This window comes from Dendrobates tinctorius, unplaced genomic scaffold, assembly GCF_039654945.1.
Source record: "Dendrobates tinctorius isolate UK_male_01 unplaced genomic scaffold, ASM3965494v1 ptg000084l, whole genome shotgun sequence".
NCBI lineage: Eukaryota > Metazoa > Chordata > Amphibia > Anura > Dendrobatidae > Dendrobates > Dendrobates tinctorius.
In genome coordinates, this window is record NW_027361752.1 from 36,458,203 (window position 1) to 36,530,291 (window position 72,089).

Below are 72,089 nucleotides of genomic sequence, written 5' to 3' on the forward strand. Positions count from 1 at the left end.
TAAGAACATTACCTGATTATTTGTGACATTTTAGAAATTCTATCATCTATGAATAAAACTGGAACACAGAGAAACACAATTCAACAAACGTGAAAAAATACTCTGTTGTAAAAGAGTTTTCAACAATAAACAGCAAGTTCTAGTAAAGAGATGATAGCAAAACAGGGTATTTAGTTGATACGTTTTTTGCAAAAAATGTATGCCAAGCTGCTTTACCAAAACCAAGGTATACCCATCAGAGCAGTCCAATCCAATGTATTTAAAACCTGACCATGTGAACAGTACCTATATGAGCAGGGTTCAGAGAGGTAATGTCTGATGTGGGCATGCTGTGTGAGACGGCTTTATATGTGCATGGCCCACATGAGAGGGGTGGAGGTCTCCCAAAAACTTGCAGAAGCAAGAAACCAATAGAATACAAACGCATGGGTCATGCACATACATTTTTTGCAAAAACCGTATCAACTAAATACCCTATTTTGCTATCATCTCTTTACTAGCACTTGCTGCTTATTGTTGAAATTTTTTTTATAGCAGAGTATTTTTTCACGTTTCTTGTATTGTGTTTCTCTGTGTTCCAGTCTCTTGGTGATGTGAACACTGTCTTACTGACTTGTTCACTATATGTGCATGGCCCATGCATTTGTCATCTATGAATAAAAGCCTACATTGTCGAGCTCATCTTGTTTCACCAAACCCAGTAGACCCTATGTCCCCTTCTTGGAATCCCCCAATTAATGTTTGAGTACAGAGAGCAGATAAAGAGTTACCCACAACATTGAAAGCTTAAACTATCACTAGAGTTGAGCAAAAAGATTTGTACGACGATGGTCCATGGGACACTTTGGTAGTCTGTGGCTGCCAGACCAAAATCCTGTGAACTTTCACCTATGTGCCAGCATTGCTGTCACTTTTGATTCGAAGACTCGTTACCACTTCAGGCTGCAATGATGACATTGAGTCAAGTCTACTAATCAGAAGAGGCACTGGGTTTGCTGGCAGGTAGAAGGAGGACTGCAGGACTCTGGTCTGGCAGCCAGCGATTAATGACATGGCTAGACCAGGGTCCTTCAAATCTTTTTACTCAAATGTGGATATGTAATAATAACTTGATGAATCCAAAGAATGGGCCTCTGAAATTCCCAGTTGGAATGGATGTCTATGTCTTTGGGACAGCCAGAGATAGGCAAATTCACAGCACATAGCTTGACTTTTTCCAGCAGTCCCATAAACAATGAATGGAATGGTGGCTCTCCGTTCCAATGGGACATTTCAGAGACCCACTCTCAAGATCTAACCTCTGGAACCTCCACTAATCTGCAAGTTATCACCAACCCAGTTGTCATCTATCAAATGTTCTTGTTGACTGATCATTCCATGTATTACACATCCATGTATTATATATAATTTTGTCTCATCACATTCATTTAATTGGCTCTTTGTACGTCTATTGGAAATACCTATTAATGAGTAAAAGCAAAAGTGGTTAATGGTTTATTCCAATGATTGAAGTTATCACTTTTCTACTAGTGTCCAATCGCTTGAGCCTCACCAATCCCAAGAATGGGATTCAAGAATGGACATAATCATCTGGGGGACTACAGGAGGTAGCCAGCTATCGAGCTTGGCTTTCCTAGGAAGTATACAATGAATGTTGTGGTTAAGTTCCATTCCAATGCTTTTCAGAGTTTCATTCTTGGGATCTACGCTCTGTGGTAGACCACAACCTCTATAATATGAGGCAGCACCTTCAAAATGTACCCTTGAACTTAGATGACTATGTGTTTCTATGGTGAACTAAGTTAGTTTAGTAGTTTAGTAGGTCATTTTGATGATCCAGCCATAATATAGACCATAAAATTCAGTGATTGCTTTGTATACATACATTTTTAGGTCAATGTGGAACAAAGTAATATGAAGATAATTTACAATCGCTATAGCTGCCATTTTTGTTCTTGCTTGTCATCTGCAGGAGTGCACCACTTCTCGGTGTCCAGGCTTCCTGTATGCCGATGGCAGTGTAGTCCTAAAGATTGACTGATCAGACCAGAATATGGTTGGGCAGAACTGTGCATGCTCCGATGCTGCAGAGGACACTATGGATCATAGGCTCCAGCGATCCAATAAGTTTAGGCCAAAGATTACAGTGCTCCATTGAAAAGAGCCAGTAATCATTGCACATGCTCAGCCATGTTTCTAGATTGTAGTGATGGACGGTAACCTAGACAAGGAGCATTAAGCAATAAAATGAAAAATGCCTCTATTCTGGAGAACAGAGAGAAATTTTAATAAGATTAAGATTGCGAAGTTGCTTGTTTTTACAGGCATTTTGCAATTTCAACTATTGTTGATGATGAGATTACCTTTTTAATTACCTTTATAAAGAAATGGTGCTCACTGAACACAATTCTCAAGCATGGTGGTAGGTGGTGCTCTTTCTTCACTCTAAAGACCTAGGAATAGTAAAACATACCAAGAAAACATGATAATGTGAACATCTGGCAAACAGACAAAAAGAAGAGCAGCAGATTTGTGCACTTTAGTGTCATGAATGACCCTGATAAAGACAGAAAGAAAGAAAGGAACAACTGTGTTACATGTTCATACATAATGGTAGCATACAGTGTCACCATGGAAGAGAAGGGGCTTCCTATCATTGGGGTGGATTTTGATTACAGCACAGGAACTTATTAGCCAGTAGCAAAGTGGATGATGCTGGGGCCTCACACGATCTGTCTCTATAATATGTACTTTAAGAAGCAGAAACCATCTTTATTTTACTAAGATATAATTAATAACCACCTGGCTAGAGTTGGTGGTAACCAATTTGCAGGACCAATCCACTCTCCAGGTTAGTAATCTATGGCCACTGGATGGAAGCCAAGCCTCTGTTGATTACCTGGCTTGGCGTGATGTCATCATTGCTCCATAATGCACATGTGATGTTTCACAAGGCCAGCTACTCAAAAGAGGTAGGAGACTGATATCAAGGCTCCTGTCCAGCAGCCATATATTACCAACCTGGCAACTGGACAGGGTCCTGCAAATCTATTTACCCTAACTCTATTAACCCCATATAAACACGATGCATGTCAAGTCCAGCTGTGTACATGCTTATCAACATTAGTGTTGAAGCTCTGCCCCCAACCTCACCCAGTAATAACCCTTACTCAGGAACATGCATGTTTTAGTGGAGGTTATGTAAACCCCTGCTTTTCTTCTAGAATGGCATGGCTTGATACATGGCAAGTGGCAGCTGTGTTCCCTTGATTGGAGCTATCTTAGACCCCTTATGTCAGGATTCAAACCCAGCAACTCCTGTGCACCAGATAGCAGCTCTACCCTCTGAGCTATTCATCTCACTGGACAGTTCCATGCTAACCCAAATACTTGTATCTATGTTGTTGCTGATGTCTCCACCCTGAGTTTCTTGTTGGTTACCACCCTGAGTTCCTGATTGGCTCATCCTGATTTCACACCCTATTTAAATCTGGCCTTGCTCTCCTTTCCTTGTGTGACTATTGAACTACCAGCCTCTAGTCAAGCTTCCTTCCATCTGCTGCTTACTCCTTCAAACGACACTGCTGTTCCTGATATCTACCTCTGCTTTCCTGACTACGAGTACTGGTTATTCCTTCAAACAACACTGCTGCTCCTGGTAACGATCTCTGTCTTTCCTGACTATGAGTGCTTCTTCCTTCAAACTTCATTGGTGATCCTGTGTATCGACTCCTTTGCTATCCCTGACTATGCTACTTGCCAGTTCTGCCCCTAGTGGTTGCAATATCACTAGTCCAAACCAGGTCAGTCCATAACTCCTTACGTGTTGCGGTCAATAACAACAGCAGAATTTGTCAGTCATGTCTCTAATACGATCTTCACTCCGGTGCGATTACAGAGTGATGTTGGGTTGCATTGGCAGCCATTGAGTTTGCAAAGAGCATTATACATTGCAAGACAGAATGTTCAAGATATGCACAATTATCAGATGCAAAGAATTCTATGGCACTCACTACAGTAGTTGTCAGTAGATTCTTCTTTGCTGATTGACCACCGGATCTCCGCTGCCAAGGAAGAGCTGCTTTGTTGACGTGGAGCAGCTGAGTCGCTGGCAGGTGCGGTCAATGACTGTTCTGTGCCATCGCCCAGTAGAATAGGCAAGTAGCTAGCAAGTATGTGCCAACCAGTTTTTAGGCCCATAGTTTAAAAAATAAGTCCCGAATAACCCCTTTAACTGTTTGGTGCAGAACTGGGAAACAGCACATCAACGTGACAACCTGGAGACATAATATATTACAGATTGCCATTGCTAATTTATCATGCTCAAATTGCAGAATTTTACAATAGTAATATCTATTCTTTTTCCAACACAACGCGGCTCTATGGATCAAGATGTTCCTATCCATATTTCCTGTTCTGAGCGTTCTTAACTGTGGAAAAACGTGACACGGGATTGATAAGAATTTAGTGGAAAGTGTAAGGTGCCAAAGAAAAATCACATTGTCTAATGGAGAAGTAAAATGTGATCAGATGTTCCCTTATCCTTCAGTTCCTCGTATAAAGCAAGACAAAGGGAGTGAAAAAATCTAACAGAGGTATATCCATTCTTCCATCATAATTGACCAAGCATGACAAAAAAGGGAAATTCCTGTTTTAGCAAGTAAAATTAATATCTTTATACAAAAAAATTATACATTTTTGCCAATATACTGTACTTTCTGCATCATTTACCATCGTCAAGATCCCTGATTGCTATCATTCAATAACTTTTTCTTTATTTATTATTTTTTATTTTATTCTTCAGTCTCCTTAGGGCACTTGGACCTGAGATAGTTTGCTCTCTATAATGCATTACTACTGTAATTGTAATTTAATTAATTGTAGTATACAGTGAGTGCGGAAAGTATTCAGACCCCTTTAAGTTTTCCACTCTTTGTTTCATTGCAGCCATTTTGTAAATTAAAAAAAAAATCTTTTTTTTTTTTCTCATTAATGTACACTTTGCACCCCATCTTGGCTGAAAAAAAACAGAAATGTAGAAATTTTTGCAAATTTATTAAAAAAGAAAAACTGAAATAACACATGGTCATAAGTATTCAGACCCTTTGCTCAGACACTCATATTTAAGTCACATGCTGTCCGATTCCTTGCGTTCCTCCTTGAGATGGTTCTACTCCTTCATTGGAGTTCAGCTGTGTTTAAACTGATAGGACTTGATTTGTAAAGACACACACCTGTCTATATAAGTCCTCACAGCTCACAGTGCATGTCACACCAAATGAGAATCATGAGGTCAAAGGAACTGGCCAAGGCACTCAGAGACAGAATTGTGGCAAGGCACAGATCTGGCCAACATTACAAAAGAATTTCTGTTGTACGCAAGGCTCCTAAGAGCACAGTGGCCTCCTTAATCCTTAACTGGAAGCAGTTTGGGACCACCAGAAGTCTTCCTCTACCTGGCCATCCAGCCAAACTGATCAATTGTGGGAAACGAGCCTTGGTGAGAAAGGTAAAGAAAAACCCCAAGATCACCACCAGTGATGCCTTTATGGCAAAGTGGTCTGATAGAAGCCTCTCCTCAGTGCCAGACATATGACAGCTCGCAAAGAGTTTGCTAAAAAAAAACGTGAAGGAATCCCAGACTATGAGAAATAAGATTCTCTGGTCTGATGAGATGAAGATAGAACTTTTTGGAGATAATTCTAAGAGGTATGTGTGGAGAAAACCAGACAGTGCTCCACACCTGCCCAATACAATCCCAACAGTGAAACATGGTGATAGCAGCATCATGCTATGGGGGTGTTTTTCAGCTGCAGTGACAGGATGACTGGTTGCAATTGAAGGAAACATGAATGTGGCCAAGTACAGTGATATCCTGGATGAGAACCTCTTTCAGAGTGCTCTGGACCTCAGACTTGGCCAAAGGTTCACCTTCTAACAAGACAATGACCATAAATACACAGCTAAAATAACAAAGGACTGGCTTCAGAACAACTCTGTGACCATTCTTGACTGGCCCAGCCAGAGCCCTGACCTAAACCCAATTGAGCATCTCTGGAGACCTGCAAATGGCTGTCCACCAACGTTCACCATCCAATCTGACAGAACTGGAGAGGATCTGCAAGGAAGAATGGCAGAGGATCCTCAAATCCTGGGGTGAAAAATTTAATGCATCATTCCCAAGAAGACTCATGGCTGTGCTAGCTCAAAAGGTGCTTCTACTCAACACTGAGCAAAGGGTCTGAATACTTATGACCATGTGATATTTCAGCTTTTCTTTTTTAACAAATTTTCAAAAATTTCTACATTTCTGTTTTTTTTTTCAGTCAAGATGGGGTGCAGAGTGTACATTAATGAGAAAAAAATGAACTTTTTTGAATTTACCAAATGGATGCAATGATACAAAGAGTGAAAAATTTAAATGGGTCTGAATACTTTCCATACCCACTGTATAATTAAATTAACCTTTGCCTATGAAGCAATGCCATAGTCTGAGTATAAAAGGAAGGCTAACATGGCAGCCTTTATCAGACCTCATCGGTTCCATGCGATCACTGGTAGGTGGTGATCATGCCTTTCAAATGCCGCTATCAGTGATTGGAAGTGGCATTTAAATTGAAAAATAGCAGAAATCAGAGCTTGACATCTGCCTGGAGGAGGGGGCCATATCTCAGGAACATAGAGGAGCAGGAAAGAAAAAAAAAAGCATTGCCAGGCTCAGGAGAAAAATGGCATTTACAATATGTAAAAAAAACTGCATATTTTTGACAAGTGAGAGGTCCTCTTTAAGTAGTGGTCATCTCTCCTGACATGCCTGATATAGTCATTGCTGATATTCTCCATTAAAAAAAAATTCTGGATCATCATTTTTAGAACTTTGCTTTGTGCCATTCTTGTGTTATTTCTCCTGAAAATATATTAATTAGTGATAAGTAGTGTTGAGCATTCCGATACCGCAAGTATCGGGTATCGGCCGATACTTGCTGTATCGGAATTCCGATACCGACTTCCGATATTTTTTCAATATCGGAATTCGGCATCGGAATCGGAAGTTCAGTTGATTGACGGCCTGACGTCATCATGATGCGCGGTGTGTGCGCATCATGATGCGCCGTCATTTCGGGCCTTCCGGGGGTCTCTGCCGGCCTGCCGGGGGGCTGTGCCGGCCTGCCGGGGGGCTGTGTGGACTGCCCGGGGTCTGTACCGGCCTGCCGGGGGGCTGTGCCGGCCTGCCGGTGGTCTGTGCACCCTGTGGGGGTCTGTACCGGCCTGCCGGGGGGCTGTGCCGGCCTGCCGGGGGGCTGTGCTGATGTCCGGGGGTCTGTGCAAGCATCGTCCGATGGGACTACAAGTCCCATCGGGCGATGCCTGCTACCATGACAGTGATTGACACATTAGCCAATGATGGGACAGTAGTAGTCCCATCATCCGGCTAATGTGTTAAATGTTAAAAAAAAAAAAAAAAAAAAAAAAAATACTACATGCATGCTACATACATACTACATGCTACATACATACTACATACTACATACATACTACATATATACTACATGCATGCTACATACATACTACATACCACATACATACCACATACATACTACATACATACTACATACATACTACATGCTACATACATACTACATGCTACATACATACTACATATATACTACATGCATGCTACATACATACTACATATATACTACATGCATGCTACATACATACTACATGCTACATGCATGCTACATACATACTACATACATACTACATGCTACATACATACCACATATATACTACATACATACAATACATTCATACAATACATACATAGACATACAGTACATATAACATAGAGTAACATACTTACCAATACTTGTCACATTGTTCCCCGAAGCCATTGTCGTCTACGGAATAAATATTAACATAACAAACCACAAAAATACTCACCCACGATCCGAAGCAGTCCACGAGTGTGTCCCACGACGATCTTGGGTAGAGAACGGCAGCATCAGATGATGCTGCCGTTCTCTACGGGCTGCAGGAATCCAATGACGGAAGGTAGGTATCCTTCCGCACTGTATTCCTCCGCCACTTAAAAAAAAAAAAGTCCCTAGTCTCACTTTATGCCATTGCTGCGTGGGAAATTCCCACACAGCAATGGCATAAAGTGAGACTAGGGACTTTTTTTTTTTAAGTGGCGGAGGAATACAGTGCGGAAGGATACCTACCTTCCGTCATTAGATTCCTGCAGCCCGTAGAGAACGGCAGCATCATCTGATGCTGCAGTTCTCTACCCAAGATCGTCGTGGGACACACTCGTGGACTGCTTCGGATCGTGGGTGAGTATTTTTGTGGTTTGTTATGTTAATATTTATTCCGTAGACGACAATGGCTTCGGGGAACAATGTGACAAGTATTGGTAAGTATGTTACTCTATGTTATATGTACTGTATGTCTATGTATGTATTGTATGAATGTATTGTATGTATGTAGTATATATGTGGTATGTATGTAGCATGTAGTATGTATGTAGTATGTATGTAGCATGCATGTAGCATGTAGTATGTATGTAGCATGCATGTAGTATATATGTAGTATGTATGTAGCATGCATGTAGTATATATGTAGTATGTATGTAGCATGTAGTATGTATGTAGCATGTAGTATGTATGTAGTATGTATGTAGTATGTATGTGGTATGTATGTGGTATGTAGTATGTATGTAGCATGCATGTAGTATATATGTAGTATGTATGTAGCATGTAGTATGTATGTAGCATGTAGTATGTATGTAGTATGTATGTGGTATGTATGTGGTATGTAGTATGTATGTAGCATGCATGTAGTATATATGTAGTATGTATGTAGCATGCAGTATATATGTAGTATGTATGTAGTATATATGTGGTATGTATGTAGCATGTAGTATGTATGTAGCATGCATGTAGTATATATGTAGTATGTATGTGGTATGTATGTAGCATGTAGTATGTATGTAGCATGCATGTAGTATATATGTAGTATGTATGTAGCATGTAGTATGTATGTAGCATGCAGTATATATGTAGTATGTATGTAGTATATATGTGGTATGTATGTAGCATGTAGTATGTATGTAGCATGCATGTAGTATATATGTAGTATGTATGTGGTATGTATGTAGTATGTAGTATGAATGTAGCATGTATGTAGTATGCATGTTGTATGTATGTAGCATGTAATTTTTTTTTTTTTTTTTTTTTTTTTACATTTAACACATTAGCCGGATGATGGGACTACTACTGTCCCATCATTGGCTAATGTGTCAATCACTGTCATGGTAGCAGGCATCGCCCGATGGGACTTGTAGTCCCATCGGACGATGCCTGCACAGACCCCCGGAGCCTGCACAGCCCCCCGGCAGGCCGGCACAGCCCCCCGGCAGGCCGGCACAGCCCCCCGGCAGGCCGGCACAGCCCCCCGGAGCCTGCACAGACCACCGGCAGGCCGGCACAGCCCCCCGGCAGGCCGGCACAGCCCCCCGGAGCCTGCACAGACCACCGGCAGGCCGGCACAGACCACCGGAGCCTGCACAGACCACCGGCAGGCCGGCACAGCCCCCCGGCAGGCCGGCACAGACCACCGGAGCCTGCACAGACCCCCTGGCAGGCCGGCACAGCCCCCCGAAAGGCCCGTACAGACCCCAGAGAGGCTGTACAAGGGCAGGAAAGGGTTTTTCTTATTCCGATACCGGAAGTCCCATAGACTTGAATGGGACTTCCGGTATCGGAATCGGTGATACCGATACTTTTTTTAAAGATCGGCCGATACCATCCGATACGATACTTTGAAGTATCGGACGGTATCGCTCAACTCTAGTGATAAGTGAATCTGCCATAATTCCAATCTGGAGGTCTGCTTGAGTTTAGCTAGGAAATTCTATTTGTATTGACATTATCATGGCATCTTTGCTTGGTGGGTGGGTCGGCGATACAGGTGAGTAGCGATGGGTTTTTTTTTTTCACTTCTTTTTATGGCCCTCTACATATCAGCAAAATTGCATCCTACTGATTTGTTTTTCTCTAATATTAATAATCTACAATGGGGTCATGGAGCATTACCGTTCTCATTCTTAATAGAATGAAGACAGTCATATACTGTCAGAAGGTAAATAGTAATTCTCCATTGTCAATTTATGCAAGCATTTCCCGGGGGAGTAACAGAGGTATGACACAGTGCAAAAGTCTAAGAAAGGATGCTCCAGAATTGTTATTTTGTAAGGATTTCCCATGAGAATATAAACAAGACGATAGAAAACTTTGCTTGGAGCACATCCTGAATCAAATGCAGACTGTTATCACGAACATGTTTATCTACCTTGGAAGGACTTTTAGCACCTTAGGACTTGAGCAGGATCCAGAAATCTGTTGTGGTGTATAATTAGTTACATTGTGCAATGGATGAGTCAATAGCAGATTTATATAAAATTCACATACAGCAGTGAGTTCCTTCACAAAAGACCCCTGCGTCCTCCTGAAATCAACCATTGCATGACCAGTACAATGAGAAGACTGGATATCAGGGTTTCCCAATCTCACTTCAGTTTAATTCTTTAGGTTTTTCATGCAAAGCATTGTGCAAAAATTTTTAGCAGCTGTGGATAAAATGCTGCAAAGTTAGAAACAGAACTTAAAAAACTGGGCTAGAAACAGCCAGCCTGTCAGGACGCAAACCCAGCAGCTCTTGTGCACCAGGCAGCAGCTCTTTCCTCTGAGCTATTCAGCTCGCGGTCAGTTCTTTGCTAACCCAGATACTAGTACCTGTGTAGTTTCCACCCTGAGTTCCTGATTGGCTCCACCCTGATTGAACACCCTACTTAAACCTGGTATTGACCTTCCTTCCTTCCTTGTGAGATTATTGAGCTCCCAGCCTTTAGTCTAGGTTCCTTTCACCTGTTCATTCATTCCAAGATTATACTACTGCTTGCTTGTACTGACCCCTTGCTATTCCTGACTATGCTAACTGCTGATTATTATACTACCTACTGGTCCTTTAACTACATTGCTTCTTCTGGTGACTGACCCCTGGCTATTTGTGACTATGTACCTGCTGGTGCTTCCCCTAGTGGTTGCAATACTACTACTCTAACCTAGGTCAGCCCGTAACACAACCTCTGCTACAAAATGAGGTTATTGAAGACAGTTTCATGTTACAAGTCATGCACCATAGCAAAACTGAGCACAACAACAAGGCACAAGGTAGTTGAACTGCATTAGCAAGGTCTCTCCCAGGCAAATATTTCAAAGCAAGTTTCAAGTTATGCTGCTCAAGCTCTTTTGAAGAAGCACCATAAAATTGCCAATATTGAGGATGGGCAATATAGTGGTTGGCTAAGGAAACACAGTGCAGCAGATAAAAGACAGATCATGCTTCCTTCGCTACAAAATTAGAAGATTTCTAGCAATGCCATCAGCTTAGAAATGTCAGTAACCAATTTGACCCATCTACACACATCTACTGTTGGGAGAATTTTGGCCAGCAGTGGCTTTCTTGGAAATATTGTGGCCAAAAATCCATACCACCAGCATGGAAATAAGGCCAAGTGACTTAACTATTTATGAAATCAAAGAAACTGGGGTGTAGAAAAATGACAGCAGGTGCCCTGGGCCGATGAGACAGAATGTGAAATATTTTCACATTTCATCATCTCCTTGTATGGCTATGTTCACACATTGCTTTTTTACAGCTTTTTTCTGCACTCAAAACCTAATCTCATGGCAGTTAAAAAACTACAGACAAAATCCAGGTTTTGATAGCTTTTTTGCAGCTTTTCTTGCTGCGTTTTTCAGAATACCAAAGTTTAGCTTTGCTTCACACATACATGCATGAACAATGCAAGGTGTTAGGGCACCAATGCATATGTGAAACCATAAAACATTTTTGGAAAAAAGTGCAAATTGATCTAATTATTTAGTGGAAAAGTTATTTAATACCTTCCATTATCAAAGTCCTCCTGATTAGTACGTCTAGAAATAAAATACAAAGCAAATACATTTGAATGGAATTGAATTCTACTCACATTTTACAAAAATCCGCATTGTTCACCTCCCCGGCCCCTCTACTACTCACCGCCACCCATCTAGTCCAAGCCGCACCTTCTGATCCACCTCTGCTCATGCTTAGTTATGCACATGCCTCATTTGCCACATTTTTCTTTTTTTAAACAAACGTATTAGAGATAAGCCGATCGAACCGCGGAGGATCGAGTTTGAGTTGAATTTCCTGAAATTCGCAGTTCCATGCAAATTCAAACACTTTGCAGTTACATTTGCAATGTGAAAAAATTGATAAAAGAAAAAAGAAAATTAATATCTTACTGTTCACCTCTCCGGCTGGCCTGCCAAGCCCTCAAAGCGTAATAAGAAAGATTAAATTCAACGCAATAAATTTGTCGTAAATCAAATTCATGCGGAAAATTCAGTAAAGACGGCAAATTTGAAACTTAAATGATCCGATAATCACTATAATTTATCCCATCTAGTCTCCTGTACTCCACTGCAGGAAAACGCTGTCCGTGATGTTTTTTTTCCGTATGGCTTCTGTAGTCTAAACACTTGCACACAGTGAGTGGTACTTTTTTCCTTTGACATTTTCATTGCTATATATGTTTATATCTATATATTTTGTATGGTGCCTTTAACAATTATTCATACCCCTTGTGGTCTGTTACCTTAATTAATATCCTGAGTGACCAATCGCCTTCAGAAGTAACATAATTAATGAGTCCACCTGTGTGTAATGTATTCCCAGTATAACTACAGCTGTTTTGTGAAGGCCTCAGAGGTTTGTTTGAGAGCTAGGTTATGAAAAAAGAGACCAAGCTCCGACCAGCTCATGAAGCATTATTCAGTCCATCAAATAGCTGAAACATAATGTGGCGCAGTGTGGAAAGAAGAATGGGCAGAAATGTCAGCCTCTAGATGTACAAAGCTGGTAGAGACAAACCTCAAAAGGCCTGCAGCTGTAATTGCCGTGAAAATTGGTCCTAGAAAGTATTGACTCGGGGAGCTGAATACAAATTCATGTCACAATTTTCAGATGTATATTCTTAAAATATTTAGAAGGTGAGAGTCCCTCATTTTATCCATTATTTCTAGGCTACTCACTTACTCAAAATCCCAGCATAGACATCTAAACATGCTTACACAGAATGGATAGAAAATGAAAAAGTTTGGCTTGCCCCAGGCCAACTTAATTCTCTGATATGGAATGGATTTTACAATCCTTCTTCAAATGAGCTCCTGGGTCCAATGAATCTCACCAGAAACATCTGGAGGACCTGCTCCAAAAATTCAAGCTATTATCCATAAACTCACTCCTTACTTTCTTCCTATTCCACCAAATTTTCCTGAAAGCTTTATTCCCTCAATAACGGGGACATGGGCTCACGCTGGCTTGTTAAATTTTGCAGACCTAACCAATTATAGAACAAGGACATTTTGCTCTTTCATGATGAGGTGAAATCTACATTAGCAGTTCCTATGCTCCCATTATTCCAATACATTAAGGTCAGGCATTTTGCATCATCCCTATTTCGCAGTTTACAATTTTCAATCCCAACATCCTTTGAAAGACTTTGTAGAAATGGTCACTCAACAAAAGGATCACTGATGTCTATAACATTATTCAAAACCCTGATAGAAACTTCTTTACTAGGCATCCATATATGGTTGAATGGGAAAGTTATTTGGGAAAGCAATGTTGATTGGAGATTTGTGTGGTCTAGAGTAGCCATTTCGGCATCTTATGTCACTTATAAAGAGGGCCAATACAAGAGCCTTAATTTTTTGTACCATACTCCTGAGCTGGTACATAAATTATATCCATCTATCTCCCCCTTGTATTGGAGATGTGCCTCGTTGACTGGATCTACTGCATATATCTTATATTCTGTAACTGCTCCCTGATAAGTCCATTTGGTACAAATGTGCAAACTTTGATCAAACAGGTCTTTGATCTAGACCAGGAGTGGGGAATCTGTTTTCTTCCAAGGGCCATGTGGATATTTATTCCATCCTTCGGGGGCCGTACAAACTCCGCCCACAAAGTACATCCTGACTCTGGCACTGGTGCCAGGACGTAATCTTTCATTGCATGCGCTTCAGTGTTCAGTAGTGAACACTGCATGTGAGTGCTAATAGAGCAAGAAGAAATTAATGAGTTGGTGTCAATCAAAATACAACTCCCTGCCCAAGCACTGCGGTCCCTTAGAATCTGCCCGGGGGCCTGATAAACGGTCATCAAGGGCCGTAAATGGCTCGGGGGCCTAGGTTCCCCACCCCTGATCTAGACCTATCATTAGATCCTCAACACTTTATATTTGATATTTTCCTGCAAAATATATCTAAAAGAACTGTTAAACTTCTGCTACACATATTGACGGCCACAAGATTTTTGATAGCTTTGCACTGGAAACAAACCTCCTCCCTGTCTATATATGGCTTATACACAAGGGTCACAGATATCAGAAAGGTTCAACCTCATTTGGTCCCCATGGGACACCTTCTGTGTACTTTTGAATAGAGTTGAGCGAAACGGGTCGAACAATTTCAAAAGTCGCCGACTTTTGGCAAAGTCGGGTTTCATGAAACGAAACCCGACCCTAGGATGAGGTCGGCCACGAGGTCGGCGACTTACGCGCCAAAGTCGCGTTTCAAAAGTTTGTTTAGCGCTCTTTTTCAGCCAATCAGGATCCACGGACACTGTGGGCAACGTGATGACATAGGCAGGGGTCACCACCATCTTTCAGAAGGGCATGCAAGTGATTGGCTTGCTTTGGTGGGTGTCACAGGGGTTATAAAAGGGCGTGCACGCCGACCGCCATCTTACTTCTGCCGATCTTAGCAAAGGGAGAGGTTGCTGATTCTGTAGGGAGAGCGTTAGGCAGGGAAAAAGACAAAAAACTGCTTCTGCTGCTAGCGATTTTGCCTGTACAACACACCAGTCACTGTGTGTGCAGTGCAAGGGGAGGCTATATTGTGGTGGATCAGCGGTGTTGGTTGTTAGGCTGCCTTCTAAGGCTTCCTGACAGCTGCATTGCTGTTTCCCCACTGCTCTGCAAACTGCTTTTTTAAAAGCAATCCCAATTTTTTTTTTGTCCTGCTAAGGTACTGAGCGTGCATTTATTCACACCATACAGCGGTGTACGCTCCACACAGAGTACGGTGTAACGGCTGTTATCACAGCCACAGTGAAGCTATCTGTGTGTCACTGTGGAAGGATAAGTGGAGGACTTGTTCCGTTCTTACAGACCTACACTCTAGGGAGATTCCTATTCTGCCCAATTCTACAATTCACTTTTTTCACACCTGTGCCATCGAGCCTGTGACATAGCGCTGTGATATTCAGTGGGCCTCACACAATCCAAAAGTGTCCAGTGTCCACAAGTGTCTGCAGAAATTCAAAATCTCCCTTATCCTGTAGTCACTTTTTTCACACCTGTGCCATCTAGCCTGTGACATAGCGCTGTGATATTCAGTGGGCCTCACACAATCCAAGTGTCCAGTGTCCACAAGTGTCTGCAGAAATTCAAAATCTCCCTTATCCTGTAGTCACTTTTTTCACACCTGTGCCATCGAGCCTGTGACATAGCGCTGTGATATTCAGTGGGCCTCACACAATCCAAGTGTCCAGTGTCCACAAGTGTCTGCAGAAATTCAAAATCTCCCTTATCCTGTAGTCACTTTTTTCACACCTGTGCCATCGAGCCTGTGACATAGCGCTGTGATATTCAGTGGGCCTCACACAATCCAAAAGTGTCCAGTGTCCACAAGTGTCTGCAGAAATTCAAAATCTCCCTTATCGTGTAGTCACTTTTTTCACACCTGTGCCATCGAGCCTGTGACATAGCGCTGTGATATTCAGTGGGCCTCACACAATCCAAAAGTGTCCAGTGTCCACAAGTGTCTGCAGAAATTCAAAATCTCCCTTATCCTGTAGTCACTTTTTTCATACCTGTGCCATCGAGCCTGTGACATAGCGCTGTGATATTCAGTGGGCCTCACACAATCCAAAAGTGTCCAGTGTCCACAAGTGTCTGCAGAAATTCAAAATCTCCCTTATCCTGTAGTCACTTTTTTCACACCTGTGCCATCGAGCCTGTGACATAGCGCTGTGATATTCAGTGGCCCTCACACAATCCAAGTGTCCAGTGTCCACAAGTGTCTGCAGAAATTCAAAATCTCCCTTTTCCTGTAGTCACTTTTTTCACACCTGTGCCATCGAGCCTGTGACATAGCGCTGTGATATTCAGTGGGCCTCACACAATCCAAAAGTGTCCAGTGTCCACAAGTGTCTGCAGAAATTCAAAATCTCCCTTATCCTGTAGTAACTTTTTTCACACCTGTGCCATCAAGCCTGTGACATAGCGCTGTGATATTCAGTGGGCCTCACACAATCCAAAAGTGTCCAGTGTCCACAAGTGTCTGCAGAAATTCAAAATCTCCCTTATCCTGTAGTAACTTTTTTCATACCTGTGCCATCGAGCCTGTGACATAGCGCTGTGATATTCAGTGGGCCTCACACAATCCAAAAGTGTCCAGTGTCCACAAGTGTCTGCAGAAATTCAAAATCTCCCTTATCCTGTAGTCACTTTTTTCACACCTGTGCCATCGAGCCTGTGACATAGCGCTGTGATATTCAGTGGGCCTCACACAATCCAAAAGTGTCCAGTGTCCACAAGTGTCTGCAGAAATTCAAAATCTCCCTTTTCCTGTAGTCACTTTTTTCACACCTGTGCCATCGAGCCTGTGACATAGCGCTGTGATATTCAGTGGGCCTCACACAATCCAAAAGTGTCCAGTGTCCACAAGTGTCTGCAGAAATTCAAAATCTCCCTTATCCTGTAGTCACTTTTTTCACACCTGTGCCATCGAGCCTGTGACATAGCGCTCTGATATTCAGTGGGCCTCACACAATCCAAAAGTGTCCAGTGTCCACAAGTGTCTGCAGAAATTCAAAATCTCCCTTATCCTGTAGTCACTTTTTTCACACCTGTGCCATCGAGCCTGTGACATAGCACTGTGATGTTCAGTGGGCCTCACACAATCCAAGTGTCCAGTGTCCACAAGTGTCTGCAGAAATTCAAAATCTCCTTATCCTGTAGTCACTTTTTTCACACCTGTGCCATCGAGCCTGTGACATAGCGCTCTGATATTCAGTGGGCCTCACACAATCCAAAAGTGTCCAGTGTCCACAAGTGTCTGCAGAAATTCAAAATCTCCCTTATCCTGTACTCACTTTTTTCACACCTGTGCCATGGAGCCTGTGACATAGCGCTGTGATATTCAGTGGGCCTCACACAATCCAAGTGTCCAGTGTCCACAAGTGTCTGCAGAAATTCAAAATCTCCCTTATCCTGTAGTCACTTTTTTCACACCTGTGCCATCGAGCCTGTGACATAGCGCTGTGATATTCAGTGGGCCTCACACAATCCAAAAGTGTCCAGTGTCCACAAGTGTCTGCAGGAATTCAAAATCTCCCTTATCCTGTAGTCACTTTTTTCACACCTGTGCCATCGAGCCTGTGACATAGCGCTGTGATATTCAGTGGGCCTCACACAATCCAAGTGTCCAGTGTCCACAAGTGTCTGCAGAAATTCAAAATCTCCCTTATCCTGTTGTCACTTTTTTCACACCTGTGCCATCGAGCCTGTGACATAGCGCTGTGATATTCAGTGGGCCTCACACAATCCAAAAGTGTCCAGTGTCCACAAGTGTCTGCAGAAATTCAAAATCTCCCTTATCCTGTAGTCACTTTTTTCACACCTGTGCCATCGAGCCTGTGACATAGCGCTGTGATATTCAGTGGGCCTCACACAATCCAAAAGTGTCCAGTGTCCACAAGTGTCTGCAGAAATACAAAATCTCCCTTATCCTGTAGTCACTTTTTTCACACCTGTGCCATCGAGCCTGTGACATAGCGCTGTGATATTCAGTGGGCCTCACACAATCCAAGTGTCCAGTGTCCACAAGTGTCTGCAGAAATTCAAAATCTCCCTTTTCCTGTAGTCACTTTATTCACACCTGTGCCATCGAGCCTGTGACATAGCGCTCTGATATTCAGTGGGCCTCACACAATCCAAGTGTCCAGTGTCCACAAGTGTATGCAGAAATTCAAAATCTCCCTTATCCTGTAGTCACTTTTTTCACACCTGTGCCATCGAGCCTGTGACATAGCGCTGTGATATTCAGTGGGCCTCACACAATCCAAAAGTGTCCAGTGTCCACAAGTGTCTGCAGAAATTCAAAATCTCCCTTATCCTGTAGTCACTTTTTTCACACCTGTGCCATCGAGCCTGTGACATAGCGCTGTGATATTCAGTGGGCCTCACACAATCCAAAAGTGTCCAGTGTCCACAAGTGTCTGCAGAAATTCAAAATCTCCCTTATCCTGTAGTCACTTTTTTCACACCTGTGCCATCGAGCCTGTGACATAGCGCTGTGATATTCAGTGGGCCTCACACAATCCAAAAGTGTCCAGTGTCCACAAGTGTCTGCAGAAATTCAAAATCTCCCTTATCGTGTAGTCACTTTTTTCACACCTGTGCCATCGAGCCTGTGACATAGCGCTGTGATATTCAGTGGGCCTCACACAATCCAAAAGTGTCCAGTGTCCACAAGTGTCTGCAGAAATTCAAAATCTCCCTTATCCTGTAGTCACTTTTTTCATACCTGTGCCATCGAGCCTGTGACATAGCGCTTTGATATTCAGTGGGCCTCACACAATCCAAAAGTGTCCAGTGTCCACAAGTGTCTGCAGAAATTCAAAATCTCCCTTATCCTGTAGTCACTTTTTTCACACCTGTGCCATCGAGCCTGTGACATAGCGCTGTGATATTCAGTGGGCCTCACACAATCCAAGTGTCCAGTGTCCACAAGTGTCTGCAGAAATTCAAAATCTCCCTTTTCCTGTAGTCACTTTTTTCACACCTGTGCCATCGAGCCTGTGACATAGCGCTGTGATATTCAGTGGGCCTCACACAATCCAAAAGTGTCCAGTGTCCACAAGTGTCTGCAGAAATTCAAAATCTCCCTTATCCTGTAGTCACTTTTTTCACACCTGTGCCATCAAGCCTGTGACATAGCGCTGTGATATTCAGTGGGCCTCACACAATCCAAAAGTGTCCAGTGTCCACAAGTGTCTGCAGAAATTCAAAATCTCCCTTATCCTGTAGTCACTTTTTTCATACCTGTGCCATCGAGCCTGTGACATAGCGCTGTGATATTCAGTGGGCCTCACACAATCCAAAAGTGTCCAGTGTCCACAATCTGTCTGCAGAAATTCAAAATCTCCCTTATCCTGTAGTCACTTTTTTCACACCTGTGCCATCGAGCCTGTGACATAGCGCTGTGATATTCAGTGGGCCTCACACAATCCAAAAGTGTCCAGTGTCCACAAGTGTCTGCAGAAATTCAAAATCTCCCTTTTCCTATAGTCACTTTTTTCACACCTGTGCCATCGAGCCTGTGACATAGCGCTGTGATATTCAGTGGGCCTCACACAATCCAAAAGTGTCCAGTGTCCACAAGTGTCTGCAGAAATTCAAAATCTCCCTTATCCTGTAGTCACTTTTTTCACACCTGTGCCATCGAGCCTGTTACATAGCGCTGTGATATTCAGTGGGCCTCACACAATCCAAAAGTGTCCAGTGTCCACAAGTGTCTGCAGAAATTCAAAATCTCCCTTATCCTGTAGTCACTTTTTTCACACCTGTGCCATTGAGCCTGTGACATAGCGCTCTGATATTCAGTGGGCCTCACACAATCCAAAAGTGTCCAGTGTCCACAAGTGTCTGCAGAAATTCAAAATCTCCCTTATCCTGTAGTCACTTTTTTCACACCTGTGCCATCGAGCCTGTGACATAGCACTGTGATATTCAGTGGGCCTCACACAATCCAAGTGTCCAGTGTCCACAAGTGTCTGCAGAAATTCAAAATCTCCTTATCCTGTAGTCACTTTTTTCACACCTGTGCCATCGAGCCTGTGACATAGCGCTCTGATATTCAGTGGGCCTCACACAATCCAAAAGTGTCCAGTGTCCACAAGTGTCTGCAGAAATTAAAAATCTCCCTTATCCTGTAGTCACTTTTTTCACACCTGTGCCATGGAGCCTGTGACATAGCGCTGTGATATTCAGTGGGCCTCACACAATCCAAGTGTCCAGTGTCCACAAGTGTCTGCAGAAATTCAAAATCTCCCTTATCCTGTAGTCACTTTTTTCACACCTGTGCCATCGAGCCTGTGACATAGCGCTGTGATATTCAGTGGGCCTCACACAATCCAAAAGTGTCCAGTGTCAACAAGTGTCTGCAGGAATTCAAAATCTCCCTTATCCTGTAGTCACTTTTTTCACACCTGTGCCATCGAGCCTGTGACATAGCGCTGTGATATTCAGTGGGCCTCACACAATCCAAGTGTCCAGTGTCCACAAGTGTCTGCAGAAATTCAAAATCTCCCTTATCCTGTAGTCACTTTTTTCACACCTGTGCCATCGAGCCTGTGACATAGCGCTGTGATATTCAGTGGGCCTCACACAATCCAAAAGTGTCCAGTGTCCACAATCTGTCTGCAGAAATTCAAAATCTCCCTTATCCTGTAGTCACTTTTTTCACACCTGTGCCATCGAGCCTGTGACATAGCGCTGTGATATTCAGTGGGCCTCACACAATCCAAAAGTGTCCAGTGTCCACAAGTGTCTGCAGAAATTCAAAATCTCCCTTTTCCTGTAGTCACTTTTTTCACACCTGTGCCATCGAGCCTGTGACATAGCGCTGTGATATTCAGTGGGCCTCACACAATCCAAAAGTGTCCAGTGTCCACAAGTGTCTGCAGAAATTCAAAATCTCCCTTATCCTGTAGTCACTTTTTTCACACCTGTGCCATCGAGCCTGTTACATAGCGCTGTGATATTCAGTGGGCCTCACACAATCCAAAAGTGTCCAGTGTCCACAAGTGTCTGCAGAAATTCAAAATCTCCCTTATCCTGTAGTCACTTTTTTCACACCTGTGCCATTGAGCCTGTGACATAGCGCTGTGATATTCAGTGGGCCTCACACAATCCAAAAGTGTCCAGTGTCCACAAGTGTCTGCAGAAATTCAAAATCTCCCTTATCCTGTAGTCACTTTTTTCACACCTGTGCCATCGAGCCTGTGACATAGCACTGTGATATTCAGTGGGCCTCACACAATCCAAGTGTCCAGTGTCCACAAGTGTCTGCAGAAATTCAAAATCTCCTTATCCTGTAGTCACTTTTTTCACACCTGTGCCATCGAGCCTGTGACATAGCGCTCTGATATTCAGTGGGCCTCACACAATCCAAAAGTGTCCAGTGTCCACAAGTGTCTGCAGAAATTAAAAATCTCCCTTATCCTGTAGTCACTTTTTTCACACCTGTGCCATGGAGCCTGTGACATAGCGCTGTGATATTCAGTGGGCCTCACACAATCCAAGTGTCCAGTGTCCACAAGTGTCTGCAGAAATTCAAAATCTCCCTTATCCTGTAGTCACTTTTTTCACACCTGTGCCATCGAGCCTGTGACATAGCGCTGTGATATTCAGTGGGCCTCACACAATCCAAAAGTGTCCAGTGTCAACAAGTGTCTGCAGGAATTCAAAATCTCCCTTATCCTGTAGTCACTTTTTTCACACCTGTGCCATCGAGCCTGTGACATAGCGCTGTGATATTCAGTGGGCCTCACACAATCCAAGTGTCCAGTGTCCACAAGTGTATGCAGAAATTCAAAATCTCCCTTATCCTGTAGTCACTTTTTTCACACCTGTGCCATCGAGCCTGTGACATAGCGCTGTGATATTCAGTGGGCCTCACACAATCCAAAAGTGTCCAGTGTCCACAAGTGTCTGCAGAAATTCAAAATCTCCCTTTTCCTATAGTCACTTTTTTCACACCTGTGCCATCGAGCCTGTGACATAGCGCTGTGATATTCAGTGGGCCTCACACAATCCAAAAGTGTCCAGTGTCCACAAGTGTCTGCAGAAATTCAAAATCTCCCTTATCCTGTAGTCACTTTTTTCACACCTGTGCCATCGAGCCTGTTACATAGCGCTGTGATATTCAGTGGGCCTCACACAATCCAAAAGTGTCCAGTGTCCACAAGTGTCTGCAGAAATTCAAAATCTCCCTTATCCTGTAGTCACTTTTTTCACACCTGTGCCATTGAGCCTGTGACATAGCGCTCTGATATTCAGTGGGCCTCACACAATCCAAAAGTGTCCAGTGTCCACAAGTGTCTGCAGAAATTCAAAATCTCCCTTATCCTGTAGTCACTTTTTTCACACCTGTGCCATCGAGCCTGTGACATAGCACTGTGATATTCAGTGGGCCTCACACAATCCAAGTGTCCAGTGTCCACAAGTGTCTGCAGAAATTCAAAATCTCCTTATCCTGTAGTCACTTTTTTCACACCTGTGCCATCGAGCCTGTGACATAGCGCTCTGATATTCAGTGGGCCTCACACAATCCAAAAGTGTCCAGTGTCCACAAGTGTCTGCAGAAATTAAAAATCTCCCTTATCCTGTAGTCACTTTTTTCACACCTGTGCCATGGAGCCTGTGACATAGCGCTGTGATATTCAGTGGGCCTCACACAATCCAAGTGTCCAGTGTCCACAAGTGTCTGCAGAAATTCAAAATCTCCCTTATCCTGTAGTCACTTTTTTCACACCTGTGCCATCGAGCCTGTGACATAGCGCTGTGATATTCAGTGGGCCTCACACAATCCAAAAGTGTCCAGTGTCAACAAGTGTCTGCAGGAATTCAAAATCTCCCTTATCCTGTAGTCACTTTTTTCACACCTGTGCCATCGAGCCTGTGACATAGCGCTGTGATATTCAGTGGGCCTCACACAATCCAAGTGTCCAGTGTCCACAAGTGTCTGCAGAAATTCAAAATCTCCCTTATCCTGTAGTCACTTTTTTCACACCTGTGCCATCGAGCCTGTGACATAGCGCTGTGATATTCAGTGGGCCTCACACAATCCAAAAGTGTCCAGTGTCCACAATCTGTCTGCAGAAATTCAAAATCTCCCTTATCCTGTAGTCACTTTTTTCACACCTGTGCCATCGAGCCTGTGACATAGCGCTGTGATATTCAGTGGGCCTCACACAATCCAAAAGTGTCCAGTGTCCACAAGTGTCTGCAGAAATTCAAAATCTCCCTTTTCCTGTAGTCACTTTTTTCACACCTGTGCCATCGAGCCTGTGACATAGCGCTGTGATATTCAGTGGGCCTCACACAATCCAAAAGTGTCCAGTGTCCACAAGTGTCTGCAGAAATTCAAAATCTCCCTTATCCTGTAGTCACTTTTTTCACACCTGTGCCATCGAGCCTGTTACATAGCGCTGTGATATTCAGTGGGCCTCACACAATCCAAAAGTGTCCAGTGTCCACAAGTGTCTGCAGAAATTCAAAATCTCCCTTATCCTGTAGTCACTTTTTTCACACCTGTGCCATTGAGCCTGTGACATAGCGCTCTGATATTCAGTGGGCCTCACACAATCCAAAAGTGTCCAGTGTCCACAAGTGTCTGCAGAAATTCAAAATCTCCCTTATCCTGTAGTCACTTTTTTCACACCTGTGCCATCGAGCCTGTGACATAGCACTGTGATATTCAGTGGGCCTCACACAATCCAAGTGTCCAGTGTCCACAAGTGTCTGCAGAAATTCAAAATCTCCTTATCCTGTAGTCACTTTTTTCACACCTGTGCCATCGAGCCTGTGACATAGCGCTCTGATATTCAGTGGGCCTCACACAATCCAAAAGTGTCCAGTGTCCACAAGTGTCTGCAGAAATTAAAAATCTCCCTTATCCTGTAGTCACTTTTTTCACACCTGTGCCATGGAGCCTGTGACATAGCGCTGTGATATTCAGTGGGCCTCACACAATCCAAGTGTCCAGTGTCCACAAGTGTCTGCAGAAATTCAAAATCTCCCTTATCCTGTAGTCACTTTTTTCACACCTGTGCCATCGAGCCTGTGACATAGCGCTGTGATATTCAGTGGGCCTCACACAATCCAAAAGTGTCCAGTGTCAACAAGTGTCTGCAGGAATTCAAAATCTCCCTTATCCTGTAGTCACTTTTTTCACACCTGTGCCATCGAGCCTGTGACATAGCGCTGTGATATTCAGTGGGCCTCACACAATCCAAGTGTCCAGTGTCCACAAGTGTCTGCAGAAATTCAAAATCTCCCTTATCCTGTAGTCACTTTTTTCACACCTGTGCCATCGAGCCTGTGACATAGCGCTGTGATATTCAGTGGGCCTCACACAATCCAAAAGTGTCCAGTGTCCACAAGTGTCTGCAGAAATTCAAAATCTCCCTTTTCCTATAGTCACTTTTTTCACACCTGTGCCATCGAGCCTGTGACATAGCGCTGTGATATTCAGTGGGCCTCACACAATCCAAAAGTGTCCAGTGTCCACAAGTGTCTGCAGAAATTCAAAATCTCCCTTATCCTGTAGTCACTTTTTTCACACCTGTGCCATCGAGCCTGTTACATAGCGCTGTGATATTCAGTGGGCCTCACACAATCCAAAAGTGTCCAGTGTCCACAAGTGTCTGCAGAAATTCAAAATCTCCCTTATCCTGTAGTCACTTTTTTCACACCTGTGCCATTGAGCCTGTGACATAGCGCTCTGATATTCAGTGGGCCTCACACAATCCAAAAGTGTCCAGTGTCCACAAGTGTCTGCAGAAATTCAAAATCTCCCTTATCCTGTAGTCACTTTTTACACACCTGTGCCATCGAGCCTGTGACATAGCACTGTGATATTCAGTGGGCCTCACACAATCCAAGTGTCCAGTGTCCACAAGTGTCTGCAGAAATTCAAAATCTCCTTATCCTGTAGTCACTTTTTTCACACCTGTGCCATCGAGCCTGTGACATAGCGCTCTGATATTCAGTGGGCCTCACACAATCCAAAAGTGTCCAGTGTCCACAAGTGTCTGCAGAAATTAAAAATCTCCCTTATCCTGTAGTCACTTTTTTCACACCTGTGCCATGGAGCCTGTGACATAGCGCTGTGATATTCAGTGGGCCTCACACAATCCAAGTGTCCAGTGTCCACAAGTGTCTGCAGAAATTCAAAATCTCCCTTATCCTGTAGTCACTTTTTTCACACCTGTGCCATCGAGCCTGTGACATAGCGCTGTGATATTCAGTGGGCCTCACACAATCCAAAAGTGTCCAGTGTCAACAAGTGTCTGCAGGAATTCAAAATCTCCCTTATCCTGTAGTCACTTTTTTCACACCTGTGCCATCGAGCCTGTGACATAGCGCTGTGATATTCAGTGGGCCTCACACAATCCAAGTGTCCAGTGTCCACAAGTGTCTGCAGAAATTCAAAATCTCCCTTATCCTGTAGTCACTTTTTTCACACCTGTGCCATCGAGCCTGTGACATAGCGCTGTGATATTCAGTGGGCCTCACACAATCCAAAAGTGTCCAGTGTCCACAATCTGTCTGCAGAAATTCAAAATCTCCCTTATCCTGTAGTCACTTTTTTCACACCTGTGCCATCGAGCCTGTGACATAGCGCTGTGATATTCAGTGGGCCTCACACAATCCAAAAGTGTCCAGTGTCCACAAGTGTCTGCAGAAATTCAAAATCTCCCTTTTCCTGTAGTCACTTTTTTCACACCTGTGCCATCGAGCCTGTGACATAGCGCTGTGATATTCAGTGGGCCTCACACAATCCAAAAGTGTCCAGTGTCCACAAGTGTCTGCAGAAATTCAAAATCTCCCTTATCCTGTAGTCACTTTTTTCACACCTGTGCCATCGAGCCTGTTACATAGCGCTGTGATATTCAGTGGGCCTCACACAATCCAAAAGTGTCCAGTGTCCACAAGTGTCTGCAGAAATTCAAAATCTCCCTTATCCTGTAGTCACTTTTTTCACACCTGTGCCATTGAGCCTGTGACATAGCGCTCTGATATTCAGTGGGCCTCACACAATCCAAAAGTGTCCAGTGTCCACAAGTGTCTGCAGAAATTCAAAATCTCCCTTATCCTGTAGTCACTTTTTTCACACCTGTGCCATCGAGCCTGTGACATAGCACTGTGATATTCAGTGGGCCTCACACAATCCAAGTGTCCAGTGTCCACAAGTGTCTGCAGAAATTCAAAATCTCCTTATCCTGTAGTCACTTTTTTCACACCTGTGCCATCGAGCCTGTGACATAGCGCTCTGATATTCAGTGGGCCTCACACAATCCAAAAGTGTCCAGTGTCCACAAGTGTCTGCAGAAATTAAAAATCTCCCTTATCCTGTAGTCACTTTTTTCACACCTGTGCCATGGAGCCTGTGACATAGCGCTGTGATATTCAGTGGGCCTCACACAATCCAAGTGTCCAGTGTCCACAAGTGTCTGCAGAAATTCAAAATCTCCCTTATCCTGTAGTCACTTTTTTCACACCTGTGCCATCGAGCCTGTGACATAGCGCTGTGATATTCAGTGGGCCTCACACAATCCAAAAGTGTCCAGTGTCAACAAGTGTCTGCAGGAATTCAAAATCTCCCTTATCCTGTAGTCACTTTTTTCACACCTGTGCCATCGAGCCTGTGACATAGCGCTGTGATATTCAGTGGGCCTCACACAATCCAAGTGTCCAGTGTCCACAAGTGTCTGCAGAAATTCAAAATCTCCCTTATCCTGTAGTCACTTTTTTCACACCTGTGCCATCGAGCCTGTGACATAGCGCTCTGATATTCAGTGGGCCTCACACAATCCAAAAGTGTCCAGTGTCCACAAGTGTCTGCAGAAATTCAAAATCTCCCTTATCCTGTAGTCACTTTTTTCATACCTGTGCCATCGAGCCTGTGACATAGCGCTGTGATATTCAGTGGGCCTCACACAATCCAAAAGTGTCCAGTGTCCACAAGTGTCTGCAGAAATTCAAAATCTCCCTTATCCTGTAGTCACTTTTTTCACACCTGTGCCATCGAGCCTGTGACATAGCGCTGTGATATTCAGTGGGCCTCACACAATCCAAGTGTCCAGTGTCCACAAGTGTCTGCAGAAATTCAAAATCTCCCTTTTCCTGTAGTCACTTTTTTCACACCTGTGCCATCGAGCCTGTGACATAGCGCTGTGATATTCAGTGGGCCTCACACAATCCAAAAGTGTCCAGTGTCCACAAGTGTCTGCAGAAATTCAAAATCTCCGTTATCCTGTAGTCACTTTTTTTACACCTGTGCCATCAAGCCTGTGACATAGCGCTGTGATATTCAGTGGGCCTCACACAATCCAAAAGTGTCCAGTGTCCACAAGTGTCTGCAGAAATTCAAAATCTCCCTTATCCTGTAGTCACTTTTTTCATACCTGTGCCATCGAGCCTGTGACATAGCGCTGTGATATTCAGTGGGCCTCACACAATCCAAAAGTGTCCAGTGTCCACAAGTGTCTGCAGAAATTCAAAATCTCCCTTATCCTGTAGTCACTTTTTTCACACCTGTGCCATCGAGCCTGTGACATAGCGCTGTGATATTCAGTGGGCCTCACACAATCCAAAAGTGTCCAGTGTCCACAAGTGTCTGCAGAAATTCAAAATCTCCCTTTTCCTGTAGTCACTTTTTTCACACCTGTGCCATCGAGCCTGTGACATAGCGCTGTGATATTCAGTGGGCCTCACACAATCCAAAAGTGTCCAGTGTCCACAAGTATCTGCAGAAATTCAAAATCTCCCTTATCCTGTAGTCACTTTTTTCACACCTGTGCCATCGAGCCTGTGACATAGCGCTGTGATATTCAGTGGGCCTCACACAATCCAAAAGTGTCCAGTGTCCACAAGTGTCTGCAGGAATTCAAAATCTCCCTTATCCTGTAGTCACTTTTTTCACACCTGTGCCATCGAGCCTGTGACATAGCGCTGTGATATTCAGTGGGCCTCACACAATCCAAGTGTCCAGTGTCCACAAGTGTCTGCAGAAATTCAAAATCTCCCTTATCCTGTAGTCACTTTTTTCACACCTGTGCCATCGAGCCTGTGACATAGCGCTGTGATATTCAGTGGGCCTCACACAATCCAAAAGTGTCCAGTGTCCACAAGTGTCTGCAGAAATTCAAAATCTCCCTTTTCCTATAGTCACTTTTTTCACACCTGTGCCATCGAGCCTGTGACATAGCGCTGTGATATTCAGTGGGCCTCACACAATCCAAAAGTGTCCAGTGTCCACAAGTGTCTGCAGAAATTCAAAATCTCCCTTATCCTGTAGTCACTTTTTTCACACCTGTGCCATCGAGCCTGTTACATAGCGCTGTGATATTCAGTGGGCCTCACACAATCCAAAAGTGTCCAGTGTCCACAAGTGTCTGCAGAAATTCAAAATCTCCCTTATCCTGTAGTCACTTTTTTCACACCTGTGCCATTGAGCCTGTGACATAGCGCTCTGATATTCAGTGGGCCTCACACAATCCAAAAGTGTCCAGTGTCCACAAGTGTCTGCAGAAATTCAAAATCTCCCTTATCCTGTAGTCACTTTTTACACACCTGTGCCATCGAGCCTGTGACATAGCACTGTGATATTCAGTGGGCCTCACACAATCCAAGTGTCCAGTGTCCACAAGTGTCTGCAGAAATTCAAAATCTCCTTATCCTGTAGTCACTTTTTTCACACCTGTGCCATCGAGCCTGTGACATAGCGCTCTGATATTCAGTGGGCCTCACACAATCCAAAAGTGTCCAGTGTCCACAAGTGTCTGCAGAAATTAAAAATCTCCCTTATCCTGTAGTCACTTTTTTCACACCTGTGCCATGGAGCCTGTGACATAGCGCTGTGATATTCAGTGGGCCTCACACAATCCAAGTGTCCAGTGTCCACAAGTGTCTGCAGAAATTCAAAATCTCCCTTATCCTGTAGTCACTTTTTTCACACCTGTGCCATCGAGCCTGTGACATAGCGCTGTGATATTCAGTGGGCCTCACACAATCCAAAAGTGTCCAGTGTCAACAAGTGTCTGCAGGAATTCAAAATCTCCCTTATCCTGTAGTCACTTTTTTCACACCTGTGCCATCGAGCCTGTGACATAGCGCTGTGATATTCAGTGGGCCTCACACAATCCAAGTGTCCAGTGTCCACAAGTGTCTGCAGAAATTCAAAATCTCCCTTATCCTGTAGTCACTTTTTTCACACCTGTGCCATCGAGCCTGTGACATAGCGCTGTGATATTCAGTGGGCCTCACACAATCCAAAAGTGTCCAGTGTCCACAATCTGTCTGCAGAAATTCAAAATCTCCCTTATCCTGTAGTCACTTTTTTCACACCTGTGCCATCGAGCCTGTGACATAGCGCTGTGATATTCAGTGGGCCTCACACAATCCAAAAGTGTCCAGTGTCCACAAGTGTCTGCAGAAATTCAAAATCTCCCTTTTCCTGTAGTCACTTTTTTCACACCTGTGCCATCGAGCCTGTGACATAGCGCTGTGATATTCAGTGGGCCTCACACAATCCAAAAGTGTCCAGTGTCCACAAGTGTCTGCAGAAATTCAAAATCTCCCTTATCCTGTAGTCACTTTTTTCACACCTGTGCCATCGAGCCTGTTACATAGCGCTGTGATATTCAGTGGGCCTCACACAATCCAAAAGTGTCCAGTGTCCACAAGTGTCTGCAGAAATTCAAAATCTCCCTTATCCTGTAGTCACTTTTTTCACACCTGTGCCATTGAGCCTGTGACATAGCGCTCTGATATTCAGTGGGCCTCACACAATCCAAAAGTGTCCAGTGTCCACAAGTGTCTGCAGAAATTCAAAATCTCCCTTATCCTGTAGTCACTTTTTTCACACCTGTGCCATCGAGCCTGTGACATAGCACTGTGATATTCAGTGGGCCTCACACAATCCAAGTGTCCAGTGTCCACAAGTGTCTGCAGAAATTCAAAATCTCCTTATCCTGTAGTCACTTTTTTCACACCTGTGCCATCGAGCCTGTGACATAGCGCTCTGATATTCAGTGGGCCTCACACAATCCAAAAGTGTCCAGTGTCCACAAGTGTCTGCAGAAATTAAAAATCTCCCTTATCCTGTAGTCACTTTTTTCACACCTGTGCCATGGAGCCTGTGACATAGCGCTGTGATATTCAGTGGGCCTCACACAATCCAAGTGTCCAGTGTCCACAAGTGTCTGCAGAAATTCAAAATCTCCCTTATCCTGTAGTCACTTTTTTCACACCTGTGCCATCGAGCCTGTGACATAGCGCTGTGATATTCAGTGGGCCTCACACAATCCAAAAGTGTCCAGTGTCAACAAGTGTCTGCAGGAATTCAAAATCTCCCTTATCCTGTAGTCACTTTTTTCACACCTGTGCCATCGAGCCTGTGACATAGCGCTGTGATATTCAGTGGGCCTCACACAATCCAAGTGTCCAGTGTCCACAAGTGTCTGCAGAAATTCAAAATCTCCCTTATCCTGTAGTCACTTTTTTCACACCTGTGCCATCGAGCCTGTGACATAGCGCTCTGATATTCAGTGGGCCTCACACAATCCAAAAGTGTCCAGTGTCCACAAGTGTCTGCAGAAATTCAAAATCTCCCTTATCCTGTAGTCACTTTTTTCATACCTGTGCCATCGAGCCTGTGACATAGCGCTGTGATATTCAGTGGGCCTCACACAATCCAAAAGTGTCCAGTGTCCACAAGTGTCTGCAGAAATTCAAAATCTCCCTTATCCTGTTGTCACTTTTTTCACACCTGTGCCATCGAGCCTGTGACATAGCGCTGTGATATTCAGTGGGCCTCACACAATCCAAGTGTCCAGTGTCCACAAGTGTCTGCAGAAATTCAAAATCTCCCTTTTCCTGTAGTCACTTTTTTCACACCTGTGCCATCGAGCCTGTGACATAGCGCTGTGATATTCAGTGGGCCTCACACAATCCAAAAGTGTCCAGTGTCCACAAGTGTCTGCAGAAATTCAAAATCTCCGTTATCCTGTAGTCACTTTTTTTACACCTGTGCCATCAAGCCTGTGACATAGCGCTGTGATATTCAGTGGGCCTCACACAATCCAAAAGTGTCCAGTGTCCACAAGTGTCTGCAGAAATTCAAAATCTCCCTTATCCTGTAGTCACTTTTTTCATACCTGTGCCATCGAGCCTGTGACATAGCGCTGTGATATTCAGTGGGCCTCACACAATCCAAAAGTGTCCAGTGTCCACAAGTGTCTGCAGAAATTCAAAATCTCCCTTATCCTGTAGTCACTTTTTTCACACCTGTGCCATCGAGCCTGTGACATAGCGCTGTGATATTCAGTGGGCCTCACACAATCCAAAAGTGTCCAGTGTCCACAAGTGTCTGCAGAAATTCAAAATCTCCCTTTTCCTGTAGTCACTTTTTTCACACCTGTGCCATCGAGCCTGTGACATAGCGCTGTGATATTCAGTGGGCCTCACACAATCCAAAAGTGTCCAGTGTCCACAAGTATCTGCAGAAATTCAAAATCTCCCTTATCCTGTAGTCACTTTTTTCACACCTGTGCCATCGAGCCTGTGACATAGCGCTGTGATATTCAGTGGGCCTCACACAATCCAAAAGTGTCCAGTGTCCACAAGTGTCTGCAGAAATTCAAAATCTCCCTTATCCTGTAGTCACTTTTTTCACACCTGTGCCATCGAGCCTGTGACATAGCGCTCTGATATTCAGTGGGCCTCACACAATCCAAAAGTGTCCAGTGTCCACAAGTGTCTGCAGAAATTCAAAATCTCCCTTATCCTGTAGTCACTTTTTTCACACCTGTGCCATCGAGCCTGTGACATAGCGCTGTGATATTCAGTGGGCCTCACACAATCCAAGTGTCCAGTGTCCACAAGTGTCTGCAGAAATTCAAAATCTCCTTATCCTGTAGTCACTTTTTTCACACCTGTGCCATCGAGCCTGTGACATAGCGCTCTGATATTCAGTGGGCCTCACACAATCCAAAAGTGTCCAGTGTCCACAAGTGTCTGCAGAAATTCAAAATCTCCCTTATCCTGTACTCACTTTTTTCACACCTGTGCCATCGAGCCTGTGACATAGCGCTGTGATATTCAGTGGGCCTCACACAATCCAAAAGTGTCCAGTGTCCACAAGTGTCTGCAGGAATTCAAAATCTCCCTTATCCTGTAGTCACTTTTTTCACACCTGTGCCATCGAGCCTGTGACATAGCGCTGTGATATTCAGTGGGCCTCACACAATCCAAGTGTCCAGTGTCCACAAGTGTCTGCAGAAATTCAAAATCTCCCTTATCCTGTAGTCACTTTTTTCACACCTGTGCCATCGAGCCTGTGACATAGCGCTGTGATATTCAGTGGGCCTCACACAATCCAAAAGTGTCCAGTGTCCACAAGTGTCTGCAGAAATTCAAAATCTCCCTTATCCTGTAGTCACTTTTTTCACACCTGTGCCATCGAGCCTGTGACATAGCGCTGTGATATTCAGTGGGCCTCACACAATCCAAAAGTGTCCAGTATCCACAAGTGTCTGCAGAAATACAAAATCTCCCTTATCCTGTAGTCACTTTTTTCACACCTGTGCCATCGAGCCTGTGACATAGCGCTGTGATATTCAGTGGGCCTCACACAATCCAAGTGTCCAGTGTCCACAAGTGTCTGCAGAAATTCAAAATCTCCCTTTAACTGTAGTCACTTTTTTCACACCTGTGCCATCGAGCCTGTGACATAGCGCTCTGATATTCAGTGGGCCTCACACAATCCAAGTGTCCAGTGTCCACAAGTGTATGCAGAAATTCAAAATCTCCCTTATCCTGTAGTCACTTTTTTTACACCTGTGCCATCGAGCCTGTGACATAGCGCTGTGATATTCAGTGGGCCTCACACAATCCAAAAGTGTCCAGTGTCCACAAGTGTCTGCAGAAATTCAAAATCTCCCTTATCCTGTAGTCACTTTTTTCACACCTGTGCCATCGAGCCTGTGACATAGCGCTGTGATATTCAGTGGGCCTCACACAATCCAAAAGTGTCCAGTGTCCACAAGTGTCTGCAGAAATTCAAAATCTCCCTTATCCTGTAGTCACTTTTTTCACACCTGTGCCATCGAGCCTGTGACATAGCGCTGTGATATTCAGTGGGCCTCACACAATCCAAAAGTGTCCAGTGTCCACAAGTGTCTGCAGAAATTCAAAATCTCCCTTTTCCTGTAGTCACTTTTTTCATACCTGTGCCATCGAGCCTGTGACATAGCGCTTTGATATTCAGTGGGCCTCACACAATCCAAAAGTGTCCAGTGTCCACAAGTGTCTGCAGAAATTCAAAATCTCCCTTATCCTGTAGTCACTTTTTTCACACCTGTGCCATCGAGCCTGTGACATAGCGCTGTGATATTCAGTGGGCCTCACACAATCCAAGTGTCCAGTGTCCACAAGTGTCTGCAGAAATTCAAAATCTCCCTTTTCCTGTAGTCACTTTTTTCACACCTGTGCCATCGAGCCTGTGACATAGCGCTGTGATATTCAGTGGGCCTCACACAATCCAAAAGTGTCCAGTGTCCACAAGTGTCTGCAGAAATTCAAAATCTCCCTTATCCTGTGGTCACTTTTTTCACACCTGTGCCATCAAGCCTGTGACATAGCGCTGTGATATTCAGTGGGCCTCACACAATCCAAAAGTGTCCAGTGTCCACAAGTGTCTGCAGAAATTCAAAATCTCCCTTATCCTGTAGTCACTTTTTTCATACCTGTGCCATCGAGCCTGTGACATAGCGCTGTGATATTCAGTGGGCCTCACACAATCCAAAAGTGTCCAGTGTCCACAAGTGTCTGCAGAAATTCAAAATCTCCCTTATCCTGTAGTCAATTTTTTCACACCTGTGCCATCGAGCCTGTGACATAGCGCTGTGATATTCAGTGGGCCTCACACAATCCAAAAGTGTCCAGTGTCCACAAGTGTCTGCAGAAATTCAAAATCTCCCTTTTCCTGTAGTCACTTTTTTCACACCTGTGCCATCGAGCCTGTGACATAGCGCTGTGATATTCAGTGGGCCTCACACAATCCAAAAGTGTCCAGTGTCCACAAGTGTCTGCAGAAATTCAAAATCTCCCTTATCCTGTAGTCACTTTTTTCACACCTGTGCCATCGAGCCTGTGACATAGCGCTGTGATATTCAGTGGGCCTCACACAATCCAAAAGTGTCCAGTGTCCACAAGTGTCTGCAGAAATTCAAAATCTCCCTTATCCTGTAGTCACTTTTTTCACACCTGTGCCATTGAGCCTGTGACATAGCGCTCTGATATTCAGTGGGCCTCACACAATCCAAAAGTGTCCAGTGTCCACAAGTGTCTGCAGAAATTCAAAATCTCCCTTATCCTGTAGTCACTTTTTTCACACCTGTGCCATCGAGCCTGTGACATAGCACTGTGATATTCAGTGGGCCTCACACAATCCAAGTGTCCAGTGTCCACAAGTGTCTGCAGAAATTCAAAATCTCCTTATCCTGTAGTCACTTTTTTCACACCTGTGCCATCGAGCCTGTGACATAGCGCTCTGATATTCAGTGGGCCTCACACAATCCAAAAGTGTCCAGTGTCCACAAGTGTCTGCAGAAAATCAAAATCTCCCTTATCCTGTACTCACTTTTTTCACACCTGTGCCATGGAGCCTGTGACATAGCGCTGTGATATTCAGTGGGCCTCACACAATCCAAGTGTCCAGTGTCCACAAATGTCTGCAGAAATTCAAAATCTTCCTTATCCTGTAGTCACTTTTTTCACACCTGTGCCATCGAGCCTGTGACATAGCGCTGTGATATTCAGTGGGCCTCACACAATCCAAAAGTGTCCAGTGTCCACAAGTGTCTGCAGGAATTCAAAATCTCCCTTATCCTGTAGTCACTTTTTTCACACCTGTGCCATCGAGCCTGTGACATAGCGTTGTGATATTCAGTGGGCCTCACACAATCCAAGTGTCCAGTGTCCACAAGTGTCTGCAGAAATTCAAAATCTCCCTTATCCTGTAGTCACTTTTTTCACACCTGTGCCATCGAGCCTGTGACATAGCGCTGTGATATTCAGTGGGCCTCACACAATCCAAAAGTGTCCAGTGTCCACAAGTGTCTGCAGAAATTCAAAATCTCCCTTATCCTGTAGTCACTTTTTTCACACCTGTGCCATCGAGCCTGTGACATAGCGCTGTGATATTCAGTGGGCCTCACACAATCCAAAAGTGTCCAGTGTCCACAAGTGTCTGCAGAAATTCAAAATCTCCCTTATCCTGTAGTCACTTTTTTCACACCTGTGCCATCGAGCCTGTGACATAGCGCTGTGATATTCAGTGGGCCTCACACAATCCAAAAGTGTCCAGTGTCCACAAGTGTCTGCAGAAATTCAAAATCTCCCTTATCCTGTAGTCACTTTTTTCACACCTGTGCCATCGAGCCTGTGACATAGCGCTGTGATATTCAGTGGGCCTCACACAATCCAAAAGTGTCCAGTGTCCACAAGTGTCTGCAGAAATACAAAATCTCCCTTATCCTGTAGTCACTTTTTTCACACCTGTGCCATCGAGCCTGTGACATAGCGCTGTGATATTCAGTGGGCCTCACACAATCCAAGTGTCCAGTGTCCACAAGTGTCTGCAGAAATTCAAAATCTCCCTTTAACTGTAGTCACTTTTTTCACACCTGTGCCATCGAGCCTGTGACATAGCGCTCTGATATTCAGTGGGCCTCACACAATCCAAGTGTCCAGTGTCCACAAGTGTATGCAGAAATTCAAAATCTCCCTTATCCTGTAGTCACTTTTTTTACACCTGTGCCATCGAGCCTGTGACATAGCGCTGTGTTATTCAGTGGGCCTCACACAATCCAAAAGTGTCCAGTGTCCACAAGTGTCTGCAGAAATTCAAAATCTCCCTTATCCTGTAGTCACTTTTTTCACACCTGTGCCATCGAGCCTGTGACATAGCGCTGTGATATTCAGTGGGCCTCACACAATCCAAAAGTGTCCAGTGTCCACAAGTGTCTGCAGAAATTCAAAATCTCCCTTATCCTGTAGTCACTTTTTTCACACCTGTGCCATCGAGCCTGTGACATAGCGCTGTGATATTCAGTGGGCCTCACACAATCCAAAAGTGTCCAGTGTCCACAAGTGTCTGCAGAAATTCAAAATCTCCCTTATCGTGTAGTCACTTTTTTCACACCTGTGCCATCGAGCCTGTGACATAGCGCTGTGATATTCAGTGGGCCTCACACAATCCAAAAGTGTCCAGTGTCCACAAGTGTCTGCAGAAATTCAAAATCTCCCTTATCCTGTAGTCACTTTTTTCATACCTGTGCCATCGAGCCTGTGACATAGCGCTTTGATATTCAGTGGGCCTCACACAATCCAAAAGTGTCCAGTGTCCACAAGTGTCTGCAGAAATTCAAAATCTCCCTTATCCTGTAGTCACTTTTTTCACACCTGTGCCATCGAGCCTGTGACATAGCGCTGTGATATTCAGTGGGTCTCACACAATCCAAGTGTCCAGTGTCCACAAGTGTCTGCAGAAATTCAAAATCTCCCTTTTCCTGTAGTCACTTTTTTCACACCTGTGCCATCGAGCCTGTGACATAGCGCTGTGATATTCAGTGGGCCTCACACAATCCAAAAGTGTCCAGTGTCCACAAGTGTCTGCAGAAATTCAAAATCTCCCTTATCCTGTGGTCACTTTTTTCACACCTGTGCCATCAAGCCTGTGACATAGCGCTGTGATATTCAGTGGGCCTCACACAATCCAAAAGTGTCCAGTGTCCACAAGTGTCTGCAGAAATTCAAAATCTCCCTTATCCTGTAGTCACTTTTTTCATACCTGTGCCATCGAGCCTGTGACATAGCGCTGTGATATTCAGTGGGCCTCACACAATCCAAAAGTGTCCAGTGTCCACAAGTGTCTGCAGAAATTCAAAATCTCCCTTATCCTGTAGTCAATTTTTTCACACCTGTGCCATCGAGCCTGTGACATAGCGCTGTGATATTCAGTGGGCCTCACACAATCCAAAAGTGTCCAGTGTCCACAAGTGTCTGCAGAAATTCAAAATCTCCCTTTTCCTGTAGTCACTTTTTTCACACCTGTGCCATCGAGCCTGTGACATAGCGCTGTGATATTCAGTGGGCCTCACACAATCCAAAAGTGTCCAGTGTCCACAAGTGTCTGCAGAAATTCAAAATCTCCCTTATCCTGTAGTCACTTTTTTCACACCTGTGCCATCGAGCCTGTGACATAGCGCTGTGATATTCAGTGGGCCTCACACAATCCAAAAGTGTCCAGTGTCCACAAGTGTCTGCAGAAATTCAAAATCTCCCTTATCCTGTAGTCACTTTTTTCACACCTGTGCCATTGAGCCTGTGACATAGCGCTCTGATATTCAGTGGGCCTCACACAATCCAAAAGTGTCCAGTGTCCACAAGTGTCTGCAGAAATTCAAAATCTCCCTTATCCTGTAGTCACTTTTTTCACACCTGTGCCATCGAGCCTGTGACATAGCACTGTGATATTCAGTGGGCCTCACACAATCCAAGTGTCCACTGTCCACAAGTGTCTGCAGAAATTCAAAATCTCCTTATCCTGTAGTCACTTTTTTCACACCTGTGCCATCGAGCCTGTGACATAGCGCTCTGATATTCAGTGGGCCTCACACAATCCAAAAGTGTCCAGTGTCCACAAGTGTCTGCAGAAAATCAAAATCTCCCTTATCCTGTACTCACTTTTTTCACACCTGTGCCATGGAGCCTGTGACATAGCGCTGTGTTATTCAGTGGGCCTCACACAATCCAAGTGTCCAGTGTCCACAAATGTCTGCAGAAATTCAAAATCTTCCTTATCCTGTAGTCACTTTTTTCACACCTGTGCCATCGAGCATGTGACATAGCGCTGTGATATTCAGTGGGCCTCACACAATCCAAAAGTGTCCAGTGTCCACAAGTGTCTGCAGGAATTCAAAATCTCCCTTATCCTGTAGTCACTTTTTTCACACCTGTGCCATCGAGCCTGTGACATAGCGCTGTGATATTCAGTGGGCCTCACACAATCCAAGTGTCCAGTGTCCACAAGTGTCTGCAGAAATTCAAAATCTCCCTTATCCTGTAGTCACTTTTTTCACACCTGTGCCATCGAGCCTGTGACATAGCGCTGTGATATTCAGTGGGCCTCACACAATCCAAAAGTGTCCAGTGTCCACAAGTGTCTGCAGAAATTCAAAATCTCCCTTATCCTGTAGTCACTTTTTTCACACCTGTGCCATCGAGCCTGTGACATAGCGCTGTGATATTCAGTGGGCCTCACACAATCCAAAAGTGTCCAGTGTCCACAAGTGTCTGCAGAAATACAAAATCTCCCTTATCCTGTAGTCACTTTTTTCACACCTGTGCCATCGAGCCTGTGACATAGCGCTGTGATATTCAGTGGGCCTCACACAATCCAAGTGTCCAGTGTCCACAAGTGTCTGCAGAAATTCAAAATCTCCCTTTTCCTGTAGTCACTTTTTTCACACCTGTGCCATCGAGCCTGTGACATAGCGCTCTGATATTCAGTGGGCCTCACACAATCCAAGTGTCCAGTGTCCACAAGTGTCTGCAGAAATTCAAAATCTCCCTTATCCTGTAGTCACTTTTTTCACACCTGTGCCATCGAGCCTGTGACATAGCGCTGTGATATTCAGTGGGCCTCACACAATCCAAAAGTGTCCAGTGTCCACAAGTGTCTGCAGAAATTCAAAATCTCCCTTATCCTGTAGTCACTTTTTTCACACCTGTGCCATCGAGCCTGTGACATAGCGCTGTGATATTCAGTGGGCCTCACACAATCCAAAAGTGTCCAGTGTCCACAAGTGTCTGCAGAAATTCAAAATCTCCCTTATCCTGTAGTCACTTTTTTCACACCTGTGCCATCGAGCCTGTGACATAGCGCTGTGATATTCAGTGGGCCTCACACAATCCAAAAGTGTCCAGTGTCCACAAGTGTCTGCAGAAATTCAAAATCTCCCTTATCCTGTAGTCACTTTTTTCACACCTGTGCCATCGAGCCTGTGACATAGCGCTGTGATATTCAGTGGGCCTCACACAATCCAAAAGTGTCCAGTGTCCACAAGTGTCTGCAGAAATTCAAAATCTCCCTTATCCTGTAGTCACTTTTTTCACACCTGTGCCATCGAGCCTGTGACATAGCGCTGTGATATTCAGTGGGCCTCACACAATCCAAAAGTGTCCAGTGTCCACAAGTGTCTGCAGAAATTCAAAATCTCCCTTATCCTGTAGTCACTTTTTTCACACCTGTGCCATCGAGCCTGTGACATAGCGCTGTGATATTCAGTGGGCCTCACACAATCCAAAAGTGTCCAGTGTCCACAAGTGTCTGCAGAAATTCAAAATCTCCCTTATCCTGTAGTCACTTTTTTCACACCTGTGCCATCGAGCCTGTGACATAGCGCTGTGATATTCAGTGGGCCTCACACAATCCAAGTGTCCAGTGTCCATAAGTGTCTGCAGAAATTCAAAATCTCCTTATCCTGTAGTCACTTTTTTCACACCTGTGCCATCGAGCCTGTGACATAGCGCTCTGATATTCAGTGGGCCTCACACAATCCAAAAGTGTCCAGTGTCCACAAGTGTCTGCAAAAATTCAAAATCTCCCTTATCCTGTAGTCACTTTTTTCACACCTGTGCCATCGAGCCTGTGACATAGCGCTGTGATATTCAGTGGGCCTCACACAATCCAAGTGTCCAGTGTCCACAAGTGTCTGCAGAAATTCAAAATCTCCCTTATCCTGTAGTCACTTTTTTCACACCTGTGCCATCGAGCCTGTGACATAGCGCTGTGATATTCAGTGGGCCTCACACAATCCAAAAGTGTCCAGTGTCCACAAGTGTCTGCAGAAATTCAAAATCTCCCTTATCCTGTAGTCACTTTTTTCACACCTGTGCCATCGAGCCTGTGACATAGCGCTGTGGTATTCAGTGGGCCTCACACAATCCAAAAGTGTCCAGTGTCCACAAGTGTCTGAAGAAATTCAAAATCTCCCTTATCCTGTAGTCACTTTTTTCACACCTGTGCCATCGAGCCTGTGACATAGCGCTGTGATATTCAGTGGGCCTCACATAATCCAAAAGTGTCCAGTGTCCACAAGTGTCTGCAGAAATTCAAAATCTCCTTATCCTGTAGTCACTTTTTTCACACCTGTGCCATCGAGCCTGTGACATAGCGCTCTGATATTCAGTGGGCCTCACACAATCAAAAAGTCTCCAGTGTCCACAAGTGTCTGCAGAAATTCAAAATCTCCCTTATCCTGTACTCACTTTTTTCACATCTGTGCCATCGAGCCTGTGACATAGCGCTGTGATATTCAGTGGGCCTCACACAATCCAAAAGTGTCCAGTGTCCACAAGTGTCTGCAGAAATTCAAAATCTCCCTTATCCTGTAGTCACTTTTTTCACACCTGTGCCATCGAGCCTGTGACATAGCGCTGTGATATTCAGTGGGCCTCACACAATCCAAAAGTGTCCAGTGTCCACAAGTGTCTGCAGAAATTCAAAATCTCCCTTATCCTGTAGTCACTTTTTTCACACCTGTGCCATCGAGCCTGTGACATAGCGCTGTGATATTCAGTGGGCCTCACACAATCCAAGTGTCCAGTGTCCACAAGTGTCTGCAGAAATTCAAAATCTCCCTTATCCTGTAGTCACTTTTTTCACACCTGTGCCATCGAACCTGTGACATAGCGCTGTGATATTCAGTGGGCCTCACACAATCCAAAAGTGTCCAGTGTCCACAAGTGTCTGCAGAAATTCAAAATCTCCCTTATCCTATAGTCACTTTTTTCACACCTGTGCCATCGAGCCTGTGACATAGCGCTGTGATATTCAGTGGGCCTCACACAATCCAAGTGTCCAGTGTCCACAAGTGTCTGCAGAAATTCAAAATCTCCCTTATCCTGTAGTCACTTTTTTCACACCTGTGCCATCGAGCCTGTGACATAGCGCTGTGATATTCAGTGGGCCTCACACAATCCAAAAGTGTCCAGTGTCCACAAGTGTCTGCAGAAATTCAAAATCTCCCTTATCCTGTAGTCACTTTTTTCACACCTGTGCCATCGAGCCTGTGACATAGCGCTGTGATATTCAGTGGGCCTCACACAATCCAAAAGTGTCCAGTGTCCACAAGTGTCTGCAGAAATTCAAAATCTCCCTTATCCTGTAGTCACTTTTTTCACACCTGTGCCATCGAGCCTGTGACATAGCGCTGTGATATTCATTCGGCCTCACACAATCCAAAAGTGTCCAGTGTCCACAAGTGTCTGCAGAAATTCAAAATCTCCCTTATCCTGTAGTCACTTTTTTCACACCTGTGCCATCGAGCCTGTGACATAGCGCTGTGATATTCAGTGGGCCTCACACAATCCAAGTGTCCAGTGTCCACAAGTGTCTACAGAAATTCAAAATCTCCGTTATCCTGTAGTCACTTTTTTCACACCTGTGCCATCGAGCCTGTGACATGGCGCTGTGATATTCAGTGGGACTCACACAATCCAAAAGTGTTCATTGTCCACAAGTGTCTGCAGAATTTCAAAATCTCCCTTATCCTGTAGTCACTTTTTTCACACCTGTGCCATCGAGCCTGTGACATAGCGCTGTGATATTCAGTGGGCCTCACACAATCCAAAAGTGTCCAGTGTCCACAAGTGTCTGCAGAAATTCAAAATCTCCCTTATCCTGTAGTCACTTTTTTCACACCTGTGCCATCGAGCCTGTGACATAGCGCTGTTATATTCAGTGGGCCTCACACAATCCAAGTGTCCAGTGTCCACAAGTGTCTGCAGAAAATCTAAATCTCCCCTGTCCTATAGGCACCTTGTACCTTGTTTTACATTACTATATAGTTTGTTGGATTTTGTCTACATTTCTACCAAAAATGAGGAAGGCTGGTGGAAGAGGCCGTGGAATAGGGCGGGGGTTGGCAGCTGGTAATGATGTTGTTGGTGGTGGATCTGATGGTAGTGGCAAAAGCAAAATAGGACCGAATGCAGGAGGTGTTGAGCCTGCATCATCGTCTGGCTCCATAAGGCTTCGAAGGCTTAGTTTTCTAGGAGATGGCAAACCGCTTTTAACGCCAGAGCATCAGGAAATAGTTTTGTCTTACATTGCTGACTCAGCCTCCAGCTCTATCGCCTCCTCTTCTGAAGTTGTAAAAAGTAAAAGCACTGAGTCGTCATTGGAGGCTCATGTTCATGAACCACACCTTTCCTTGTGTCCTTCACCCCAACCAAGATTGAAGGATGACGCAGACCATACTACTGATTACTCCATGGAGCTGTTTTCACATACCATGCCTGGATTATCAAGTGAAATGGTGAATTACCCAGGCCAAGATGAATCTGACATGGAGTGCACTGATGCACAGCCGCTGATAGATGATTCTGCTGGTACATTCACTCAGAGCACTACATTGTCCTCGCAGTGTAGAGAGCCAGATTCTGACCCTGATGAGACTCAGGTGCCCCTTCCAGCACACTATACCACCATACACGGTGACACAGAGGAAGGTGCACATGACATTGAAGAGGAGGTGATGGATGACCCTGTTGTTGACCCAGATTGGCATCCATTGGGGGAAGAGGATGTTGCTTCCAATAGCTCAGATGAGGAGCATCCACAGAAGACATCGACATCGCAACAGCTGTTATCTGGCAGGCCCGGAGCACTCCAAAGACAGGTTCCAAAAATCAAAAGAGTTGCTGGACAGCTTGTCCAGAGGGTCAAAACATCACAGCGTGCTAGGCCGCAAAATGTCTGCCAAAGTAGGAAGAGTGCAGTGTGACACTTTTTTGAACAAAATCCTCATGATCAGGCCAAGGTTATCTGTAAGAAGTGCGCAAAGACCTTTAGCCGAGGGAAAAATCTGAAAAATTTGAATACCAGTTGCATGCTTAGACATTTAACCAGCATGCACTTGCAAGCGTGGACACAACACCAAACCTCAAGTGCCACATGTGCAACTGATCACAAAGAAGGTAGTCAGCAACGCTACATTGTTTCCCCCACTGTAAGCCCACCGGTTAGCACAGCAGCAAATGTTGAGGTGTCGTTGCAAGGCCACAGCAGTCAGGGAATCCCACTGTTATATCAACGAAATACTGAATCTAGGCCATCAGAAAGAACACCAACTCCATCACCATCATCAACCCTCTCTCAGTCCGCCCTGTCCACCGCTACTTCCACCATATGCAGCTCTCAAGTCCAGCTCACCCTCCCAGACACTATGAGTAGGTCAAGAAAGTACTCAGTCTCTCATCCGCGTACACTGGGTTTGAACGCCAACATTGCCAAACTAATCTCGTTTGAGATGATGCCCTATCGGTTGGTGGAAAGCGCAGCTTTCCGCGAACTCATGGCCTATGCAGTACCACGCTATGACCTACCCAGTCGCCACTTCTTCTCTCGCAAAGCCATCCCAGCCCTCCACCATCATGTGAAAGACCGCATTGTCCATGCACTCAAGCAGTCAGTGAGTGGAAAGGTGCACCTCACAACTGATGCATGGTCCAGTCGGCATGGCCAGGGCCGTTACGTGTCCATCACTGCGCACTGGGTTAATGTGGTGGATGCAGGGTCCACAGGGGACAGCGGTGGTGGGACAGTGCTGCCTAGCCCACAGTATAGGAAACAGTTGGCTGTAGGCGTTCCACCCTCCTCCTCCTCCTCCAGAAGCGAAAGCTCGTCCACAGAGCGCAGTCGTACGAGCACTCCATCTGCAGCTGCCACTGTTGCACACGAGGTGTCCCCCTATCGAGCAGCTAGTGTAAAGCGTCAGCAGGCTGTGTTGCAGATGATGTGTTTGGGCGACAGACACACCGCCGAGGTGCTGGCCGAGTACTTGAAGCGACAAACTGAGTCATGGCTGGGCAGTGTACATCTTGAGGCAGGCAAGGTAGTTAGTGATGACGGCCGTAATTTTGTGGCAGCCATAGCCCTTTCAAAACTCAGCCACATACCTTGCTTGGCTCACACCTTGAACCTGGTGGTGCAGTGCTTCCTCAAAAATTATCCGGAGTTAACAGCCCTGCTCCATAAGGTGCGAAGACTGTGCGCGCACATCCGCCGGTCGCCTGTACACTCCGTTCGTATGTAGAAGCTGCAGCGATTGCTCCACCTTCCCAACCACCGCCTCATTATCGACATTGCAACAAGGTGGAACTCCACCCTGCACATGGTGGAGCGGCTGTGCGAGCAGAGGCAGGCCATAATGCATTTGTGGGAGGATACACGGCCAGGCACTTTGAGAGCAGACATGGAGTTGACAGGTGTGCAGTGGTCGAAGCTGAAAGACCTCTGTAAAGTCCTTCAGTGTTTTGAGGAATGCACACGGCTGGTAAGCGCAGACGACGCCATCCTAAGCATGAGCATCCCACTTATGCGTCTGCTCATGCAAACTTTGATGCACCTTAAGGAGCAGGCGTCTGCAGCCAATGTTGACGAGGAGGAAGAGGTGGAGGGAATCCTTGATGACATTCAGCCATTGTCTGCTCAGGGACCTCTCCTGGACGAGTTGGAGGAAGAAGAGGAGGAGGAGGATGATGATGGGGATGATTACTTAGGGGAGGAGGATGCATCTCGTGGGGCAAGTGAAAATGTTGGCATGGCAAGGTCTGGTACAGGGTTTGTGCGTGACTGGAGGGATGTGGATTTGCCAGAAAGTGCTCCTCCAACCAGCACTCGCAGTGCATCATTGACACCAGGAACATTGGCCCACATGTCAGATTATGCCTTGCGGATCCGAAAAAGGGACCCCCGCATTGACAAAATGATGAACGATGACTACTACTGGTTGGCCAGCATCCTGGATCCACGCTATAAAGGCAAATTACAAAACATCATGCCACAGGAGAACCTTGACCTAATATTGGCTAATAAACAAGCAACTCTGGTAAATCGGTTGCTTGAGGCATTCCCAGCACACAGCAGCGGTGATGGTTCTCACACGAGCCGTACGGGCCGGGGGTAGCTTGGCAGAGGTGTTCATGGTGCACACAGCAGAAGTGGCGTTGGAGACAGGGGTTTCATGACAATGTTGTGGACTGATTTTTCAAGTACCGCTCACACAACTGGCAATACAGCATCGATGGAAAGTGACAGGAGACAGCAGTTGTCAACTATGGTTACAAACTACTTTTCCTCCCATATCGATGTTCTCCCACACAGGTCATTCCCCTTTGACTATTGGGCCGCTAAACTGGACACCTGGCCTGAATTGGCACAATATGCCTTACAGGAGCTCGCTTGCCCAGCTGCAAGTGTGCTATCGGAAAGAGTCTTCAGTGCAGCTGGATCAATCCTGACAGAAAAAAGGACCCGTCTGTCAACCCAAAATGTGGATGATCTAACCTTCATTAAAATGAACCATGCATGGGTTTCCAAGGATTTTGTCCCACCTTCCCCTGATGACACATAGGGTGACAGAAAAATGGCTTGCTTTGGTCCACCTCATCCTGGGACTTGACCTATTTCGCCTTTTGCATCAGCTGAATGCCCAACATCAACATATGCCACTTTCTAAAACTCCCTAACTGTGCAGCCTCCCCCCCCATGGCCGGGGTCACCACCTAGCTCACGACACCGTGCGAGTGCCGTTGCCTTGGACAGGTGGGTAGGCCGACTCTTGGGCGCGGGCACTGGCACAGGGTCCCTCATAGTGCAATCAAGTGTCTCTGACGGTGGCGGTGCACACTCGCCGTCAGACACACCGCCGTACTATGAGGGGCCCAGTGCCAGTACCGACGCCCACGAGTGGGCCCCCCTTGCTTGGGCAGGGCCCCAGCATTTGCAATCTTTACCTCTCCCTGCTCCTCCGCTGTGTAGTCTGGGCCGTAAAATCCATACTGTGCCTGACACCATCTGAGCCTGCCTCCTGATGTATAGACATATCTTTTGAATGTGTACGCGATCCATACATGTTTTCCGGGGATACGGTACCCTTTCTCACCTTTGTGCAATCACGTGCAAGCCATACTGGGCCTAACACCGTCTGAGCCTGCCTCCTGATGTATAGACATATCTTTTGAATGTGTACGCTATCCATACATGTTATCCGGGGATACGGTACCCTTTCTCACTTTTGTGCAATCACGTGCAAGCCATACTGGGCCTAACACCGTCTGAGCCTGCCTCCTGATGTATAGACATATCTTTTGAATGTGTACGCTATCCATACATGTTATCCGGGGATACGGTACCCTTTCTCACCTTTGTGCAATCACGTGTAATCCATACTGGGCCTGAGAACGGCTGGCAAGCTGTTAAGCAAGCTACAGCACCTGTGGTTTGCGCACGTAAGTTTTTCATTTTTTCAGGAATGTCGGTTAGGCCTAATTCCGGAACTGCGGTTGACCTGCACTTACTGGGAAATCATCGTTCTCAAGTAATAATTGTAATCAGTGATCCCCATCACTAACGTTGTTCAGCGGGTTATCTGCACCTGTAAGCGACAAACGCTGGCCTTTTCAGTGTAGCGCACATGCAGCCTCGGACATGTAAGGGCATGACACACCAGTTATTGGCCAATCTCATGTGCCAGAGCCTCACGTGTCCCTCTAGTAAGCCGGACTCGGACCGCGGGGCATGACGGAGTCTCGTTCGTTAACGGAATTAAGCTTGCATTGTGTGCATCTGTTCTGTAGCTGGCATGGTTGAGGTTGCCCGTGTTGAGTCAAATTACGCCGTAGGCTCCACTCCTGGTGGTGCCCTTCTGGACATTCCTTTAAGGTTCAGCTTTGCAACCATACTGCCCACGTAAAACAAACACTTTGCCTTCATGAACGCTGTTTGGAGGGTCATGACTCGTGGGAATAACGCCGCCCAATCAGTTAACCTGCTAGAGAGATCCTTCGTTGCTCCCAAACATGACATCACACTCCCTAGGAGGAAGGTAATGCCACTGTGGCGACCGTACTCCTGGGGGCGACACAAGTGCACTGATGCCCAGCCACTGCTCGATGAATCTGCTGGTACATTGACCCAGACCACTACATTCCCCTCGCACGCTACACGGCCTGAATCTGACCCTGATGAAACTCAGGTTACCCTTCCCATATACAGTTCCATCTTACACGGTGACAAAGAGGAAGCTGCAGATGAAAGTGCAGGTTCGGCCCACCCGCCATCAGACACACCACCGTACTATCAGGGGCCCTGTGCCAGTGCCGTCGCCAACGAGTGGGCCCCCCCTGCTTGCTCAGGATCACAGCACTTGCAAGGTTGAAATACTGTGCAGTGAGATGGAAGATGGGGACGACGAGGAGTCCAGACTAGTACAGGGATTCCCTAGCGAGGAGACTTATTTCATTGTTTTCAATGTTGGGACAGCAATTTTTGGGGAGCACTATACTCTGGAGAATGATAGATGGGGCCCACCATACACTGGAACATTCCAAAGGTGGACATCAGACACTGGAGCAGCATTTACAGGGCCCATTATACTCTAGAGCATTAGAAATGGGGCCCATTATGTTTGGAGCATTATTTGGGCCCATAAGATAGTGGAGCTTCATCCATGGGGACCAACATATACTGTAGCATTATGTGGAGCGCATCATATACTGTTTCAAGCATTATATGGGACCAATGATTCTGTATGGAGAAATAGATGGGCCTCGTCATGAGATGTAAAAAGTGTAGTATTTTTCATTGTACTATACCGCTATTTCTCTGCCGTATCGGAGCATGATGAGTTGTGGTATGTGTTAAAGGGGCGCTCTTTCGCCCAGGGCACATGAAAACCTGGAGCCAGCCCTACCCCCCCCCCACAACTTTAGCCAAATAACCCCCATTTTTCAGTGCGTAACTTGTATTATGAAGTTAATTAAGGTTGACCAGCTTAAGTAAGAAGAATTGATGCTTTTGGCATTCAAATGAGCACTGTAGGTGTGTTTCCTGTCCTCCTCTCACTGCCGACCTTTATTCCCCATTGACTTACATTGGGTTTCGTGTTTCGGGATGACCCCGACTTTTCCCTATAATCGGCCGATCCTGCTCGACCCGACTTTTGGAAAAGTCGGGTTTCACGAAACGAAACTCGACCATAAAAAAACAAAAGTCGCTCAACTCTACTTTTGAATATTTAGGAACCTTATTCACTATGTCATATACAGTTGTGGCCAAAAGTATTGACACCCCTGCAATTCTGTCAGATAATACTCAGTTTCTTCCTGAAAATGATTGCAATCACAAATTCTTTAGTATTATTATCTTCATTTAATTTGTCTTAAATGAAAAAACACAAAAGAGAATGAAGCAAAAAGCAAAACATTGATCATTTCACACAAAACTCCAAAAATGGGCCAGACAAAAGTATTGGCACCCTCAGCCTAATACTTGGTTCCACAACCTTTAGCCAAAATAACTGCAACCAACCACTTCCGGTAACCATCAATGAGTTTCTTACAATGCTCTGCTGGAATTTTAGACCATTCTTCTTTGGCAAACTGCTCCAGGTCCCTGATATTCGAAGGGTGCCTTCTCCAAACTGCCATTTTTAGATCTCTCCACAGGTGTTCCATGGGATTCAGGTCTGGACTCATTGCTGGCCACCTTAGAAGTCTCCAGTGCTTTCTCTCAAACCATTTTCTAGTGCTTTTTGAAGTGTGTTTTGGGTCATTGTCCTGCTGGAAGACCCATGACCTCTGAGGGAGACCCAGCTTTCTCTCACTGGGCCCTACATTATGCTGCAAAACTTGTTGGTAGTCTTCAGACTTCATAATGCCATGCACACGGTCAAGCAGTCCAGTGTCAGAGGCAGCAAAGCAACCCAAAACATCAGGGAACCTCCGCCATGTTTGACTGTAGGGACTGTGTTCTTTTCTTTGAATGCCTCTTTTTTTCTCCTGTAAACTCTATGATGATGCCTTTGCCCAAAAAGCTCTACTTTTGTCTCATCTGACCAGAGAACATTCTTCCAAAACGTTTTAGGCTTTTTCAGGTAAGTTTTGGCAAACTCCAGCCTGGCTTTTTTATGTCTCGGGGTAAGAAGTGGGGTCTTCCTGGGTCTCCTACCATACAGTCCCTTTTCATTCCGACCCCGACAGATAGTATGGGTTGACACTGTTGTACCCTCGGACTGCAGGGCAGCTTGAACTTGTTTGGATGCTATTCGAGGTTCTTTATCCAAGATCCGCACAATCTTGCGTTGAAATCTCTTGTCAATTTTTCTTTTCCATCCACATCTAGGGAGGTTAGCCACAGTGCCATGGGCTTTAAACTTCTTGATGACACTGTGCACGGTAGACACAGGAACATTCAGGTCTTTGGAGATGGACTTGTAGCCTTCAGATTGCTCATGCTTCCTCATAATTTGGTTTCTCAAGTCCTCAGACAGTTCTGTGGTCTTCTTTCTTTTCTCCATGCTCAATGTGGTACATACAAGGACACAGGACAGAGGTTGAGTCAACTTTAATCCATGTCAACTGGCTGCAAGTGTGATTTAGTTATTGACAACACCTGTTAGGTGCCACAGGCAAGTTACAGGTGCTGTTAATTACACAAATTAGAGAAGCATCACATGATTTTTCGAACAGTGCCAATACTTTTGTCCACCCTCTTTTTTATGTTTGTTGTGGAATTATATCCAATTTGGCTTTAGGACAATTCTTTTTGTGTTTTTTCATTTAAGACAAATTAAATGAAGATAATAATAACAACAAGAATTTGTGTTTGCAATCATTTTCAGGAAGAAACTGAGTATTATCTGACAGAATTGCAGGGGTGTCAATACTTTTGGCCACAACAGTATCTCTTTCCATCCTTCCACCCCCTAACTCCTTTATTCCTTCCCTTTCCCTTCTGTTTATTTGTATGTCCTGTATATATCTCTCTTTGTTTTTTAGTCTGTTTTATATGTGTATATTGCTTATTTTAAGGTGACCAAACACTTATTTTCCACCATAATTTGCAAAATAAATCTTGCCAAATCAGACAAGGTGATTTTCTGGATTTGTTTTCTCATTTTGTTTCTCATAGTTGCAGTCTACCTATGATGTCAATTACAGGCCTCTCTCATCTTATTAAGTGGGAGAACTTGCACAACTGGTGGCTGACTAAATACTTTTTTTCACCCCACTGTGTATATGGTAAATTGCTATTTTAAAATATTTAATTGTTCTTTTATTGTTAGAATATCAATCTAATTCTAACATTATATAATCATATCGATTAACTCTATTCTTGTGTGATATATTTGTACGTGGTTTAATTGCAATTATTCATGCTGTTTGAAACATTAACCAGATACTATCTCCAATTCAACAGAAATCAGTGTTGGGATTTTGTAATGTGGCTGTGCTTGCCAGTGAATATATATATATATATATATACACACATATATACCATAAGTATATATATATATATATATCTTCTTTTTACTTATATACCTGGTGAAGTCTTGGTAGTATAGCCCAAAACGCGTTGGCAGGTCATGCAGGTTACTGGACAAGATCAGCCTGACACTCATGGAACACGTGGTACATCACCAGGTACGGACTGGTGCTGAAATTCAGCCCTGGCATTGAAATCACACAGGCCCATGTTGTCCCCATCCCCAAGCATCAGATGTGATATATTACTAATATTACCCTGCATGGAGGAAAGGAAGATTTACTACAAAACCAATATTTCTAATGATACCTCCATCACAAGTCTTAACAGTATGGGTGTCTAGAGAACACCAATTCTGTAAACATAGCAGACAAGGTGGCCCACAACCAGACTGGCCCTTCTGGCATTTGCCAGAATTGCCAGATGGCCAATCCCCAACCCTGTACATCACTAGATGTCACGCTCTCAGTGTTGTGCTCACCAAATGATCAATATATCAAGGAGAGAGTTTGTTCTCATTTCTAACTTCAATTTAATGCAAAACATCCAGGTAGCGCCCTGTTCCTGTTCCTTTGCAGCTCCTTTCTGTTAATGAAGCACTTTCCAACTTGTCCTTACCGATGTAAGCTGTGCATTGTAGAAAATATTATAAATTACCTTCAATGATCCTCAAATCCAGTAAATATCGGTCAGCAGAAGTGTTCTTTACTCTACTAGGATTATGCATCTGTTTATTAATTCAATGCAATTCTTAAATTAGAAAATGCAGGATTTTCAGGAATGATTGTGCTCAGTTCCCAGCCGGGCTTTATCAGTGCCAAACAGTAGGAAACAACTATTCTGAATTTCCTTTTGAACTTGAGGAAACACCTATTAACAATTACTGATGGCGTCAGGTCCATTTATCAAGTGGCAAAAGCTGTGATGGGGCCGTGTCGAATATCCTATTACTCATGAATGTCCCATATCCCAGCTTTCTGTAGTCTTAGCTCCACCTAACCTATTGCAGGTCCTTTTGTTAATTCGATGGGAGCAGGAGCTCGGCCACACCATAGATTGCATCAGTTCCAGCACACCTACAATTTAATTGATAATTCCATGAAGTTAACTCATGCCAGTGAAGGAGAGGCTCAGGTCAGCTTATCATAATGGTGGCTCTCTTCTAGATATACTTTATGGAAAAATTTTGTGATTTTTTTTTTTTTTTGCTTTGCTTTCGTTGTTGGGTTTTCAGTTATATTTCAGTCTCTACTTTGTTTTCCTAAATATTGAAACTGAAAAAACTAAATTTCTATGAAGTTGATCGAAGAATAAACAAGTTCAATAAAATGAGTTAAACCATCAGTATTGTGATTCAATGATCACTGTTGTTTCAACGAACGTTGCATAAATCGGTACTACAAAGAAATACGGGAAAATTTGTAATATATCTGGTCAGGAAAATAAGCTTATTTCAGTACTATGCAGCCTCCTTCCGTCCTCCACCACCTTCTGAACTTTGAAAAAAAAACACTAAAACAAGATCAGAAGCAAGATTGACACCCAGATTGATGAGAGATCATAATAAAACTACCTGTTGAAGTCGATGCAGAAGGAGGGGAAGGGAGAAGCAGAGAGGAAGAGAGGCATAGTCTCAAATAGACTATGATCTTCCTTTCTAGTAAGTGTTTTATCTCACCCGAGTTCTGAATTCTCAGCTACACTGCTCAGTACAGGCAGTTCCTGACTTGCAAACAATGGACTCGCGACCCCTAGTTAAGAACGTCGGAAGTTAAAAAAAAAACCTAATATTCACCTCACTGCTGAACTCTCCAGCCATAATTTGGTCCTCTCCTTACCGTCATTGCATGCTGCATCTTCACTATAGGCGAGGACTTTCAGCCGCATCCAGGCCAGGAGCTCACTGCATATAATATGGTTGCGTCATCATAGTAACTCTTTGATGCATAGTCAGCTCTATCATGAAAGCAGCTGGAAGTCCTGGCATATAGCGAAGATGCTGGAGATGCGGTACGCCCAACAATGTTAATGAGAGGATCGGACGGTGAGCAGCAAAGAGACCAGAGAGGTGTGTCCTGGTTAAATAAACAACTAATACTCACCTCTCCAATCCACGCCGCTGATCACCATCCAGTCCATTTCTTTCTGCCATTATGAACTGCATCTCAAAGACTTCCAACAGGGTCCAGGCCCCAGAGGTCACTGCGTGTCATAAGACCATCTGGGTCTATAATAAAGATGCTGGAGATGCGGTGCAGGAGGGAGAAAAGAAGAGGACCAGATGGTGGCTGCCAACCAGTGAGATGGACAGAGTGATCAGCATTGAGGAGAGTATAAGGTTATTTTTCTCAGCCCTATTCCAACATACATAGCCGGGCTACAAACAAACCTACAGAATACATCTGCTTTGTAACCCGGGGACTGCCTGTACTGCTATATAATGTCCTCCACGCTACTGCTGCTTCTGAACATGTGCTAATTAGACAGAAGAGAGCCAAAGTTACTCATGCCTATGTGTACAGCATATGGGAAAAACACCAAATTCAGGACATTTAAGCCACACCACAAGAAATGGCAAAAAAGGCCAGAATATCCCAAAAATGCCTAATTTTGAATGCGGTTTCTCCAGCTTTCCATGTCCGTTTACAAAACTGTCCCATCAATTTGGGGATTGTTTGAAAACATGCTACTGGAGAGAGGGGCACTTTCCAATTTTTCTCGTCTTGACTCCTTTTTTCTTATTCTCATGTGAAATTTGTATAGCTAGACAGCATGAATAGCAAATTGGCAAGTATCTTGCCTTTCCTATCTGCAGTAGAGTTGAGCGATACCGTCCGATACTTCAAAGTATCGGATCGGAATGGATCGGCCGATCTTTAAAAAAAGTATCGGTATCGCCGATTCCGATACCGGAAGTCCCATTCAAGTCTATGGGACTTCCGGTATCGGAATAAGAAAAACCCTGTTTTTGCCTTGTACAGCCTCTCTGGGGTCTGTACGGGCCTTTCGGGGGGCTGTGCCGGCCTGCCAGGGGGTCTGTGCAGGCTCCGGTGGTCTGTGCCGGCCTGCCGGGGGGCTGTGCCGGCCTGCCGGTGGTCTGTGCAGGCTCCGGTGGGCTGTGCCGGCCTGCCGGGGGGCTGTGCCGGCCTGCCGGTGGTCTGTGCAGGCTCCGGGGGGCTGTGCCGGCCTGCCGGGGGGCTGTGCCGGCCTGCCGGTGGTCTGTGCAGGCTCCGGGGGGCTGTGCCGGTCTGCCGGGGGGCTGTGCCGGCCTGCCAGTGGTCTGTGCAGGCTTCGGGGGTCTGTGCAGACATCGTCCGATGGGACTACAAGTCCCATCGGGCGATGCCTGCTACCATGACAGTGATTGACACATTAGCCAATGATGGGACAGTAGTAGTCCCATCATCCGGCTAATGTGTTGAATGTAAAAAAAAAAAAATAAAAAAAAATTACATGCTACATACATGCTACATACATACAACATGCATACTACATACATGCTACATTCATACTACATACTACATACATGCTACATTCATACTACATAAATACTACATACATACTACATATATACTACATGCATGCTACATACATACAACATGCATACTACATACATGCTACATTCATACTACATAAATACTACATGCAACATACATACTACATATATACTACATACATACTACATATATACTACATGCATGCTACATACATACTGCATGCTACATACATACTACATGCTACATACATACCACATATACTACATACATACTACATGCATGCTACATACATACCACATACATACTACATACATACTACATACATACTACATGCATGCTACATGCTACATACATAACACATATATACTACATGCATGCTACATACATACTACATGCTACATACATACCACATACATACTACATGCATGCTACATACATACTACATGCATGCTACATACATACTACATGCTACATACTACATATATACTACATGCATGCTACATACATACTACATGCTACATACATACTACATATATACTACATGCATGCTACATACATACTACATGCTACATACATACTACATATATACTACATGCATGCTACATACTACATACATACTACATATATACTACATGCATACTACATGCTACATACATACTACATATATACTACATGCATGCTACATACATACTACATACATACTACATGCATGCTACATACATACTACATGCTACATACATACCACATACATACTACATATATACTACATGCATGCTACATACATACTGCATGCTACATGCATGCTACATACATACTACATGCTACATACATACCACATATATACTACATACATACAATACATTCATACAATACATACATAGACATACAGTACATATAACATAGAGTAACATACTTACCAATACTTGTCACATTGTTCCCCGAAGCCATTGTCTTTTCCGGAATAAATATTAACATAACAAACCACAAAAATACTCACCCACGATCCGAAGCAGTCCACGAGTGTGTCCCACGACGATCTTGGGTAGAGAACTGCAGCATCAGCTGATGCTGCCGTTCTCTACGGGCTGCAGGAATCCAATGACGGAAGGTAGGTATCCTTCCGCACTGTATTCCTCCGCCACTTAAAAAAAAAAAAGTCCCTAGTCTCACTTTATGCCATTGCTGCGTGGGAAATTCCCACACAGCAATGGCATAAAGTGAGACTAGGGACTTTTTTTTTTTTTAAGTGGCGGAGGAATACAGTGCGGAAGGATACCTACCTTCCGTCATTGGATTCCTGCAGCCCGTAGAGAACGGCAGCATCAGCTGATGCTGCAGTTCTCTACCCAAGATCGTCGTGGGACACACTCGTGGACTGCTTCGGATCGTGGGTGAGTATTTTTGTGGTTTGTTATGTTAATATTTATTCCGGAAAAGACAATGGCTTCGGGGAACAATGTGACAAGTATTGGTAAGTATGTTACTCTATGTTATATGTACTGTATGTCTATGTATGTATTGTATGAATGTATTGTATGTATGTAGTATATATGTGGTATGTATGTAGCATGTAGTATGTATGTAGTATGTATGTAGCATGCATGTAGCATGCAGTATGTATGTAGCATGCATGTAGTATATATGTAGTATGTATGTAGCATGCATGTAGTATATATGTAGTATGTATGTAGCATGTAGCATGTATGTAGTATGTATGTGGTATGTATGTAGCATGTAGTATGTATGTAGCATGCATGTAGTATATATGTAGTATGTATGTAGCATGTAGTATGTATGTAGTATATATGTGGTATGTATGTAGCATGTAGTATGTATGTAGCATGCATGTAGTATGTATGTAGTATGTATGTAGCATGCATGTAGCATGCATGTAGTATGTATGTAGTATGTATGTAGTATGTATGTAGTATATATGTAGTATGTATGTAGCATGTAGCATGTATGTAGTATGTATGTGGTATGTATGTAGCATGTAGTATGTATGTAGCATGCATGTAGTATATATGTAGTATGTATGTAGCATGTAGTATATATGTAGTATGTATGTAGTATGTATGTGGTATGTATGTAGCATGCAGTATGTATGTAGCATGTATGTAGTATATATGTAGTATGTATGTAGTAAATATGTAGTATGTATGTAGCATGTAGTATGTATGTAGCATGTAGTATGTATGTAGCATGCATGTAGTATATATGTAGTATGTATGTAGCATGTAGTATGTATGTAGCATGCATGTAGTATATATGTAGTATGTATGTAGCATGTAGTATGTATGTAGCATGTAGTATGTATGTAGCATGCATGTAGTATGTATGTAGTATTTTTTTTTTTTTTTTTTTTTTTAACATTTAACACATTAGCCGGATGATGGGACTACTACTGTCCCATCATTGGCTAATGTGTCAATCACTGTCATGGTAGCAGGCATCGCCAGATGGGACTTGTAGTCCCATCGGACGATGCTTGCACAGACCCCCGGACATCAGCACAGCCCCCCGGCAGGCCGGCACAGCCCCCCGGCAGGCCGGTACAGACCCCCACAGGGTGCACAGACCACCGGCAGGCCGGCACAGCCCCCCGGCAGGCCGGTACAGACCCCCACAGGGTGCACAGACCACCGGCAGGCCGGCACAGCCCCCCGGCAGGCCGGTACAGACCCCGGGCAGTCCACACAGCCCCCCCGGCAGGCCGGCAGAGACCCCCGGAAGGCCCGAAATGACGGCGCATCATGATGCGCACACACCGCGCATCATGATGACGTCAGGCTGTCAATCAACTTTGAACTTCCGATTCCGATGCCGAATTCCGATATTGAAAAAATATCGGAAGTCGGTATCGGAATTCCGATACAGCAAGTATCGGCCGATACCCGATACTTGCGGTATCGGAATGCTCAACACTAATCTGCAGTCATTCTCCTGCTTTGAGAGCTTTTGTTTTACTTTGTTTATAGCTCTTTTTTAAGAGTACACACCAGCAGAGGGTGGCTGAACGTGCAAAATAGTAACATTCTAGGAGCTAGCTTCTTATCTTTTGAGCAATTCAACAGTGCTGCTCACCTCCACCTCCATATCACCTTAATGATCCGAAGCTACTGTTATTAGTTTTGCAAAATCACAAGCTTGGGGCCTCCACTTGTTGGTTGCTTCAGCAATTTGTCTAATCACTGCTCACTTTCCCCAGGAGTCCCTGAGAAGTGAGATTGTTAAACAGCACACTTATCTTAATTAGTAAATATAGAACTAAGCAGCTCCTTTTTTGGATACTTTATGGTATTCTCCAGGACTACTGAGCTCTTCCACTTGTCTTGGGAAATAAGTGCATTTTTCTGACATACACGATAAGGAGGTCTGGAGGCCAGTGAAAATTTTGAAATGGATGGAAAAAGTGCTGAATGGAAAGAGAGCAAGATGGGGAAAGACCCCCTGGAAGCATTTCTGACTCCCAGATCACTACTGAGAACAATGGTGTCACACTTTTACTCCATTTTAAGGCCTGACAATAAAACATTCAAAATTGACGAGAAATTGGAGTTTACAGGGAAAAAAAGTAAAGAAACATTCTTTCCTTTATAATGATTTGAATATAAAGTCAAAATTTAAAAGGATTTAAAAAATTTTAGTTAAAAATTGGAAATTTCAGAGCAATTTATGAAGGAGGCAAGAAGTGCCAAAAATTAGGGACTTAGATATACCCTGTATTACACATAAAGGAGGGCCTCATGCATATTCTGTTCAAATTGTCTCGTATTGGTACTCCCACATTCATAAAGGCTATGCAGCAGGTTCATGCATAGTCCCTTGAAGGCACAAACTGGAGTGAATCATAAAATAATTAAGAAAGTGTAATTGTGGTACTTCTACACTCATACAGGCTCTGCACACAGTGCAAAACCAGAAAATAATTATCAGAAGGATCATTCATACACAATACAAGGTATTTACCGTATTTTTCAGACTTTAAGACGCACCCCAAATTTTCAGAAGGAAAATAGGGAAAATAATGTTTCAAATGGGGGTCCATCTTACAGTTCAAATTCAGCTTACCGGGGGGGGGGGGAATCGGTACAGGTGGAGGAGTAGTCACAGGGGAGAGTGGTCACAAAGGTTGTTCGGTGGTCCATGCTGGTGCGGTGGCCTCCGGTAAATGCCATTCCAGGCTGGTGTGATGGTGGGGCTCTGGGGTTCCTGGTGGTTCTGCTGGTATTTTGCAACAGGTTCAGCTGTTGCGGCAGGGCTCCGCCAACATTTTGCTACAGGTGCGGTGGTGGCGCTTTTCGGTGCGGTGGAGTTCCTCCGGCATTTGGTGAAAGCCTGGAGGCCCCTGCAGATCCATTGCTGTGATGCGGTGGCCTCCAGGAAAATGGCCGCAGGGGGCGGCGCATGCTCAGATTGAACAGCGAGATCTCGTCCCAAGATCTCATCTCCTGAGATCTCAGGGCGAGATCTCATTGCTGAGATCTCAATCTGCTGCGATGCGGTGGCCTCCGGGAAAATGGCCACTGGGGGCGGCGCATGCTCAGATTCAGATCTCGGCAACGAGTTCTCGGGAGATCTCATTGCCGAGATCTGAATCTGAGCATGCGCCGCCCCCCGGTGGCCATTTTCCCAGAGGCCACTGCATTGCAGCAATGTATCTGTGGGGGCCTCCAGGCTTTCACCAAATGCTGGTGGAGCCCTTCACCACCATAGAGCACCACCGCCACACCACAGAGCACCACCGCCACACCAGCTTTTGAAGGGAGGCTGCATCGCCCTGCAGCGTCGGACCGGGACTGCCACCGCAGTATTTTGTAAATGTTTTCCGACTATAAGATGCACCTGCAATTTTCTCCCAAAATATTTGGGGAAAAAAGTTATATAGTCCGAAAAATATGGTAGTTGGCTAGCTGCTAGTGTCTGTGTCAGTTGTAGATTTGCTTCAGGTAGGTGTGCTTTCTTGCTCTATGTCTCTATCTGATCTTGCTGATAACCCTGGATTTTGTTGTGACTACTCCTTTGGATTTCCCCTTCTGCTTTTGATGTATCCTCCTGGTATTTGACACCGGACTGTTACCTGACCACACTCTTGTATCACTCCTCTGTACTAGGAGCACTCCTGATATCTGACCTTGGAACTCCTGACTATCTTGCCTCAAGGCTTGCCCATGAGTAGTGACTCAGCATCACAGTACTGTCGCACTTTGGTCCTATATTTTTTGTTTTCTGTATTGAAAATAGCTTCAAAGCACGATGGGATTATCATAAAAATTTCCGCCCCTGTTAGTACTTTTTGGACCACTGGGAATAATTGAGTTAGCATAATTATACAAAATTTTTCCAGGATTGTAAGCCCCCCCCCCCGTTGTACAGTGCAGACTCAACCTTAGTCCAACGAACTAAGATATATCTTAAAACCCAACTCTCCTGTAGTTACTGTGGCTGAAAACAGTATGTGTGGTCAACATATGCTTCCCACACTTCCTATAAAGGCAGTGTCAATATACCTTGAAAGCAGAGAGATTAAAAATACATTAAATAAGTGACTGCTGGTGAAAGTATTAACGAACATAAACTACATCCTATCAGGAAAACGTAAACATAAAAGTGTCGGACCACACAGGAGCCTACCTCTGAGAAATAGAGGGGATGAGCTCTGTCAAGGGAGAAGAACATGCAGTAAAATGTTTTTTAACGTTGAGTATATTTCAATCCATTTTAATTTTAAAGCACTGCAAAATTCTTGTAAGTAAGGGTTAACGGGGATGCAGCCAAAGTGTAGGATACAACAATAATGAACTTTTTTAGAAGATGATGTAACCAGAATTTCCATGTAGGATTTGCAGTGACTGCCTGCTGCACCTAGAAAAGAGGTGTTGGAGGCTAGGACCAGATGTTGAAATGCCCTCTGTGGTCAGCATCGACTACAACACTAGGAGAGTTGACAAGAAGCCATAAATCAAAGTTTCAATAAAAGTTTAGGATTCTTCCAGGAGGAGACACTGTACTTCAAATGTTACATAGCAAATTTTTTATAGTCTTTGGTTAAATTAGTTGTATCTTCCAATCCCGTGGGGTTGGCCTACAAACTCAACATCATGTCACATAGACCTTCTTCTGCCCACTTCACCATAATAGGACTCATACCAACACTTAAGACTGGCCAATTTCTCTAGTGCTCCTGCTGTGAGCTGTTTTCTCTGCCGACATCCCCGTGCAGGGATCTGGTCTTAGAACGGGGTCTACTAGATTGCTTTCTTGGAAGGACTGCTGACCGGAGGAGCGAACCAGAGGTAAGAGAGGTCGTTACACGTGGGTCAATACAGAGGTGTATCCAGGGGGGGCAGCCGGGGCAGTTGCCCCGGGCGCAGCCAGCAGGGGGCGCAGTCGGGCCGCCTAATGCAGCGGTCCGCAGTGTCTCCCCCCGGCGGCTGCGTTCTGCCGCTCCCCATCCTGTCAGTCGGCTGTTCTCTGTGACGGCTGTCAAGCTGACAGCCGGCGCAGAGAAGGAGGCCGCACCGGCTCCCAGGCAGCAATTGTACTGGCGTCTATACAGACGCCTGTACAATTGAAGCTCTGACCGCCGGGCCAGAGCGACGTCAGCAGCGTGATCATGTCATGTGATCACGCTGCTGACGTCACTCCCCGGCGCCCAGAGCAAACGCTGGTGGTAAGTGTGCTCCTCTGTGGAGCTGAAGAACTACCGAAGATGGGAGATGGGGGGGTGTTAATGAGTGGGGGGTTATTGAGTGGGGATAGGGGTTAATGAGTCGGGGGGTTAATGAGTGGGGGTTAAAGTGTGGGGGTTAATGAGTGGAGATGGGGTTTAATGTGGGGATGGGGTTAATGAGTGGGGGGTTATTGAGTGGAGATGGGGGTTAATGTGGGGATGGGTGTTAATGAGTGGAGATGGGGGTTAAAGTGTGGGGGTTAATGTGGAGATGGGGGTTAATGTGGGGATGGGGTTAATGAGTGGGGGGTTATTGAGTGGAGATGGGGGTTAATGTGGGGATGGGGGTTAATGTGGGGATGGGGTTAATGAGTGGGGGGGTTAATGTGTGGGGTTAAAGTGTTGGGGTTAATGTGGGGATGGGGTTAATGAGTGGGGGGTTAATGAGTGAAGATGGGGGTTAATGAGTGTGGGGGTTAATGAGTGGAGATGGGGGTTAATGTGGGGATGGGGGTTAAAGTGTGGGGGTTAATGTGGGGATGGGGGTTAATGAGTGTGGGGGTTAATGAGTGGAGATGGGGGTTAATGTGGGGATGGGGGTTAATTAGTGGAGATGGGGGTTAAAGTGTGGGGGTTAACGTGTGGGGGTTAAAGTGTTGGGGTTAATGAGTGGGGGTACATAATGTGTGGGGGGATTTGGGAGTAGGGACGAGGGATTATTGAGTGGGGATGGGGGATACTTAATGTGTGGGGGGATTTGGGAGTAGGGACGAGGGATTATTTAGTGGGGATGGGGGATACTTAATGTGTGGGGGGATTTGGGAGTAGGGACGAGGGATTATTGAGTGGGGATGGGGGATACTTAATGTGTGGGGGGATTTGGGATTGGGGGATTTGGAGTGGGGATGGGGGGTACTTAATGTGTGTGGTGGATTTGGGATGGGGGATTTGGAGTGGGGATGGTATTTAACGTGTGTGGGGAGATTTGAGGACACAAAATGAAGAGTATGTATAAGGGCATATATGAGGAAGCAGTATGGGGGATGGGTGCAGACAGTAAGGGGTGCGAACGGGTGAATGTATGTGGGCACAGTATGGGGAGTGAGGGTGATGGGATGTGTGCAGACACAGTATGGGGAGTCAGGGATATGTGTGAGCAGGCAGTATAGAGAGTGAGGGGGTAAATATATGAGGAGACAGTATGGTGAACAGGAGGATGATAGAGGAGGGAGGGGAATAGTGTGAGGCGACAGTATATTGCAGACATTTTTATTTAGGGGCATTATAATGACACTTCTATCTTTAAGGGCATCGTGTGGGGATTTGCTGCAGAAGACCAGAGAAGATGGAAGTCTGCAGATACGAGATGTGGATGAGAAAACTCATCATGGGGTCGGGACAAGAAGAAGAAAAGGAGAATGACTGCAGAGACGACGACATATATAAGGTACCTGGATGTAAAGATTATTTGTGCTACTGACTTATTCTCATGTTTTTATTTGTTAGGAACATTAAAGGGGTTGTCCAGGTTTGTGCTGAGTCTGCAGACATTCTATGTGACTGCAGACTTCTGAATTCTCACAGTGCTCACTGAACGCTGTGCCGGTAATTTACATACATGCGGTCACATGCTGACTAGACATGTGTGGCCTCACTCAATGAAAATGAACGGAGCGAGGCCGGGCACGTCTAGTCGGAATGTGGCCAGAAGTATATAAATCACATACTTGTGCTGACATGACTGTACATCGGCAAGGGAGAATCCTAAAAGTGTGCAGTGCATTCATTGTGAGAATTCAGAAGCTGCAATGTCAGGATTCAGCTCTGCAGGTTCCAGTAGTCATCACACGGACACTTCACTCATATGCGATTTTCATAGTTATAGTCTTGTGACAACGAGCTTCTCATCCTGCTTTCAGTTTTTTACTTAACATTGAGAGTAGAGTTGAGCGACTTTTGGTTTTTTAGGGTCGCGTTTCGTTTCGTGAAACCCGACTTTTCCAAAAGTCGGGTCGAGCAAGATCGTCCGATTATAGGGAAAAGTCGGGGTCGTCCCGAAACACGAAACCCAATGTAAGTCAATGGGGAATAAAAGTCGGCAGTGAGAGGAGGACAGGAAACACACCTACAGTGCCCATTTGAATGCCAAAAGCATCAATTCTTCTTACTTAAGCTTGTCAACCTTAATTAACTTCATAATACAAGTTACGCACTGAAAAATGGGGGTTATTTGGCTAAAGTTGTGGGGGGGGAGGGCTGGCTGCAGGTTTTCATGTGCCCTGGGCGAAAGAGCGCCCCTTTAACACATACCACAACTCATCATGCTCCGATACGGCAGAGAAATAGCGGTATAGTACAATGAAAAATACCTCACTTTTTACATCTCATGACGAGGCCCATCTATTTCTCCATACAGAATCATTGGTCCCATATAATGTTTGAAACAGTATATGATGAGCTCCACATAATGCTACAGTATATGTTGGTCCCCATGGATGAAGCTCCACTGTCTTATGGGCCCAAATAATGCTCCAAACATAATGAGCCCCATTTCTAATGCTCTAGTGTATAATGGGCCCTGTAAATGCTGCTCCAGTGTCTGATGTCCACCTTTGGAATGTTCCAGTGTATGGTGGGCCCCATCTATCATTCTCCAGAGTATAGTGCTCCCCAAAAATTGCTGTCCCAACATTGAAAACAATCAAATAAGTCTCCTCGCTAGGGAATCCCTGTACTAGTCTAGACTCCTCGTCGTCCCCATCTTCCATCTCACAGCACAGTATTTCAACTTTGCAAGTGCTGTGATCCTGGGCAAGCAGGGGGGGCCCACTCGGCGACGGCACTGGCACAGGGTCCCTGATAGTACGGTGGTGTGTCTGATGGCGGGTGGGCCGAACCTGCACTTTCATCTGCAGCTTCCTCTTTGTCACCGTGTAAGATGGAACTGTATATGGGAAGGGTAACCTGAGTTTCATCAGGGTCAGATTCAGGCCGTGTAGCGTGCGAGGGGAATGTAGTGGTCTGGGTCAATGTACCAGCAGATTCATCGAGCAGTGGCTGGGCATCAGTGCACTTGTGTCGCCCCCAGGAGTACGGTCGCCACAGTGGCATTACCTTCTTCCTAGGGAGTGTGATGTCATGCTTGGGAGCAACGAAGGATCTCTCTAGCAGGTTAACTGATTGGGCGGCGTTATTCCCACGAGTCATGACCCTCCAAACAGCGCTCATGAAGGCAAAGTGTTTGTTTTACGTGGGCAGTATGGTTGCAAAGCTGAACCTTAAAGGAATGTCCAGAAGGGCACCAAAAGGAGTGGAGCCTATGGTTAAATTCGACTCCACCTGGGAAACCTCAACCATGCCAGCTACAGAACAGATGCACACATTGCAAGCTTAATTCCGTTAACGAACGAGACTCCGTCATGCCCCGCGGTCCGAGTCCGGCTTACTAGAGGGACACGTGAGGCTCTGGCACATGAGATTGGCCAATAACTGGTGTGTCATGCCCTTACATGTCCGTGGCTGCATGTGCGCTACACTGAAAAGGCCAGCGTTTGTCGCTTACAGGTGCAGATAACCCGCTGAACAACGTTAGTGATGGGGATCACTGATTACAATTATTACCCGCGAACAATGATTTCCCAGTAAGTGCAGGTCAACCGCAGTTCCGGAATTAGGCCTAACCGTCATTCCTGAAAAAATGAAAAACTTACGTGTGCAAACCACAGGTGCTGTAGCTTGCTTAACAGCTCGCCAGCCGTTCTCACGCCCAGTATGGATTACACGTGATTGCACAAAGGTGAGAAAGGGTACCGTATCCCCGGATAACATGTATGGATAGCGTACACATTCAAAATATATGTCTCAGGAGGCAGGCTCAGACGGTGTTAGGCCCAGTATGGATTGCACGTGATTGCACAAAGGTTAGAAAGGGTACCGTATCCCCGGATAACATGTATGGATAGCATACACATTCAAAATATATGTCTCAGGAGGCAGGCTCAGACGGTGTTAGGCCCAGTATGGATTGCACGTGATTGCACAAAGGTTAGAAAGGGTACCGTATCCCCGGATAACATGTATGGATAGCGTACACATTCAAAATATATGTCTCAGGAGGCAGGCTCAGACGGTGTTAGGCCCAGTATGGATTGCACGTGATTGCACAAAGGTTAGAAAGGGTACCGTATCCCCAGATAACATGTATGGATAGCGTACACATTCAAAATATATGTCTATACATCAGGAGGCAGGCTCAGACGGTGTTAGGCCCAGTATGGATTGCACGTGATTGCACAAAGGTTAGAAAGGGTACCGTTTCCCCGGATAACATGTATGGATAGCGTACACATTCAAAATATATGTCTCAGGAGGCAGGCTCAGACGGTGTTAGGCCCAGTATGGATTGCACGTGATTGCACAAAGGTTAGAAAGGGTACCGTATCCCCGGATAACATGTATGGATAGCGTACACATTCAAAATATATGTCTCAGGAGGCAGGCTCAGATGGTGTTAGGCCCAGTATGGATTGCACGTGATTGCACAAAGGTTATAAAGGGTACCGTATCCCCAGATAACATGTATGGATTGCGTACACATTCAAAATATATGTCTCAGGAGGCAGGCTCAGACGGTGTTAGGCCCAGTATGGATTGCACGTGATTGCACAAAGGTTAGAAAGGGTACCGTATCCCCAGATAACATGTATGGATAGCGTACACATTCAAAATATATGTCTCAGGAGGCAGGCTCAGACGGTGTTAGGCCCAGTATGGATTGCACGTGATTGCACAAAGGTTAGAAAGGGTACCGTATCCCCGGATAACATGTATGGATAGCGTACACATTCAAAATATATGTCTCAGGAGGCAGGCTCAGACGGTGTTAGGCCCAGTATGGATTGCACGTGATTGCACAAAGGTTAGAAAAGGTACCGTATCCCCAGATAACATGTATGGATAGCGTACACATTCAAAATATATGTCTATACATCAGGAGGCAGGCTCAGACGGTGTCAGGCACAGTATGGATTTGACGGCCCAGATTACACAGCGGAGGAGCAGGGAGAGGTAAAGATTGCAAACGCTGGTGCCCTGCCCAAGCAAGGGGGGCCCACTCGTGGGCGTCGGTACTGGCACTGGGCCCCTCATAGTACAGCGGTGTGTCTGACGGCGGGTGTGCACCACCACCGTCAGAGACACTTGATTGCACTATGAGGGACCCTGTGCCAGTGCCCGCGCCCAAGAGTCGGCCTACCCACCTGTCCAGGGCAACGGCACTCGCACGGTGTCGTGCGCTAGGTGGTGACCCCGGCCATGGGGGGGGAGGCAGCACAGTTAGGGAGTTTTAGAAAGTGGCATATGTTGATGTTGGACATTCAGCTGATGCAAAAGGCGAAATAGTTGAAGTCCCAGGAAGAGGTGGACAAAAGCAAGCCATTTTTCTGTCACCCTATGTGTCATCAGGGGAAGGTGGGACAAAATCCTTGGAAACCCATGCATGGTTCATTTTAATGAAGGTTAGATCATCCACATTTTGGGTTGACAGACGGGTCCTTTTTTCTGTCAGGATTGATCCAGCTGCACTGAAGACTCTTTCCAATAGCACACTTGCAGCTGGGCAAGCGAGCTCCTGTAAGGCATATTGGGCCAATTCAGGCCAGGTGTCCAGTTTAGCGGCCCAATAGTCAAAGGGGAATGACCTGTGTGGGAGAACATCGATATGGGAGGAAAAGTAGTTTGTAACCATAGTTGACAACTGCTGTCTCCTGTCACTTTCCATCGATGCAGTATTACCAGTTGTGTGAGCGGTATTTGAAAAATCAGTCCACAACATTGTCATGAAACCCCTGTCTCCAACGCCACTTCTGCTGTGTGCACCACGAACACCTCTGCCAAGCTGCCCCCGGCCCGTACGGCTCGTGTGAGAACCATCACCGCTGCTGTGTGCTGGGAATGCCTCAAGCAACCGATTTCATAGAATCATAGAATCATAGAATCGTAGAGTTGGAAGGGACCTCCTGGGCCATCTGGTCCAACCCCCTGCTCAAAGCAGGATTTGCTAAATCATCCCAGTCAGATGTCTGTCCAGCCTCTGTTTGAAGACTTCCATTGAAGGAGAACTCACCACTTCTCGTGGCAGCCTGTTCCACTCATTGATCACTCTAACTGTCAAAAAGTTTTTTCTAATATCTAATCTGTGTCTCCTCCCATTCAGTTTCATCCCATTGCTTCTAGTCTTTCCTTGTGCAAATGAGAATAAAGTTGATCCTTCTACAATGTGACAGCCCTTTAGATATTTGTAGACAGCAATTAAGTCTCCTCTCAGTCTTCTCTTTTGCAAACTAAACATTCCCAAATCCTGCAACCTTTCCTCATAAGACAGGGTTTGCAGACCGGTCACCATTCTGGTCGCTCTTTTCTGAACTTGCTCCAGTTTGTTGATGTCTTTTTTAAAATGTGGTGCCCAAAACTGGACACAATATTCCAGATGAGGTCTGACCAAAGAGGAGTAGAGGGAAATAATGACTTCACGTGATCTAGACTGTATGCTTCTGTTAATACATCCTAGAACTGCATTTGCCTTTTTTGCTGCTGCATCACACTGTTGACTCATATTCAGTCTGTGATCTATTAGTATACCCAAGTCTTTTTCACATGTGCTGTCACTTAGCCCTATTCCTCCCATTCTATATATGCTTTTTTCATTTTTATTGCCCAGATGTAGTACTTTGCATTTCTCCCTGTTAAAAACCATTCTGTTAGTTACTGCCCACTTCTCCAGTTTATTTAAATCTTTTTGAATCCTCTCTCTCTCTTCTCTAGTATTAGCTATCCCTCCTAGCTTTGTGTCATCAGAAAATTTAATCAGTTTACCCTCAATTCCTTCATCTAAATCGTTGATAAAGATGTTGAACAATACAGGGCCCAGGACAGAGCCCTGTGGTACCCCACTTGAGACATTCTTCCAACTGGATGTGCAGCCATTTACGACCACTCTTTGGGTCCGATCACTAAGCCAGCTATGAATCCACCTAACAGTTGCCTTGTCCATTCCATACTTAGTCATTTTTTCAATAAGGATTGTATGAGAGACTTTGTCAAATGCTTTGCTGAAGTCAAGATATACTATATCTACAGCATTTCCTTGATCCACCCAATCAGTGATACCGTCATAGAAGGAAATTAAGTTAGTCTGACATGACTTATTAGTTACAAACCCATGCTGACTCTGTTTGATCACTTAATTCTTATCCAGGTATTGACTTACATGTTGTTTAATAATTTGTTCAAAGATCTTTCCTGGTATAGAAGTCAGACTCACCGGCCTATAGTTGCCTGGGTCCACCTTCTTCCCCTTTTTGAAGATAGGAACAACATTTGCTCTTCTCCAGTCTTCTGGCACTTCTCCTGTTCTCCAAGAATTTTCAAAGATTATGGAGAGTGGTTCAGAAATTTCTTCTGCTATCTCCTTCAGTACTCTGGGGTGTAATTCATCTGGACCTGGAGACTTGAATTCATTTAGGTTAGCTAAGTGTTTCCTCACTATCTTTCTGTTTATAGATATCCTGGATTCTTCTATTCCCTTATTAGGACAGTGAATAACAGTTGGTGTTACATTTCCTTTCTGAGAGAAAACAGATGCAAAATAGGAATTTAAAAGTTCAGCCTTCTCAACATCCTGTCTTACCATTTCATCATTTTCATCCTGTAAAAATCCTATAGCATCTTTGACTTTTCTTTTACTTTTGACATATCCCCAAAATCCTTTATTATTGCTTTTGACTTCTCTTGCAAGCCTCAATTCATTTTCAGCTTTAGATAATCTGATTTGTGCCCTGCAGATTCTGCAGACAGCATTATATTCTTCTTTAGATATGCCTCCCTCTTTCCATTTTATAAACATTTTTTTCTTCCTTTTTAGCATGTGCTTAAGTTCTGTGTTCACCCATCCTGGTTTCCTTAAATGCTTCCTATTCTTCCCTCTTTTCGGAATTGTTAACAACTGTGCTTTGAGAATTTCATTTTTCAAGATTTCCCATCCTTCCTGGACATTTTTGTCTTTAAGGATATCCAGCCATTGGATCCCTCCAATTATCTTTCTGAATCCCTTAAAATCTGCCTTTCTGAAATCTAACCTTGACGTCTGAGTCTTCACAGGTCTTCCGCCTCTAGTTATCCAAAATTCTAAAATAGCATGGTCGCTACCTCCTAGGGTTCCAGCCACTTTTACCTCCTCAACCATTTCCTCCCTGTTTATAAGGATTAGATCCAAGGTAGCAGTTCCCCTTGTTTTCTCCCCTACCTTTTGGAAGATAAAGTTGTCAGCAAGAGAGGATAAGAATTTCCTTGACCTGTTAGTTTTGCCTGAGAGAGATTCCCAACAAATGTCTGGATAGTTGAAATCTCCCATGACAACTATGTCATATTTTTTGGAGAACTTGGCCATTTGATGCATAAAGAGTTCATCCATATCTTCAGCTTGCACAGGCGGCCTGTAGTAAATGCCTACAATGGTGTCCTTTCCATTGTTCTGTCCTTGTATTCTTACCCAAACAGTTTCCACAGAACTCCCAGTCTCTGAAGCTTCAATCTCTGTGCAGATATACGCGTTTCTAACATACAATGCAACACCTCCTCCTCGTTTATCAAGTCTGTTTCTTGCAAATAAGTTGTATCCTTCTAGTCTTGTATTCCAATCATGTGTATCGTCCCACCAAGTTTCAGTGATTCCAATGACATCATATTTCTTTTCCTGTGTTAGTAGTTCCAATTCTCCTTGTTTGTTGCCCATGCTTTGTGCATTAGTATAGAAACATTTTAGTTTGTGATTGGTTTCTCTTTCTCCAATATTTTTATTAATTAGATTCTTTCGTCTTTGTTCTTCCTTTCCACTTCTATTACCAGAGTTGCTTGTTTATTAGCCAATATTAGGTCAAGGTTCTCCTGTGGCATGATGTTTTGTAATTTGCCTTTTTAGCGTGGATCCAGGATGCTGGCCAACCAGTAGTCATCATCGTTCATCATTTTGGCAATGCGGGGGTCCCTTTTTAGGATCTGCAAGGCATAATCTGACATGTGGGCCAATGTTCCCGGTGTCAATGATGCACTGCGAGTGCTGGGTGGAGGAGCACTTTCTGGCAAATCCACATCCCTCCAGTCACGCACAAACCCTGTACCAGACCTTGCCACGCCAACATTTTCACTTGCCCCACGAGATGCATCCTCCTCCCCTAAGTAATCATCCCCATCATCATCCTCCTCCTCCTCTTCTTCCTCCACCTCGTCCAGGAGAGGTCCCTGAGCAGACAATGGCTGAATGTCATCAAGGATTCCCTCCTCCTCTTCCTCCTCATCAACATTGGCTGCAGACGCCTGCTCCTTAAGGTGCGTCAAAGTTTGCATGAGCAGACGCATAAGTGGGATGCTCATGCTTAGGATGGCGTCGTCTGCGCTTACCAGCCATGTGCATTCCTCAAAACACTGAAGGACTTTACAGAGGTCTTTCAGCTTCGACCACTGCACACCTGTCAACTCCATGTCTGCTCTCAAAGTGCCTGGCCGTGTATCCTCCCACAAATGCATTATGGCCTGCCTCTGCTCGCACAGCCGCTCCACCATGTGCAGGGTGGAGTTCCACCTTGTTGCAATGTCGATAATGAGGCGGTGGTTGGGAAGGTGGAGCAATCGCTGCAGCTTCTGCATACGAACGGAGTGTACAGGCGACCGGCGGATGTGCACGCACAGTCTTCGCACCTTCTGGAGCAGGGCTGTTAACTCCGGATAATTTTTGAGGAAGCACTGCACCACCAGGTTCAAGGTGTGAGCCAAGCAAGGTATGTGGCTGAGTTTTGAAAGGGCTATGGCTGCCACAAAATTACAGCCGTTATCACTAACTACCTTGCCTGCCTCAAGATGTACACTGCCCAGCCAGTACTTGTCGCTTCAAGTACTCGGCCAGCACCTCGGCGGTGTGTCTGTTGCCCAAACACATCATCTGCAACACAGCCTGCTGACGCTTTCCACTAGCTGATCAATAGAGGGACACATCGTGTGCAACAGTGGCAGCTGCAGATGGAGTGCTCGTACGACTGCGCTCTGTGGACGAGCTTTCGCTTCTGGAGGAGGAGGAGGAGGGTCGAACGCCTACAGCCAACTGTTTCCTATACCGTGGGCTAGGCAGCAGTGTCACACCACCGCTGTCCCCTGTGGACCCTGCATCCACCACATTAACCCAGTGCGCAGTGATGGACACGTAACGGCCCTGGCCATGCCGACTGGACCATGCATCAGTTGTGAGGTGCACCTTTCCACTCACTGACTGCTTGAGTGCATGGACAATGCGGTCTTTCACATGATGGTGGAGGGCTGGGATGGCTTTGCGAGAGAAGAAGTGGCGACTGGGTAGGTCATAGCGTGGTACTGCATAGGCCATGAGTTCGCGGAAAGCTGTGCTTTCCACCAACCGAAAGGGCATCATCTCAAACGAGATTAGTTTGGCAATGTGGGCGTTCAAACCCAGTGTACGCGGATGAGAGACTGAGTACTTTCTTGACCTACTCATAGTGTCTGGGAGGGTGAGCTGGACTTGAGAGCTGCATATGGTGGAAGTAGCGGTGGACAGGGCGGACTGAGAGAGGGTTGATGATGGTGATGGAGTTGGTGTTCTTTCTGATGGCCTAGAATCAGTCTTTCGTTGATATAACAGTGGGATTCCCTTACTGCTGTGGCCTTGCAACGACACCTCAACATTTGCTACTGTGCTAACCGGTGGGCTTACAGTGGGGGAAACAATGTAGCGTTGCTGCCTACCTTCGTTGTGATCAGTTGCACATGTGGCACTTGAGGTTTGGTGTTGTGTCCACGCTTGCAAGTGCATGCTGGTTAAATGTCTAAGCATGCAACTGGTATTCAAATTTTTCAGATTTTTCCCTCGGCTAAAGGTCTTTGCGCACTTCTTACAGATAACCTTGGCCTGATCATGAGGATTTTGTTCAAAAAAGTGCCACACTGCACTCTTCCTACTTTGGCAGACATTTTGCGGCCTAGCACGCTGTGATCTTTTGACCCTCTGGACAAGCTGTCCAGCAACTCTTTTGATGTTTGGAACCTGTCTTTGGAGTGCTACGGGCCTGCCAGATAACAGCTGTTGCGATGTCGATGTCTGCTGTGGATGCTCCTCATCTGAGCTATTGGAAGCAGCACCCTCTTCCCCCAATGGATGCCAATCTGGGTCAACAACTGGGTCATCCATCACCTCCTCTTCTATGTCATGTGCACCTTCCTCTGTGTCACCGTGTATGGTGGTATAGTGTGCGGGAAGGGGCACCTGAGTCTCATCAGGGTCAGAATCTGGCTCTGTACACTGCGAGGACAATGTAGTGCTCTGAGTGAATGTACCAGCAGAATCATCTATCAGCGGCTGTGCATCAGTGCACTCCATGTCAGATTCATCTTGGCCTGGGTAATTCACCATTTGACTTGATAATCCAGGCATGGTATGTGAAAACAGTTCCATGGAGTAATCAGTAGTATGGCCTGCGTCATCCTTCA